The following is a 58,002-nucleotide window of genomic DNA, read 5'->3' as shown; positions in this document are numbered from 1 at the left end:
TTTTGTTTAAAAGCTATCGAAGTATCAATGAATTTCCAATATAGGAGAATTCAGAAAGCAGAGAGATAGGTACCTGATTTGACTGGAGAGATTATTGGGAACAAAGGGAAACCAACGCGTATACGGAGGTGATGACAATAAATCGATTGACTGATAATTTGAGAGAGAAAGAGAAGACCCACTTGCTAGCGATTTGGATGAATAGCTGGCTTAGACTAAGGTATTTGAGGCTGTCGATCAGTTTTACGAGAGAGACTATGAACGATATCTATGGTATAGAAGAAGAAGAAGACGGCGACGACTTGACTTTCTTGTTCACAAGATCATGAAATTAAGTTTTACCTAGTATTTTTTGGAGAGAATCGCTTGAATGTGGGGTGAGAGAATCATGAAGGCGAACCTTCGGAGAAGATGGAGGAGTGTAGGAGAATGGGGGAGAGACGAAGCATCGAATGGCTGAAAACCATAGTAATAGTTATAATTCTTAGGGCACGCTATTAGGGAAATAAAGATGACCTAAGGGCAGAAATTTGTGGAGAAAAGAATGTTGACCTCCGTATGGCTGCCATCTAGTAACAACGCTATTGATGCCATTCCTTCCATTTTCGACTGTTCATCCTCCACTTCCTCTACTGCTACTTCTTCACCATCTTCTATTTTTTCTGTATTTAGACTTGAGAGTATAATTAGGGCTTTTTCTAACAATTTCAACATCGAGTGGGAGATATGGTGGTTCCAGTAGGTAGAAGTGAGGGAAGAAGTAGGCAGCAGGAGGGGGAAGGAAGGAGCGTCCATAATTTGGGCAAGAGGGAAAGGAGAAAAAAAGGAAGGCGGGATTTTTAATTTTTTCAGAATTTCATTTCCCCCTACTGTTAAAGGATGGAACGCGCGTTCCATTAAAAATTATAAAGCGACATCCTTAGACGACGCGCAATTTATTATAGGTGCCCTCCGTGTTTTTTTTAGACACTAATTTAAGGGTGCGCAATAATGCGTGTCTTCTATCCTTAAATTTTTTGAAGAGATGACACCTTTTTAACGTCACTCTCCATTGCGTAACATAAATCAATGAGTGTCGTGGTTTGCGCGTCGTAAAAGGCTATTTTTCTTGTAGTGATACAAAGATTCTTGATCCAACTCTTTTTGTTATGCACACATTTAGAGACATTTTATTCACTTGTTAACTCCATTACACTAATCCTATTAGTCAACTTCTTTAATCTTTTTTACACCCATGCATTTCTTGCCCAACAAATTTTTGATCTCAAGATTATAAAGCATATATTCAATTAACGAAAAAACTTTCTTTTCTATTTTTTTAATTCCAAAAGAAATTGAAGTACCACTTATTGATGATCTTGGATAATGATAATTCCCATGACCATTAGCGCCGTAAGGCTTCGGAATCACGCCTATATTGCTGGTCGAAAAAGCGTGAGAAGCTTGAGGGTTGTGGAACCTAGTGGTTTCCACAGAGCTGTCTGAGATGATATACACTACAACCAAGTGAAACCCCACATTGTCTTTGCCAAGACTCAAAATGGGGTCAGTGATCAACAATTCTAGAACCAACTGAGTTACGACATTGATGTTTATATTGGCTAAAACATATATATCCAGTGAATTTGGGAATCATACAATGTGTTTGCGACTGCAACAAATATGCTTGAGTAGACTACACAATTCTAGATATTATATATTGTTTGCAAATAACCTTGGAGCTTCATAATGGTGAGTGTATATATATATATATATATATATATATATATATATATATATATATATATATATATATATATATATATATACACTAAGTGTCAGACCCGTGTATTACACGGGTTTATTAAAAATAAAAATTTAATATCAATATATAAATATGAAATATTTTATAATGTAATATTTTACATAACAAAATGTAATCTTCTAATAATTTGTAAAAAAAATTAAATCGTTTGAAGTATTTATGAGAACTTATTACCTAATTAATATGATGATTTTATTTCCTTATAAAATTCATTACAATTTTATTTTAAGAAAAAATGGAAATCCCTAAAAAATGACAAGTGGAAAATAAAATTTCTAAAATTCTCACAAAATGATAAGTGTCAAAATGAAGGAGAAGATAACATGTGGCAAAAAAAACCTTCATTTATTAGAGTGGATGATGAATTTTTCTTATATATAATAATAATTAGGTGTGAAACCCGTGCATTACATGAGTTTATTAATAGAAAGTTTTGGTAACCACAAAAACTATGTTAATAAAAAAAAATAAGGATTGAGTTTGTGACCTTTTGGTAAACCGTATGGACTATTTATGTTGTGCTGAAAATTCAGACTTGATATTTAAACAATCTGATAATTAGTATTATAAACTAATTACGAAATTATTTAGAATTGACAAAAAAACAAATGGACATATAATATTTACGATTAAATATCCAAAAACGTTTCACAAACAACTAACAATTAATACAGAAGATTAAACGCTGAGATGTCGCAAGATAATAAATCAAATTATATTATTATTGTTACCAAGTTTCATCTAGAAATCAAATTGATCATTCGTGATCATATCTAATTAAAAGAAAATAGTAGAAGCAGACTATCCTATTATTGGACGAATGTAAATGTGAAACAATAAAGTAAAACTGACATGTTGATGGATGATCTTGATTGAAAGTAAAACTGCACAGATCGAACTCCTGTCCTTAACGGTTTTTACTTTGCTTTTATTGGTTGTAAGCAACATAGTAAAACCGTAAGATTTAATGCAAACTTAGCAACATAGTAAAACCGTAAGATTTAATGCAAACTTATCGGTTTTCCAACGACAATGGAAAACAATAAACGCAAAGTGAATACTTAGAAACTAAAAGAAATCACCAAAATAGAAGGATATGTTAAAAGTGTCAAGTGCATCTAAACATTTTGCAACTCACAATGTCAGCTAGTATTAGGCTAGGCTAGGCGTGCATGTGTGGGCTTAACACATCATTTGATCCACTAAAACCTTTGAAGGCCTATCAAAAGAAAAAACATTATAAACTCACTAAAGGTTTCTTCCCCCACCAATATAGGATAATGGAAACTAATCAACTTGTTTATTCCATTAAAATTTCCAACATGTTGTGTCATGTCCTCTTGAAACACTTTACATGTAGGAAAGTAAGACACATAGATGCGAAGAGGAGAAAATGAAACACTGAAGTTGAGAGATGGAATGACAAAATTCATAGTAAATTTAAAGGAAAAAATGAAGAGAGTAAGAGTTGGGGATGCAAAGAGTCTAGGTTGCGAGGATGATTAAATTAAGTCACTTTGAAAGTTTGAAACACTTTGGTACTTATTGTTTCCCCTAATCTGATTGAGCTTGACTCATTCCAAAATTTCATTTTAACTTTAATTCATTAGTTTGGCCGACTAAAAGTCTACAATATATAATATATTAATAAAAGTATATATAATCTATAAAAAATTATATATAATTAAATGGGTCATATTCAAGTTGAAATTATTTATCATAACCTAACTCATTTAATTTTCATGTTATGTGATGTTAACCCATATATTTAGACGTGTTGAAATCACTTATTTAAACCTGTTTATTTCAGGTCGTATCATGTTTTGCCAAGTCTAATTAAAAGTGACGATAAGATTGTATTTTACTAAAACAAAATTGAGAGTATATTTGAAACTTTGAGTGCCTCCTTACAATTAAATGAACATCTCTATTGAATTGACAAAGTGATACTCTCTCACCTACCATAACGCTATAAATATGTCTAAGAGATGGTCAAATCAAATGGACAAATGGAATGGTATGTAATTTATATAGGCACAGATATGAACATGATTCAATTCTCAAGAGTTAGTCGTACGTTTAGGACTCTATACCGCTAGTTCGTGGGTAAATAAATAACAACCCAAATCCTTGCGTTCGAAATGTTGTGAAGTTTTGATATCAGAATAAGTGAATAACTCATAACCTCTTAAGGGTCTCTTTTTTTTTTTTTTGTGTGTGTGTGTGTGTGTGTGTGTGAGGAATATTTGTTATCTGCACAAAGATCTAAAATACGTCAACATAGAAGAAGACTTCGATTAAAAATAAGTACACTCATGAACGAATTACACTGTCTACATATAAGCTTTAAATTTATCTGGTATAACTAGTTTATAACAGAAGATCGACTTGGTATCCTTACATTTCTATCTAGAAATAAGTCAATAACACCTTACGGATTCTTGATGCCACGAGAGGCACGGTATCTTACTGTGAAACGATTGAACATCGCAAGAGAATTGCTAGCGAGTTGCTTCACATTCAAGAACCTTGCTCTGATCATAGCCTGTTCCCTACGACTGATAATGCCATCCCCCAACATTTCTTCAATGCATGTGGTGGCATCTGTTAATGCAGCGCTGATCCACGATAGCACATTACTCTCGTGCCACATAAACTTTTCATCTCCATCTTTTCCCATTTGTTCTAACTCCTTATAGGATTGTGTAATTTGGTTCACTCCATCGTTGATCTGATGAACACAGTCGTCTATAGCTAGGTAGTTTGCAGAATTCTTTGTTTCGTTCAGTTTCTTTGCTACCATGTTCAGATAGATCTTGGTATACCGAGCTTTCGATAGACATGAAGCTAATGAAATTTGAGCTAATAGTTGAGGGCTTAGTAGTCCGGTTTTAGCTACGTAAGGCAAAAGAGTTTGAGCACACAGTTGAGGATATATCGCAGATCGACACTGTAACTCAACATACATTCTTGCACGAGAACGAGACTCAACAATGGTTGAAAGCTGAAAGATTGTGAGAGAGATAACCAAGAAAGAGAGAAAAGTTTGCGGCATGTTTGTGTGTGTTTGAGATATGAAAACAGGAAGAAGGGAGACGGATTATATATATACAGGAGTTGTGACCTGCGGTTTTGAACAAGCTCTGAACCAAGTATACCCAAATTGCTTTACGTGTAAAATCTGTTTCATTTTACACATGCAACTTGCTTGTGAAAGTGATTGCATTACTTACTTTATTCTCATAACACTTTCCAAAATATAACGCGCGATTGAGTACTGGAAAATTAAGTAACCTAGCGCTAATAATTTCATTGAGGTGTCACCGAGAGATTTGTAAGAATATAAAATATCAATGTCCGAAGTGTACAATTTCTTGCTTTTTTAATCATTTTTAGACCATGCATTGATGCACATCTAACAGAAAATTGATAAGGTAACGTAATTTGCTAGGTTGATTTCAGTTATTGTTGTAACATCTTAATTTCACAAATCAGATTCAACCGTGTAAGCTCGTCATGAAAAGAGATATACTACGAATATGATATGAATAGGAATATTAGAATAAAAATGAAAGCAAGAGTAACGAATATCATGGAAACTTGTCTCAAGAAAAAGAAACATTTAGAGATTACTTAAAAGCAAAATCCTATCATTAAGGTAATTCTAACCTAATAAGTAATATTAACCTTTGCTAGACTTGATTTTTCACCAACATTGGTAATATAGCTGGAGTCCTGGAGTAATGGAGTGATTATTGCGGATGGAAGTTAACTTAGTTCAACTCAAATTGTTTAATGATAGTATTGGCAAAAAGGATGTACACGTGTTTAAATTTATATAGCAGAAAACAATCAATAAACATATTTCACTCTTCTCTCTGTCTTGTTGTAGTTGTGTTTTGTTTTTGGCTTGTAACAATCATCATGGCTTGTTTTTTCTTTTTATATACTTTGTATAGCCTTCTGCTGGCTTTTATTTCAATACAATCACAGGGTATTTACAATGATATTAAAGTTGAAAAATAAATAAAATAATGACAAATTTGTATAAATGGTCCCTGATGTTGGTATAAGAATACCACAAATGGTCCTTATGATAATTTATTGACACAATGGTCCCTTTGGTTTTAAAAACTTAGGCATAGCCAGTCCTTTTGGCTAACCCCGTTTTTTTAGCCTATTAGTTTTTTTAGCCTATTAATATAGATAAAAACATTTTTACCCTTCTTCTCATTCTTCTTATTTTCTATTTACTCTTTTTATATTATGTTATCCCATTTTTGGGTCCCCCTCTTGTTTTGGCTCCCTATGTTGCGATGTTTGTAGGGGAGGGATCACCTATATAAATATTTAACGACTTTGATGTGTTGAAGGAGACAATGACACACGACATGTAGGGGTGGGTGTCAGAGCCGGTCCCGAGGAATTAAATATCATCAAAGGCAGGGTCGGTTCTGAGGACGAGGTGGATAAAAAAGGCCCTTAGGCTTTAACATGTAACAAATTAAATTACATAAACTAATTTTTTATTAAAATACACGCACTTGAAGCCAATTATGGAAGCCTGAAACCGAGTGCTACCCGCGACTTTTGATTTGTCCAACAAAAACATGTTCAAAAGCTGAAGAACAACTAGAGGTGCCACCACGACCATATAAATCAAACCAAAGACTTGTCAAAAACCCTTTAAATTCCGCATAATCATGGGATACAATACCCCTTTGCATAAAGATACTTAAAAAGGGATATAATTGGTGCAGTTCTACATATATCTTCAATGAAACCAACTTGTTCTTGTTTCTCTTGAGAAGCGACTTGTTCTTTATACCCTTCATGTGAATTATAGTTATCTAAAAGAGAACAAAATCAAGAAATTGTAGGTTTTTTAGAACATCTTCACTTAGCCAAGTGAAGAGGTTGCATTCTGCCATATCTTGCTTTTGGTATGTCTTCTTTCCTTCACCACAATCGATTTCATAGTCATTTCCAGGTGTTAAACGGTTGTAATCGAGCTCCCATAGCTTGTTGTAAGCTTGGCTGATGTCATTGAGTTCATCTTGAGAGGGTTCCATTTGAGAAGTATGTGAAACTTCATTAGAATAGTCTTGCTCATTTGCAGGACGTTTGAAGTTATCCCAATTGCCTTTTTGAACATGTGACTTTTTTAGGTAAAAGATGTTGTTTGAAATTAAAGAAGAATGGAATAAGTTAATAGCTTAATTACCTGTTGGTGTTTTCTTGCAGGCTTCTTCCCAACAGTCTCCCAGCCATCATTGTTTTCCTCTTCAGTCTGTATTCATGAACTTAAACTGTTAGATATTAAGTTATTAACAATGGTGATAGATTTGTAAGAACAACTAAACTACCTTTTGATCAGATGCCTTTCATTATAATCATTCACAGTCTGCAATTCAGACATTTTTCACCAATTACTGTCTCGAGCCGATTTGTTGTGGCTGTCTACTGTCTCGTAGTCTCGCACACTTAGGCTTGATGTCCGATGCCCGCTGATTTGCTGATTGTTGTCGCTGCAGTCAATTTTTTTAACGAAAACGAACACAATGATGATTGATTGAATGATTGCTGCTAGGCACTGGCTTCGGTTTGACATTGGTCGATGGTTCTTCCGATGATATTGAATTGATTGGGGTAGAACGATAATACAATTAAAAATAATTGGGCCCTGTTGCATTGCCCATCTTGCACTTACTCTAAACCGGGCCTGATCAAAGGCCTAAGACGAGCTCCGACAATTTCGTAACTGAGAAATCGTAACTAAGAGAAAGATAAGGTGAGAGAGACATGTGACGGGAAGAAGGGGGTGGGTTTTTTTTTTTTTTTTTTGGTAAAAATTAAAATCAGCTTAAATATATAACAATAAAGTGGAAAGCAAACATTTTATATGGGCCAATGACCAATGATGAAAATTAAATCCACATGCACCATCTTCATCAAAAAGACATTAAAGGTCGAACCTATGAATTTTATAAAATACAAGGACCATTTACATAATTTTGTTAGTTTAATTTAGATTTATAATGAAGCTACTAACATAATTCTCGTAAGGACTATATGTGATACTTTTTGCTCTCCGCAGAGACCATGTAATTTTGTCTAAACAATTTATATATCATGAAAACAATACAAAAAAAAAAAAAAAAAAAAAAAAAAAAATTCACACCCATAAGTACAATTAAACTGCCATCCATTTACATCAACAAGCCACTATAGTTTATAACAGAATCCTTTGTATCAATCATTACGATGGAAAAAAAAATGAATGTAATACGCTTTGTGACTCAATTTAGGGGAATTTTGATGCCATGTGAGGCACGATATCTGGATGTGAAGCGAGTAAACAATGCAAGAGAATTGCTAGCGAGTTGCTTCACCTTCAAGATCCTCGCTCGAATCATAGTCTTTTCTCTATCACTGATTCCATCCCCCAAGATTCCATCAACACATGTCGTCGCATCCGTCAAGGCAGCACTGACCCAAGTTTGCACATTACTCTCATGCCACAAAAACTTTTGATACCCATCTTTTCCCATTTGTTGTAATTCCTTAAACGACTGGGTAATTTGCGTCACTCCATCATTCATTTGATGCATGCATTCTTCCATTGCTTGATAGTCTCCTGAATTACTCGTTTCATTCAATTTATCTGCTACCATGTTCATATAAGCCTTTGTGAAGCGAGCTGTGGATAGACATGTTGCTAACGAAAGTTGAGCTTGTAGTTGTGAGCTTGGTAATCCTCTTTTGCTTACGTAGGGTAAAAGGGTTTGAACACATAGATCAGGATATCTTGTTGATTTACACTGTGATTCAGCATACGTTCTTGCAAGAGAACGAGATTCGACAGTGATTGCAAAACTGCAGATTGTGAATGAGATAACCAAGAAAGAGAGAAAAAGCTGTGCCATTTTTGAATTCCGTTTTGTGTTTGATGTAAAAAATGGAAGACGCGAGAGGGATTATAAAGGGGGTTGTCACATGTACTTTAGAATAAATTGTCGATTAATATAAGTCGGTGCTAATTTCTTTAAATACAAAATATCACACATGCAACTTGCTTATGACGAAAATAATTGCATTAAATTAATCTTTGAAACTTAGAATACATATCACCATACATATCACCGTCCATTTCTTAAAACATGCATGAAACAAGCTAAATAATTCGCAACATTTACGTCTTCAATATGTAATTTTGAACTAATTAATTAAGAAGTTATGTAATAGATACGAATGACATTTACGTTTTCAATATGTAATTTTGAACAAACTGAACAAATTATGTTGATTTGCCCAATGTCGTCGGACCCAAAAGATCGGGCACACAAGCACTTTAATTGGGTTGGTTTCCCCTGAATGAAGTAGCTAGCTAGTAATCTATTACCGATTGAATGGGTTCAAATATAATTGAAATTTAAAATACTAATATAAATATAAGGTACAAATAAAATTGAAATTTATATAGACAACGACTGAGCCTATAATTTAAATATAAATACCAATTGCATTCCCGAAAAACCAATTGCATTCCCGAAAAACCAAGTCTATATTTTTATATAGACAACGACTGAGCCAATAATTTAAATATAAGGTACAAATATAATTGAAATTTAAAATACTAAATTCAGACAAATTTGCTTAATATTTAAACATATATATTCAAATTAAAACCATGATATAAACAAAAATTACAATTAAATCGAACAGTCATCAACAGACAGATGAAGAAGATGAAGTGTTTTAGAATTTCATTTTCTTAACACAAATTGTCAAAATATATGATTGTTTTACATTAGATTTTTATGTTTAATGAAACTCTAAGTTCATAGTTATACAATAAGAAAATGAAATATATAAAAGGCAAGTGGTTTGAATTCGCCTATTCGGTCGGATGTCCACGTCAAATTGAATTCACAATAAAAGAAAAACAGAAATGGACCATAGGCGGGCCTAAGGATGCATATTGGTAGTTCCGGACTGGTCTTGGGTCAGTCTTGAAACGGTCCGATAATTTATGGAACTGGTCTCAGACCAACTTTTATATTCGGTCTGGTCTTTGGTCCGATCTTGTTAGTCTTTGCACGCATCTTGTTCGATTCGATTTCAACGTTTTTTTTCTTTTCAAATTTGGTATTTTTTTGGTTTTTTTGGTTTCGATTTTGAGTTTTTCCGTTAATAAATTTGTGATTAAAACCTAAATGAAACATTACCATTTACTAAAAATAATACAGTAAAATTTAAAAAACAAAAGGAGGAAGAAATATAATGTGTGATTAACAAATAGATAATTAACACAAAAATGATATGTATATACCCTTTGGCATCCAGTCTTTTTTGAGACCGAGTCGGTCCTATATTTTTTGGGATCGGTCTTTGAACGATTTGGTCTTTTCCGGACACTCTAGAACTGATATTTTTCAGTTCGATCTCATTCCTTTTTCGGGCACGATCTTTTTGTTCGTGTTTAGACGGGCCTTCCGCCCATGTCACCATGTAGGCTTCTCTCGCCTTAGTGTAACATCCCAAAATTCAAGACCAAAATTTCATTTTTAATTAGGTTATTATAAAACCAACAATATAAAACATCCATAAAAACATTTCATGTCAAAACCAAAGTGTCAATAATCAAAGCATGTTATCATAAAACAATATCAGAGTGTAACCCCAAAGATCTCATGTGCGGAAAACATAGTGTGATGCATTGCGATCGAGTTGACTCATTTCCTTTGAAAACGTAGTACCTGAAACCAAAACTGAAAACCTAAGCACGAAGCTTAGTGAGTTCACCCATCATACCACATATCATATAACACACATACTGCTAAGCATATCCGGGTGCTGGCCTACCCCTTCGGTATCTTTCAACCAGTATCCGGAGACTGTTTCACCCCTATCACTACCACATAATAACATTGCATAACATACCTAAATATACTGTCATACATATCTAGGTGCCCGACCTACCCCTTTAGTATCTTTCAACCGGTATCCGGGAGTTGGCCTCCCCTTCGGTATCTTTCAACCGGTAACCGGGAGCTAACTTCCCGTTCGGTATCTTTCAACCGGTAACCAGGAGCTATCCTCCCATTCAGTATCTTTCAATCGGTAACCGGGGACTATTTCACCCCTCAATTACTACATAATAACGTAACATAACGTACTTCTAGGCATGCATGGGTTCTGACGACCCCTTCGATATCTTTCAACTGGTATCCGGGGACTATTTCACCACTACTACTACTAACATGTATCACAGAGCATCCTAGCACACAAACACAACATATAATGGCATACCAGATAATTATCACAAAGACAATCATCTAACAAACAACTCCTACTAGTGGGCTGACATTGTGGCCTTAGACCCATTTCTACTGGAAGGTAACTCACCACACACTGTTGAAGTCCCGCAGACGAAACCCTGGCTGCTGGATAACAGATCCCCGCATTGTCAACATGAAAATAACACCCAATTAATAATTGGGTTCCAACACATATCCATAAGTCCATACTTGGGGGAAAAGGTTACTTTACCCATATCTTAGCTTGATTCAAGCCTAAGGCCCAATCCAAAGGCCCAAAAGACAACTATGACCCAATTTTCCAAATTGGGCCCAAACCTATGCATGGTCTTCCCTTAAGGCCCAACCATTTAGTCTAGTCCAAACATCAGACATTTCTAATGGCCCACTATCTCATAATCATAAAGGCCCAATTATGGCCCATCTATGGCCCAATTTCCCACATTACGCCCAAACTTCACATGGGCCTTACCCTAAAGCCCATCCCTAAATTCTTAGTCTGTATGATTGTTCTTGGATGGACCATTATTAGCCCACACCACAGCCTAATAGAATGGCCTAACTTAAGCCCCAAGTAAGATTAGGGTTTCACATAAAATAACAATTAGGGTTAAGTGTTTCTCACTTAACCCAGTAAGGACTTAATCCATTAAGTCCATTACTCTACTAGATAAATCATATGGTGTGATTGGGTGTAATTCACAATTACATTTCAATGGCCCAAATATGGGTCCCAATAAGTCCAAGGCCCATATATCCAAAATTAGGGTTTTCTAAACCTTAATTAGGGTTTTCCCACCCATCACAACCCAATTAGTCCCAAAAGCTAAGTCCTTCGGCCCATTAGGGTTTCATTAGGCCCACTAGGGTTTCATAAGTCAGGCACCACCCACTACCACCTCGGGTAGTGGTGGTTAATGGCGGCGGCCACCACCTCACGGTGGTGGTTAGGGTTCTAGTCCAATCGACTCCAAGCATCCCAAAAAGTCATCCAAACACATGCAAAGCACACCGCCACCCAACACGGCGGCCGATGGAGGCAGCCACCACATCATGATGGTGGTTATGAGTTTCTTTTTATTATTCTAGCACCGATTACAACATTACAATGCAAAATCCCAGAATAACACACACTCACACTAATACAAACACACACACAATCACCCTTGTGGTGGTCGACAGTGGCACATGGTGGCAACCACCACCTCATTGTGGTGGTGGTGGCTTCCTTAGTTTTCCAGCCACACAAAGCATACATACACACACTCCAGATTGCAGTACACACTCCAGCCACCCACCTGGTGGCTCATGGCGGCGACGACAACAATTTTGTGATGGCAGCCACCACCTCACGGTGGTGGCGGTGATTTCTTTTGGTTCCCAGTCAAACAGCCGAACACAAGCAGCCTTTGCTCGGAAAGCGAACCCAACACCCACCTGTGGTGGGCGGCGACGGCGGCAGCAACCGTGGCGGTTGACGGCAGTGCTTCAATGGCGATTCGGCATCACGTGGCGGCTAGCGGAAAAATAGAATAAAAAGAATGGTGGCAACGGACTTTGACCAATGGCAGTGGCTCCTCCCTAGCTCGCTTCTCCGGCAAGATGGTCGCGGCGCCCGACGATGGACGCATCTCTGAGTGGCAGCAACTGCAGCGACAAGCGGCTGTGGTGCATTCCTCCATACTCACGAATGAAATGGCACAACCCCTCTTCGGTCTCCGTCTTCAGCCTCCACGAAAATATAGCAACGACAACCCTTGACATGGCAGTGGCTACGGTAGTCGGAGGAGCAAGATGGTAGGATGGCGGCCAGTGGTGGGAGGCATAAGGATGGGGGTGACGACTGGAGATGGTTTGATTAGGGTTAGGGTTTACATTGTATATATACCCGGTCACCACCCAAAATTATTGTCATAATGGCAGAAATGGTCCCTCCCCATAACATTTCTTTGAATCTTAGTCCGTAATTTACCATTTAAACCCACCTTCTAAAATCCCTTACAAATAAAGTCCGAAATTTACCAAGCATCTCCTCCCTCTATAAATTGTTTTCAATTGAAGTCCTTATGTTACCAAATGGTCCCTCCTCTATAAAACCTTTTCAACTTAGGTCCAAATGACACCAAATACCCCTTATCTTCTAAAAATCTTTACATAATAAGTCTCAAATTTTACACTTTAACCCCCGAATAATCCAAATTATAAACTAGTTTTTTAAATCTAATAAGACTAACACATCGTATTCCACCCCTCATCTAGAGTAGTTTAGTTAGTGGTTAATAGCTTATGATTTGGAGTTGTTGACCTGTCATTTCCAATCAAGTAAAGGGCATCACCTTTTTCATCGTAGTTGCTTAATATGTTGCATCGATAGAGTGACATTTGCCTTACCTTATTTAATTTTTTTTTCTAAATATACATTTTTTAATTATTAAAAAACTCAATCTTCTACATTTTTTTATGTTATTTTATATATTTCACTTAGCTTATTAGCTAATCTACAAAATGTCATTTTATTATAAGCTAAATTAGTCTTTAGGTATCAACTAGCTTTTTACTATTAACTAGTCCACCATACATACTTTTTAGACAAAACTACAAAAATGGCCTATGTGGTATGTATTTTTTCGGGGTTTTAGTCCAAACCACGATTTTTTGGATTGATGGTCATTTTCAACTAGTTTCATTATAAAATTGGTCCATGTTAAATTTGAAAAGACTAATATGTCATTTTAATTTGTTTTTTCCATTTTTCTTGAACATTTTTTTTTCTTTTATTTAAATATCAATGTTAAAACAAATGAAAAGGGAGATCCCTTTCTCTCTCTCTCTCTCTCTCTCTCTCTCTCTCTCCACGAACTAAATCATCATCTAAGGTTCTTTAACTTCTTTTCTTTAACATACACATATAAATTAGGAAAATTGATGTATCAAAACTTAGAAACTAGAAACAATATTCCTTATTATGTCTTTAATTCACACAAAGGGATTAAATTGCTACATCTAAAGTATACTACATAACAACTGTTATTCCTAATCAGCCTCATCGTGATTGCGAATCTTACGCTCACCACCGATCAAGAAAACCTAACACCGACTGATAAGGTATAACTCCAACGAATAAGAAACTGGACCTGATGCAAAACTATGGAGGTGACTTTAGACCTAGATGTAGATTTTCGGCGGTGTCAGTTTAAACCTACATGCATGTTTTCGATGATGTGGAGCTTTATATACAGTCATGACTTCTTCAGGTGAATCAAATTTCCCAAGTCAAACTAGTTTCCTCCGATTTAGAGCATGAATCTCTTCCACCCATTGTCCCCACGACCTCCAACGAACACCTCTAAACTTCTTCTCTGTAGATCCACCAAACCGCCACCCTAAAACTATCCTACCACCACGCTTTCCTGTGATGTTCCATATTTTCTCAGCCTTCCATCGTCTACCCTTATGGTCAGGTTTCAGATTTGTATTGATAGAGCATTGATATTTTTGTATATGATTTGGTTTTGATTTTTGGTTAATTAGAAATTAATTGTAAGGTTTTGATATATGTATTTGATTTGAGCATCGGTATGGATGATTGTGCACAATTTGATTTTATGATCGTGGTGTTGGTGGCTGGAAGGAGGGACGGTGGTGAGGAACTGATGGGTCATTTGAGTTTTGAAGAAGATGATGACGATTTTATCTTCTAGGTACTAAAATGAGAGAGAGAGAGAGAGGTATAATAAGAAATATTTGAAAATAAAAAGAACAAAAATACATTAAGGGTATAAAGTCATTTTAATTTTAGGAGATACCAAAACCACAAATAAACTTACTGAAAATGACCACCAATTAAAAAAAACCATGATTTGAACCAAAACCTGGAAAAAAATATACACCACAAAGACCATTTTTGTAGTTTTGTCTTGTTTTTATATGATCACTTTGTGCCTAAACTTTTTTTTAATGCAATAGTGTAATGGCCATTTTTAAAGAAAATGACAAAAATAACTATATTTTTTGATTTTTTTTAATATAATAGTTTTTATTATATAAATAACCAGTAATTTCTTAGATGTATAAAGTGTCTACTTGATCGCTACTAGCTAACGACATACTATAAAATTACTATTTGTTGCGAATTTTGTATGTTCCACAAAAAAGATATTAATATCCAAAAAAAAACTTGTTTTATATATACTACAAAATAGTTCCTCGTGTGTGTATGTGTGTGTATATATATATATATATATATATATATATATATATATATATATATATATATATATATATATATATATAGAATTAGGTTCTTTGGAAAATAGAAAATTAGGGCATCAAGTGAGGACCAATTAGCAATTGACACATGTAATTAATTAATTGAAATATAAATAATTGATTAAAAGGGTATCAAAGTAAATTGATGGTTAGAGGCGGTAAACCCTAGAATATTATACTGGATGATTTACGTTATGAAGCGGGAACGGTTGTGATTTTTGGGGGGATCGGTTGTGTGCTACATATGTAATCGTCGATTGAGGTCAATTGCGGCAAACACCAGAAGATATACCCGCCGAATTTATGAGTTGATAGAGAATTGAGCGGGATCGGTTATGATTTTTGGGGGGAGTGGTTATTTCTCAATCGATCTGCAAAAATCACATAATCACGATCGGGCTTCCATGATGTTTCTGATCACTACTTTTGGAATTGCTGCTTCCAATCGGTTTTTGTCGCTGCTTACAATCGGGGGGATTGGTTATTTATGCTTCCCTGATACACACTCACACACGCATCAGGTAAAGTTTTTTCTTCAATTTTGTTTTTTTCAATTTAGTTTCTGATATTGATGTTTGATTTGTTCACGTTATCGTATTTCTCCCCACCCCCACCCCCACAAATCCCTAATTGATTGTTCTTCTAGGTTGAACATAAGGAATACTATTTGTCGGCCAGTTTCCCCTACCCTTGCTGTTGAGAATCATGATTTTAACCTCTTCTGCTGATTAGATTGGTATATGTAGTTTTCATGTTTTAATCGTGTTTACCAAAGGGATATTAAAATTTTATTAGATTTACATATGTATCTATCAAATGACATATGTTAAATATCATAACATGTTTTGAAATGTTTGTAGTAGAATTCAAAATAGTCATGCCTACTTTGTAAAAAAAGATTAAGCATATATGTTGGTGGTCGACATGTTGTGTCAAAGCTGAAGGAGACAACTATGAGGCTTGAACAAGTATTGGCAGAAGAGCAGACTGCTCGGTTGAAGGCTGTAGAGAATACTACAACTGATCAAAAGAACTTAGAAAAAATGTTACAGAAGGTGAGCAACTATTGACTGAAGAACGGATGTTATGATATGTTTGTGGTTAATTAGTTCAAGTAGTCCATACCTACTCTTAAAAATGAAAATGATTATCTGAGATGTTATTGGTTGACAGGTTGACTCAGAAATCAAGGAGAAAACTTGGAAGCTTGAACAACTATTGACTAAAGAACGGATTGCTCGGCTTAAGTCGGAAGAGAATGCTAAAATTGCTCAAAAGAAATCACATGAGGAGATACAGAAGGTCAAACTTATTATATTGTTCATTAGTCGTTATTTCAGATTTACACTTGACATATCATTACAAGACCTTGTAATATTAACAATGTTACACAATTTAAGTATGAGATACTTATTATTAAATAAGATTAGGCATGTGATGTTATAGGTTGAATCAATGTTCAAGGAGACAACTTTGAAGCTTGAACAACTATATTAAAAAATGTTGACAGAAGTTCTTGATTTGACTGAAGAAGACTTGAATGAGAAGTTTGCTAATGGTGTCTCCATGGTCACATCTCTAGCTTTAGCCATCCATCATCCAACCATTGCAGCTGCTCCTCACATGCTCATCAATGGTTACATGAATACTTCATTGCTTTGTCTATTGCTGTTGCAACTGTTTACTCTTCTGGTGGTGGTGCTCCGGTGGAAGAGAAGAAAGAAGTACCAAAAGTGGAGTCCGATGATGACATGGGCTTTGTCTGTTCGGTTAGATGATTGATGTTTGGGAGTTCAGACTTTATGGTTTTTTAGACAAGTTTTTGTGTTTGTTTTGGTTTAGAAAGATTGTGTGGTGTTTATGCTTTTTCAGGAATCGTACTTGAATGTTGGGTTATTTTTATCCTTTTATCTTGATAACATTTTTCATTAAAAAATAATAAATAAATAAAAACACACACTACACTTATTATTTCTCTTGAAGCTTGGTATACATCTATTGAATGAAGCCTCTATTTAGGGGTGTTCGCGGTTCGGTTTGAAACCGTGAAACCGGTCATCGATTTGGTTTTACGGTTTGTATTTTTCTTTACGGTTTGGCTTGCGGTTTCGAACTTTTCAAACCGTATTGAACGGTTTGGCTTACAGTTTTTAAGATTTCAAACTGTATAAAAACCGGACCGGACTGTAGGATTTGTATATATATTAATTAATTTTTTTATATGTAATTGTATTTTATTGTATTATATATTAGTTTTTATATACAAATAATAAACTTTAAAACCCACAATATTTAATTATTACAGCCCAATTATAGTTTCTTTTGTGATTTGGTAATTAGTAAATGAAGCCCAAATTGATAGTCCTGAATCCTGATAGTCTAGTAGTCCACCTCCAGCTCCAAGCAATTGTTAATTCGTGATTCACTGACGCAAAGGCTCGGTTTCTTTCATTTTCTCTATCATTTCCGGTTGCCACACCACTCGTTTTCTCTATAGTTTCCTTTAATAGTGCAGTTTTTTACCGTTTTAATACCTCTATTTATAGCAGAGGCTTGGTCTTAATGACATCATTGCTTCATATATGTGAATAGTCCTTTCCATTTAGACTACATGCGTTCAACATCAAGGGTAAGCTAAATATCATGAGCAGTTTGTAAACCAGGGGTTTCAAACATAGCTTCTTCACTAAATAAGAATACAAACTCGTTGATAATATCTTATGTCCTTAAAAACACAATTATAATGATTAAATTAAGTTGATTTTACTCTACCTAAACCAAGGACATGTAAAAAGAATGCAACTATTGGTTGAGGATCATGTTACTTCAAGTGATCTTATTTGGAAGAGCAATAAACAAACATGTCAGACAGTTACTCACCTCAAGGCTCAACATCTCATTTCGACCCATTTACTAATTCATGTTGACACTTATGAAGTATTTGTTGAAGTCATTTAGTAAAAATACAACTTTAGTTAAATATAACAATTAATTACTAAACTATGTGTATGTTTAATCCAAAATTTTATCTTTTAAGTCAACTAACAAACTCATCCAAAATTTCTATATTTCAAGTCCATCCATTAACAGTAATCTTGATCTCGTCAGCTACAAAACAAACATTTCCATTTTCCAAAGATCACTAGGCCCTGAAAATTACCACAAACAGATCCAATTTTAACTTGGTAAAAGAAGCTTCTAATCATACTTTTACTATAAAATAAGGTCATAAACTAGAAAGCAATAGGGTAAGAGTTAGTTGATCATAAACAAACCTACCTTAACCTTACCGGAGTTTCTAATTCATAAGCGCTCAGTGAAGCTGCCAAAAGATGATCACGCCTCTTCTCAAACAAATTCTGCCATAACTCTTCAAATCTCCCTTCTGTAATTGCTTCTCTAATAACCCCAAAGAAGGACAAATAGTGATGTGTATTATGACTACAAAAACAACAACAAAAAAAGTTCAAAAAATATATTGGGAATAACAAAAGTAATAAATTGAAAAGGATATGTTTTTTACATTTCAAGAAGAATATGAGCCAACATCTCATGGACATTAAGCAAATGATTGATGTATGCTTTGGTATGGTTCTGGCAGGTGTAGCAGATGCACCCATCAACAATTCGTGATGCATCTTTCCTGCACCAAAATAATAAGTTATTATTAATGTTTTTGTATCATATAATAATAACTAATTACTTATAAATGATACATGTAAAGTAACAATATACCTATAAATGGTTGCTTTTAGATTTATCTTTGTGCCATCACTAGCCATAGCACTTAGCCCGAGGTCAGACAAATGTTTACACTTTCCATCAAGTGGGAAGACAAGCGCAAAGCCTCCAAGGGTAAGATGGTAAATATACATGTTCAAACACTTGTATCTGCTTACAGTCAACAAAATGTCAAAGTAGTTATTGAAACCTACTTACGTGGAGTCAAATAGGTCAATGTCTGCAGCGATACCTTGCAATACCTCCTCTGCATTCATGGAAGAAAGATTATTTGGTTAATAAAAGAACAAAATGTCAGCTATATTACTTTCATGCTTCATGAATAATAAAAAAAATTATAAGATAGGTAGACAATTAAAATGAAACAGAAACTAAAAGCTTCAAATGTAGTAAAAATAATACGTGGAAGTCCAAGGCCACAAACATGGCGAGGCTTTTCTTTTGGTAACAAGTCATGAAAACAACCATTACAACTCTCTTGACATCAATATTTACATAAAACTAGTATTAAAAATGCAGAGTGTTAATTAATACATTTTCATATAATTACATGGAATTCTTTAAATGTAAATGTTTATGATAACAGATAGACTATAGTAATAGTACCGTAACAGCATGCAAAAGTGTAGCCCGTTCATCAACACTATCTCCAAGCCCAAAACCGTAAATATAGAAACCTGGAATGCCACATAAAAGTGATTACTTTAATCAGAATTTTCTCTTACAAAATGGAATCTATAGTTTTTATTCCATAGCTTGAGGATTTAGTGTGCTTTCTCTATAAATCACTTAAGAACACAGCATACCAGATACATTTTTCTTAGCTACCTCTTGAGCACAACGTCGACGTTCTTCAGTACTGCATCCTCTAACAGTGGATCCAAAAAGAGCTCCATCTGTCTACATTTCACAAATTATTACAACAAATTTTGTAAGGAATAATGGTGTTCATATGAAAAGTAAGATGGATTATTGATTTTAGAGAAATGCAATCATCAAGCAATTTGATAGTTCGGTTAACATAAGCTTTATTCCTCTTTGTTGTAACTGAAGAATGTACTTCATCAGCTAAACTGACCCACAATTCTGGTTTCAATGAAGAGATCATCTTCATGTACTCCACAGGTTTCACCTGAAAAGATACAAAGCATTATAAGTATAATGGTAATGGAATAGAAGACCGAGTATAGATGATATGAAATCAAGGGAGGTGTTAGGGAATTGCTAGGAAACGCCCACATGGTGTCTCAAATGATGCTCCATTCTTATTACTACTATTACATTATGGAAGAGATAGAATGGAATCCCTTGGAACAACAACAAATCCATATTCATGCGAACCAAGAAGCTGATGCACTCCTCTAATTCTTTGTCAAGATTATTAAAAACACATATTATATGACGACATATTACACCTTCTTTTTCAAAATACATGCAACTGCATTTATGGAAATCCCAATTTCTAGATGGTAAGATAAATAGTTATGTTTGCATGGAAATTATTAGAGATTCAACAAAAGTAGACAATTTGTTCAAAACATATACCAATCTAATCATGGTTAAAAATGTAGAGCTAGATACATGGTTATAAATCAAAACATATACCAACCTAATCAGCAGAAGAGGTTGAAATCATGATTCTCAACAGCAAGGGTAGGGGAAACTGCCGACAAATAGTATTCCTTCTGTTCAACCTAGAAGAACAATCAATTAGGGATTTGTGTGGGTGGGGGTGGGGAGAAATACGATAACGTGAACAAATCAAGCATCAATATATGAAACGAAATTGAAGAAAAAAATTTACCTAATGCCTGTGTGAGTGTGTATCAGCGAAGCAGATATAACCAATCCCCCCAATTGGAAGCAATGACAAACACCGATTGGAAGTAGAGTTGAAGTAGTGATCAAAAATATCAGGGAAGCCCGATCGTGATTATGTGATTTTTGCAGATCGATTGAAATATATCTCAAAAAATGTGTGATTGTTACCAGAAATTTGTAAAATTTGAAATAATTCAAAGATGTCAATCGGAATATCTATTCAAATTTTGAATTTGAAAATCGGTGAAGTTAAAATGATTCTGAATTTGAAATTCAAAACTCAAAATTGAAATTTCTTCAGTTTGAATCGATTCCGACTTCGAATTTCAAAAGTGTTAAAAACAACTGATTTGCAACAAAAGGTTTACTAATATACCCTTTTCAAGACGTGTTGGATAATATTTCCACATTATAAATGGTATATGCGTTGTCAATTGTTGATTGGTTTTTCTTTTTTTTTAGGGTTTTTCTTATTTTCCAAATAACTCTACCCTATATATATATATATATATATATATATATATATATATATATATATATATATATATATATATATCAAAATTTTCTTTTTGAAGGTTTTTTTAGGAAAGAAAAACCAAATCGACAGGCAAAACCGACCATTGTTGTGCATGTGCTTCCACATTCCAGTTTCCCCGGCTTACATTTGAACTTCCAAAATCATCGCCTCTACATTCTATCTTGCAAAATCATCTTTCATTCTTTCTTTCTTCTTCTCCGGTCGAAAATCCTTAATGTATCAGTGGATACTAAGGAGTCCTTTCATCCATTTTCCTATCCCTTGACCCTTGCATCTTCACATATTGCTTGAATAGTTGAATGGTGTTATGCTTGTATTATACCATATTTGAAGATCATGGACCATAAATTCTTTGTCTATATATTATAATGTATAAAACATGTGTTCATTAAGCAACAACCTAATCAGAAAGTTCGTGTTTGGTGGTTGTCGAGGCCAACAAAATAAATACCCTAAATATTACACACTAAAATAGTGTATAGTGGTAAAGGGATCGTATCCACGGAGATTGGTTCAATTTAAATCTCTATGTAAATCTCTTTGTAAAATACTTGCAAAACAAAATTAAAAGTAAAATGGGGGGGGGGGGGGTGTTAATTCTTTTTGATTGTTTGACAAAATTAAAACTAGCTAGAATGAAAATATGACAAGTAAACAAGTAAAAGATTGGATTAAATTCAATGAAGTAGAATTGGTTGATTTTGGGGTACACCTCATGGATGATATGATTGAATTATCATTAGACTTAATGGAATAACACTTGTGACTTGGTTTAACTTGGCTATAGCAATTCCTAAGCACAAATTGCCTCAACTCTTCTTAGAAATTAAAATGGTTAGAGGAGCTCTTAACATATTTCCTTAATTGAAATCACATAATCAATGAAGCATAAAATCTTGTGAAAATCAATTAGCGTTAAGTTATAAGAGTTACCAAGTCCAAAAGATAATCAAATGTTTACATTATCATTATGGAGGAAACATTCCCATGGTCTAAATGAAATGAAAACAAACATATAAACCATTTGTTGCTTACTAATTTGAAGATCCATTACTTAACCAAGAAATTAGTCAACAAAAACAAGCATTCATTCATCAAAGCTCATGATCAAATATAAATAAACACAACAAGATGTTCAACTACAAAACATTTCCATAAACTTCAAACACAATGTAATAATAAGTCTTCAAAGAAAATAATCATCCATGGGTTAAACCCTAATCAACCAAATGAAAGTTTAGCCAATCATGTCCAAAGTAAAAGAAAAGCAATATAGTTTAGTGGTACCAAACATTGTCTTAGATGCCAGAAGGAAAGAAATTACACTATTCTTCCAAAAATTCTTCAAGTCTTCCAAAGCTTTCTTGAGAGAGAATGGTTTTTGTTCTTCAATTCATCTCCTCCAATAATGGCTCCAATCTCCAGCAAAAGGGAGCTGATTTCCGGATTAAAAAGGTGCCAAAAGCCACCCACCAAACTTCCACAAATAGAGTTAACAAGTCAAACCCGGAATCAACTCAGCACAGTTCACGCGGACCGCGTATGAGTCCACGCGGACCACGTGGGTCACGCTGAATGTGAGACTTGGGCCATTTAACATGCATTCTAGCTCAATCTCCAATTCTTCAACTTCAGCCCACATGCATAACTCTTTAGAGCCCATTTGTGCCATTCCAAAGCCTTCTAATGATTGACCCAATACTCCTTCAATTTTCTTGTAGCTCGATTCCGCATCGCCTCATCATCATCCTTGCTCACAAATTAAGTCCAAATTGATTTCTTCTTTATGCAAGCACCAAGCTCAATCGCACCACTTCAAGTCCACAAGCAAATCACATGCCTCCATAAGTCCCGCATCCTTCTAAGCCATCAATAACAAAAAGTCTTCGATAAATCCTGCAAATAAGCTCAAAAGACTGAAAAGCACCCGGTAAAGGAGAAAAAATAACAAAAAGAGAAAATATGCATGAAGATTAACTAAAATGAGATGATTTTAACTAAAAACAAACTACAGAAAGAAGTAATAAAATGAAGCTATCAGTGTTCTTCATAAAAACCAATAACCATGATTGTTGATTACGGGCATTTAGGATATATAAAAATGGTCAAGAAGAAGATAATATAGCTGATCATGACAAGTTTCTTCAAGACTACATGGAACCCTCTTCTTAAAGCTTGTTTCTTTTGTTATCTTTCGGCATATTTGTAACGTACACGTTCAGTTATCGTGTTTTGTAATGAATAGTATTATGAAACATTACATTAATTTGAGTATTGAGTTCTAACATATAGTTTTTACGAGAATTTAAGTAAAACTATGTTTAGAATCATTCAAAATGTATTGGAAATCTTATAAGATTCCAATCAAATGTTAGTTATTGAAATTAATGAAAATATAAAGTTGAAAATAAGTAAAAATTAGCCGAAGGAGTCTAAACGAAAGTTGTAGAGCATAATTCCACCTACGCGTGGATATAAAGAACATTAAAAACGAAGTTTGTATGCAGAAGATACAAATTTTTGAAGTTTATGGCACAAACTTCGAGGCTGGTTCGAAGGTGTACGCCCCGCGTACTCGGAAAAAAGGTCAGGAGTCGGCCACGTTCCCCCTCCTTCGCATGCAGACACGCATCAGAGGCCCGGGTTCTGAACCATTGACACGTCGTTGGTACGCCCAGCATACCGAGCCGCAATGCGTATGCCCCACGTACTACGAGACTACGCCCAACGTAGTAAGGTGCTTCGGACCCCTATAAAAGGGATGCGAGGCTGCCCGTATTTTGTTTACAAAATCCATTTCCCTCTCACTTTCTACTCTCTTTCAAGCCACTTTTAAACACCCCCCCCCCCCCCCCCCCCCCCGTGAAGCCCCGATATCATCACCGACACTCGAAGCAAGTCCCGACGCTCCGAAGTTCCTGAGAAAATCATATTTTCAAGTCGAAACTCTGCCTGAGTAAGGCCCGGTTTTCAACTAAAATCCTCGGTTTCATCACAGAAAGTCATTTTTAGAGCCGAAGTGCTGCCCAAATTACTATTTTAACATTCGGTTATTTCACGGTGAGTTCAATATATAGGAACAATTGTATGTTATGTGTTATATGTGCTATGTGCTTTTCCGTGTTATTATTCTGTGCTATTATGGTAGCAAAGTTGTACCTGTGACCATGTGATCAGTGAAAGGACTTAGATTCACGGTGATATTCGTATGTAGCCCTTGGCCGTGTAGAGCATGTCTCGTAAGAGAATGAATTATACCCTATGGCATTGGCAGAAGGTTAGATAACGATGAAAGCCTGAAATATACCAACATTTTCATACTTGAGATGCATTCTATTAATCAACATTTTCTTGAATTCTCATCGTTTTAGAGAGAAAGATTTTTGTCCTGCAAAAAAAGGTCAATGAAATTTACACTTCAAGGATAGTAGCAGAGGGTTTCAAGGTAATTAGTTACACAAACACATGACCATGTTTTTAATCATGAATATTAGAAAATTAATTTAATTAATATTAAATTTGAAACGACCCAAAAATACGACCCAAAAATTTCGTTTTTCAACGTAACCAAAAACCATAATCTGAGTGTCATATCATAAACCATACATGATGTATCTCAAAATAATAATAAAAACACTGTGCGGAAAGCTGTATCATATCCATGTCATATAAAAATCAAGAACCAAATCAACTCCCAGGATAAAAGCTGAAGTTGTGGTGTGTGCGATGCCATCATCCCGAGCTCTTCCCTTTACAAGCGGAAGTACCTGAAACCAAAACTGAAACTGTAAGCACGAAGCTTAGTGAGCTCCCCCAAACTACCACATACCATACAATACATATAAAGCACATACTGGGCCTTGCCCACTGCATCAGACCGAAGTCTGGAACTAGCTGCATCGGACCGAAGTCCGGAACTGACTGGGACCTTGTCCCCTGCATCGGACCAGAGTCCGGAACTAACTGCATCGGACCGGAGTCCGGAACTAATTGCATCAGACCGAAGTCCGGAACTGACTAATCATGACATAGCATACCACATAACAACTATTATATTCACACATACTGCATACTGCATCAGACCGAAGTCCGGAACACATAACACAAATATGCTTGAATCACAAAGACGTCAAGCCAGCTAGCTACTACATCAAACTAAAGACCGGAACTACTGATAATTACACGGGCCGGCATTGTGGCCGTAGACCCGTTCCTACCGAAGGGAAACTCACCTCGTGAACTGGCTGCTGAGTGAAAAGCTCTGAGGGCTAACTGCTGCTGCTCCGGTATCTCCCCGGCTACAAGTCCATAAACACACTCAATCAAATACTAAACACTGCACTGGGTAAAATGACTCTTTTACCCTTGGTCAAAGTCAACCCTCGGACAAAGTCAACCTACAGTTGACCTGACTCGCCGAGTTGGGCCGCCAACTCGCCGAGTCCCTGTTCTCATTCCTCGACCCTACTCGCTGCTACTTGTCGAGTATGGCATCGACTCGACGAGTACTCATTCGATCCAAGAACTCAGACAATCTTCATCCGACTCGCCGAGTCATATGAACAACTCGACGAGTTGTTCTTGAGTCTAAGAAGATTGCCTTGGACTCGCCGAGTTGTATGAACAACTCGCCGAGTCCCTCCATTACTGAGTCTACCCTCGAACTCGCTGAGTCCACTCCACAACTCACTGGGCCCACTCGACATCGCTCAAAAGGAAGAAATCGGGGACTCGCGACTCGACTCGCCGAGTCGGTCTTCCGACTCGCCGAGTCACCGCCATGCAACTGATTTTTACTCGATTTTGTTTGAATCCAACACATACAATTGATAGATCTGAGTCCAATAAGCTGATTTACCACGTAAAGTTTCCAACTTTACGTGTACAACCTCATGAATAAGGGAAATAAGGCTAAAAGATGCACAAAGTGGGAAGATCTATGGTTAATACACAAAGTAACTCCAAAAAGGCAGCAGATCTGGGCTCTACAACACCCAATCATTCAGATCTAAAGATATCTCGACTTATTAAGGCATTCATGCAAACATAAGGCTTGGAACAAGCATCAACTAGATCCTAGGAGAGCTCTAATGGAGGTTTAAAGCATATAACAAGAGGGAAAATCCGAAAATACCTCAAATAACTCAGATTTGCCCTTGGATCTTTGTACTACACCTCTTCTCCTTGCTCCTTGCTTCTTCTCCTTCTTCAAACCTTCACAAAATGGCACAAAACACTTAGCTCACACAAGGGTGGATTAGGGTTCTTTCTCACAGTGTTCTCAGGGTGAGGGAGGCGCGAATGGGGCTATAAGGTGACTTAAATAGTGGGCAGCCCGGGGATTTAGGGTTTCCCCCAGACGGGCAGACTCGCCGAGTCCAGAATATGGACTCGCCGAGTCACCAGCTAATCACGTGCTCGAAATCCCGACCCTACTCGGCCAGTCAGGCTATGAACTCGCCGAGTCCCTCTTGCAAAACTTCAAAATAAATACCAAGGAATTACCATACCGGACACGGGTCGTTACAATTCTCCCCCACTTATCTCAGACTTCGTCCTCGAAGTCTGCTACGGCTGAATCTGCAAATAACTCTGGGTAGTGCTCCCTCATCTCCTCCTCAGCCTCCCACGTCCACTCAGACCCCTTCCGGTGCTGCCACTGCACCTTTACTAACTGAATTTCCTTATTCCTCAAGGTCTTGGTCTTCCGGTCCAGAATTGCGACCGGTCTCTCAATATAATTCAGGCTGCTATCAACCTGAATATCCTCTAGGGGAACGACTGCTGACTCATCCACCAGACACTTTCTCAACTGAGACACATGGAAAGTGTTGTGGATCTAACTAAGCTCCTCAGGAAGATCTAACCGATAAGCAACCCGACCCACCCGGGCCAAAACCCTAAAAGGACCAATAAATCTAGGGCCCAACTTGCCCCTCTTCCGGAACCTGATGACACCCTTCCAAGGTGAGACCTTCAGAAGGACCATATCCCCCACCCGAAACTCCAAGTCCGAACGCCTCCTATCGGCGTAACTTTTCTGCCGACTCTGAGCAGTCTGCAGTCTACTACGGACCTGCTGGATCAACTCGGTCGTCTTGAGCACCACCTCTGTGCTCCCAATGACTCGCTGACCGACCTCGCCCCAACAAATCGGGGTCCTACACTTCCTCCCATACAGCATCTCAAAGGGAGGTCGATCAATGCTCGCATGATAACTGTTGTTATACGAGAATTCCGCTAACGGAAGATACGTATCCCAACTGCCACCGAAATCTAGGACACACGCCCTTAGCATGTCCTCGAGAGTCTGAATCGTCCTCTCGCTCTGCCCGTCTGTCTGAGGGTGGAAAGCGGTGCTAAAATGAAGACGAGTACCCATCTCGTCGTGGAACCGCTTCCAAAATCTGGATGTGAAACGGACATCTCGGTCTGACACCACCGATACCGGCACTCCATGACGTGCCACAATCTCACGCACATAGATATCGGCTAAGTTCTTCGCCGATATACTCTCCTGGATCGGGATAAAATGGGCACTCTTCGTCAACCGATCCACTACTACCCATATCGAATCCACTCCACGTGCGGTCCGGGGAAGCTTGGTGACAAAATCCATGGTAATGTCCTCCCATTTCCACACGGGAATGTCTAACGACTGCATCCTGCCGTGAGGCCTCTGGTGCTCCGCCTTGACCTTCCGGCAGGTCAGGCATCTCTCGACGTACCAGGCGACGTCCCGCTTCATGCAGGGCCACCAATAATCAGGTCGAAGATCTCGGTACATCTTCGTCGCCCCTGGGTGGATAGAAAACCGAGACTTATGAGCCTCATCCATCAACACTTGTCGTACTCCACCCCAGTACGGTACCCACACTCTCCCGTGAAGCGTCATCAAACCAAGACTATCATAATCAAACGAGGCTACTCGGCCCACGATCCTCTCACACTTCTGTCTCTCCTCCTTGAGACCCTCTACCTGAGCCTCCTTGATCCGCTCCAACAACGGAGTGATCACTGTCATCCTCAAGCATAGATCCCTGATAGGGGCCGCCGACACCTTGCGGCTCAGGGCATCAGCCACCACATTGGCCTTCCCTGGATGGTATAGGATCTCACAGTCGTAATCCTTTAGCACATCCAACCACCTCCTCTGCCTCATATTCAGACTCGGCTGATCCATAAGATACCTCAAACTCTTGTGATCCGTGTAAATAGTACAACGAACCCCATAAAGGTAATGCCTCCAAATCTTGAGGGCAAACACAACTGCCCCCAGCTCCAAATCATGGGTAGGATAATTAGCCTCGTGAGGCTTCAACTGTCTCGAGGCATAAGCTATCACATGGCCTCGCTGCATCAGAACTGCTCCTAAACCTGTGATCGAGGCATCACAATAGACTACAAAGTCCTCTACTCCCTCTGGCAAGGTAAGGATCAGATTCTCGCACAATCTCTGCCTGAGGGTCTCGAATGCTGTCTGCTGCTTCGGACCCCAACGAAATACCACTGACTTCTTGGTCAGTCGGGTGAGCAGCACTGCTATCTTGGAGAAATCCTAAATAAATCTCCGATAATACCCTGCCAACCCTAGGAAGCTCTGAATCTCGGATGGAGACTTCGGGACCTCCCACTGCATCACGGCCTCTATCTTGGCCGGATCTACCAGAATACCCTTCTGGTTGACGAGGTGACCAAGGAACTGCACCTCGCGCAACCAGAACTCACATTTGGAGAACTTTGCGAAAAGTCTCTCCCTCCTCAAAACCTCCAGCACCTCCCGCAGGTGCTCCTCGTGCTGCTCCTGCGTCTTGGAATATACCAAGATGTCATCTATGAACACTATCACTGACCGATCCAGCATCGGCCTACACACGCGGTTCATGAGATCCATGAACGCGGCTGGAGCATTGGTGAGCCCAAATGGTATCACCATAAACTCGTAATGACCATACCTGGTCCTGAAAGCAGTCTTCTGTACATCCTCATCTCTAACCCGCATCTGATGATATCCGGAGCGTAGATCGATCTTGGAGAACCAAGACGCTCCATGAAGCTGATCAAACAAATCATCTATCCTCGGGAGTGGGTAACGGTTCTTCACCGTTACCTTATTCAACTCCCGGTAATCTATACACATACGATGCGACCCATCCTTCTTCCTCACAAACAGGATCGGCGCTCCCCAAGGCGAACTGCTCGGCCGAATGAAACCCTTGTCTAACAGCTCCTGCAGCTGTGTAGACAACTCCTGCATCTCAGGGGGAGCTAGTCGATACGGTGCCTTGGCTATCGGAGCCGCACCAGGAATGAGGTCGATCCTGAACTCAACCTGTCTCTCAGGAGGTATCCCCGGCAAATCCTCGGGAAACACGTCCGGGTAGTCTCGAACAATAGGAACATCATCAACTGTCGACTTGCCCTTCTCCCGGGCATCCAAAACGTAAGCTACAAAACCGGCGCAACCCTGCTGAACATAGCGCCTCGCCCTTGCGGCGGAACAAAAGGTCGGTCCTCGCTGTGGCCTCTCGCCCTGAATCACCAACTCTCCCCGACTGGGAGTGCGAACCCTCACTAGCTGAAGCTCACAATCAATCACCGCCCCATTAGGGCTAAGCCAATCCATACCCATAATAACCTTATTCCCTCGCAGGGGAATAGGTACCAGATCCACTGAAAACTGCTCATCAAATAACTGAAGAGAACACCCTCTATGCACTCTGCCGACCCTCACGGTCCTATCATCCGCTATCTCAACCTCTAATGGACAATTCAGCTCCCCTGGAGCTCTACTGAATCTCTTGCTAAGCGCAAGTGATACGAATGATCGGGTAGCCCCCGAATCGAATAATACCATAGCAGAAATGCCGTTCACAGAGAACGACTCTGAATAAAACATACAATCATAAGTAATATTCAATCAATAATAATAAAGAGATAAAGGGAAGATACATACCCGTCACCACATCAGGAGTCGCTCGCGCCTCCTCTGCTGTCATCTGAAACACCCTACTCTTCGCCACTGGCGCATCAGCTCGGCCCTGCCGGCCATCTGTAATCCTCAAGGTAGCAGGGGCAGGTGCAGCCACCTTCCCTGCTGCAGCTAAACTCGGACACTGGGACTTTTTATGTCCCCTCTGATTGCACTGAAAGCAAATCAGATCTGATGCTGCGACGGCAGTAGCAGGGGCCGTACAATCCCTACTCAAATGCCCAATCCGCCCGCACTTGTAGCAGCCGGAACTCCCTGCCTTGCACGCTCCCTCGTGCAATCTCCCACACTTGCCACATCGACCGTGGCTCTGCTGACTCCTAGATCTGTGATCCGAAACCTTGGGCTTTTTGCCCGAACCGCCTGAACCCGAAACCGCCTCCGGTTTCCTCTTCTTCTCCATCTCGAGATCAATCTCCCTCTCCCGAGCTCTAGCAATCATATCTTCCAGCGTTTTACAGCTGGACCGGCTCACAAACTGGCGGATATCGCTCCGCAACATCTCATGATAGCGGGCCTTCTTCATTTCCTCATCAGCTACATACTGAGGAACGAGAAGAGCCCTCTCCCTGAACTTGGCGGTGATCTCCGCCACTGTCTCTGTAGTCTGGGTGAGGTCCTGAAACTCCCTAGCTAGCTGTTGCACCTCAATGACCGGTGCAAACTCCGCCCTGAACCTGGTAGAGAAATCAGCCCAGGTCATGGCGTCCAATGCTGCATCATCCCCAATGGCATGCCCGACCTCCTCCCACCAATCTCGTGCCCTGTCCTTCAGAAGACAGGACGCCAATCTGACCTTGTCCCCCTCGGGACATCTGCTAGTACGGAAAGCGTTGGCCACATCCGCCAACCATCTGGTGCTCGCTATGGGGTCTCGCGCCCCATGATAGTCCGGAGCTCCACATGCCCTGAACTCCCTGAAAGTAAGGGTGCGCGACCCCATCATGGCCGCCACCTCGGCACGGAAGGTGCCCAATCTCTCATCCATCAGCTCTAGAATCCCCTCCTTGATCGAACCGAAGATCACAGGAGTCTGCTCTATAATGATGCGCGTAATCTCCGAAGAAAGAAACTCTCGGGTCTGCTCATCCATGCGCTCATCCCCCGAACCTGAACCTGATCCCTCCCCGGCACCTCCGCTGCCGGCTGCTGGTCTCGAACGCAAAACCACCATTCTGAAACACATCACAACTACATCAGAAAACAGAAATATCTCGAGGGATCATTGATACTACAACTAGCTTCCTGGTCTTGTCTCAGCCTTTCTTGATTCGAGTACGTATCCTCTGCTTCCAGTAGTACGGGCCCATACTACCTTCCACATCTATCCGTACTTTCTTCAAGAACTGCCCTGACTCCACCAAGTCACTTCTACTACTACTGATCTCTACTACTCTCATCCTAGGCTTGCCCCAGGGAAACCTCAAACTCAACTCAACTAGTCCTCAGCTGCTGCAGGTCTCCTTATAATGCTAATTAACCACCACCTGAGCACCATCACATGTGACGAAGATCAGATAATCCTTCAAGTAAAAGACCCGTCCCTATAACGGTTGGACTCAAACAAGAGCTGCGCAATAGGGCCAGTTCCAGCACTCTGGGATTATTCAACCCTGATCACATGTGGTGTAACGTGTTCACCTAATGGCTAACTTCCATCACTCAGAACTCCCACAAAGCACGAAGCAAGCAGCATTCGGATAAAGGAAACATACTCAGGCAAAACTATTCTCAAAACGAGAAACTGATCTAGCATACAGTGCTAAGCTCATACTATCAGGCATAACCTAAACAGGCTATCCTACTGCTGTCTACTCAATACTAGCATGCAATACTCATAAAGCTGTAACACATAAAACAGGCACATAAGGTATCCTCCTAGATCCTTAGTCTCATACTAGCATGCTGTTCTACTGAAACTGAAACTGAACAAATAACTTGTATGGGTAATTTGGGAGTACTTACTTGAGCTCGACTGATCGCATGCACCACACCCTTATCTTGTTTAAAAAAATCTCTTTCTTTCTAAGTGCTTTCAAAATTCTTTTAGAAAACATTTTCCTTTTTAAAAATCTTTTTATTTCCCCTTAGTTTGAGTTCAGATACACCCGGAAGTGTATCCAAATCCCTCAAACCAGGGCTCTGATACCAACTTGAAACGACCCAAAAATACGACCCAAAAATTTCGTTTTTCAACGTAACCAAAAACCATAATCTGAGTGTCATATCATAAACCATACATGATGTATCTCAAAATAATAATAAAAACACTGTGCGGAAAGCTGTATCATATCCATGTCATATAAAAATCAAGAACCAAATCAACTCCCAGGATAAAAGCTGAAGCTGTGGTGTGTGCGATGCCATCATCCCGAGCTCTTCCCTTTACAAGCGGAAGTACCTGAAACCAAAACTGAAACTGTAAGCACGAAGCTTAGTGAGCTCCCCCAAACTACCACATACCATACAATACATACTCAATCAAATACTAAACACTGCACTGGGTAAAATGACTCTTTTACCCTTGGTCAAAGTCAACCCTCGGACAAAGTCAACCTACAGTTGACCTGACTCGCCGAGTTGGGCCGCCAACTCGCCGAGTCCCTGTTCTCATTCCTCGACCCTACTCGCTGCTACTTGTCGAGTATGGCATCGACTCGACGAGTACTCATTCGATCCAAGAACTCAGACAATCTTCATCCGACTCGCCGAGTCATATGAACAACTCGACGAGTTGTTCTTGAGTCTAAGAAGATTGCCTTGGACTCGCCGAGTTGTATGAACAACTCGCCGAGTCCCTCCATTACTGAGTCTACCCTCGAACTCGCTGAGTCCACTCCACAACTCACTGGGCCCACTCGACATCGCTCAAAAGGAAGAAATCGGGGACTCGCGACTCGACTCGCCGAGTCGGTCTTCCGACTCGCCGAGTCACCGCCATGCAACTGATTTTTACTCGATTTTGTTTGAATCCAACACATACAATTGATAGATCTGAGTCCAATAAGCTGATTTACCACGTAAAGTTTCCAACTTTACGTGTACAACCTCATGAATAAGGGAAATAAGGCTAAAAGATGCACAAAGTGGGAAGATCTATGGTTAATACACAAAGTAACTCCAAAAAGGCAGCAGATCTGGGCTCTACAACACCCAATCATTCAGATCTAAAGATATCTCGACTTATTAAGGCATTCATGCAAACATAAGGCTTGGAACAAGCATCAACTAGATCCTAGGAGAGCTCTAATGGAGGTTTAAAGCATATAACAAGAGGGAAAATCCGAAAATACCTCAAATAACTCAGATTTGCCCTTGGATCTTTGTACTACACCTCTTCTCCTTGCTCCTTGCTTCTTCTCCTTCTTCAAACCTTCACAAAATGGCACAAAACACTTAGCTCACACAAGGGTGGATTAGGGTTCTTTCTCACAGTGTTCTCAGGGTGAGGGAGGCGAGAATGGGGCTATAAGGTGACTTAAATAGTGGGCAGCCCGGGGATTTAGGGTTTCCCCCAGACGGGCAGACTCGCCGAGTCCAGAATATGGACTCGCCGAGTCGCCAGCTAATCACGTGCTCGAAATCCCGACCCTACTCGGCGAGTCAGGCTATGAACTCGCCGAGTCCCTCTTGCAAAACTTCAAAATAAATACCAAGGAATTACCATACCGGACACGGGTCGTTACAAAATTTTTCTTTACAGAGGGAAGTAAACATTCTTCATGGAAGAATAGCTAAACTGGAAAACCAACTCAAGCCCAAGAACTTTGAGAATCTACAAAGTGACATTATGAACCTCGAAATGGATTTACAGGCTATAGAAGAAAATAACTGACTTCGAGGAAGAGTTGGAAAATTTACAGGTGAAGATGATAGAAAAGGATGAACAAGTTCAAGATGAGAAAAACATATCAAAAGCTTTAAGTTTGAGGAATGATAAAAACGAAGTTGAGTTGCAAGATGCTCGTCAAGTGCTTATTGATGTAAGTATCGTTTCACATTAATCTTTATGATGAAGATGATCCTACTTTTTAGAGTAATTTACAAAATGGTTCCTCGGTTTAGCTGATGTTTGCAATTTTGATTCTTATTTGAGGTATTTGTAATGTTTTTGGTCCCTATTCCAAATAAAATGACTATGTTTGGTACTTCAGTATAGATGATTTTTGAATATTTGGTCCCAAAATTTTAGTTTTTTTTTTTTTCAGAACAGGGACCAAAAATGTTACGAAAACCTCAAATAAGTATCAAATTGCAAAAGAAAAATGTTTTAGACCAAAATTGAAAAAACAGATATGCTCTGGGACTAAAATTCAATTTCATTTTATTTTAATTAATATAGATACAAGATTGCTAAAGAAAACTATTTAGGACCAAAATTGAACAAATCAGCTATATTTAGGGATAAAAAATGTAACATACTTTTAATTTCAATAACAATGTAAACATTAACATTTTTAGAGAAATTCGATAAAGGGAAATATGGTCATTTACTTGGACGCCAAAATCGTTGAAATATATTAAACTTAGGACCAAAACTGCAAGAGAAAAGTTTTTGGGGCCAAAATTGAGGTAAATCAGCTAAGCTTAGGGACGAGTTTTGTAAATTACTCTACTTTTTATTTATTTATTTATCATGGTATTGACAAGGCTTGGTGATGGATCCTTTTTGCAACCAACTTGAAGTTGGTATGCAGATATCTTAATGATCAAAACTGGCATCCCTTCAAAGTTGGAATGGATAAGAAGGTATATGTAAAATTTATTAATCCAACTATTCGATCATTATTTAATACATGACATGACATGTCTGTAATTAATTTATTAATAGGATATTATTGATGAAAAAGATGAGAAGATGGTTAGTTTGAAGGCCAAGTGTAGTGAGGAACAATATGTTGCTGTTGTGAGAGCAATGAATGAGATGAATGAGTATGACACAAGTGGAAAGGATCATGTGCAAGAGCTATGGAACATTAAGGAGGAAAGGAAAGTGAGTTTGAAAGAAGGCATACGTTATATCTTGAAAGAAATCAACAATTGAACCATGTGTAAGGTGTTGTTTGTTTTTTGGAAAAAAACCCTCTTCAAACCTCTTATTGTTGCGCGGCGCAGCACACACGCAACATTTTTCATCTCGCAGTTGTTTGTTTTTTAGAAGTCTTCTGAGTCAAAAACCTCTGCGCGTACTCTGTTTGGCGCAACACTTGTACTGCATCTTCTAACCTCTTCCAACCTCTTCGTTTTCTTTTTTATTGCTGAAATTTTGATTATATGTTGTTAAAATTTTATTTCACATTTTTTTTCGTTTTTTTTTCGTTTATTCTTGTTGAATTTATTTTTCGTTTTTTATATTCAATAATGATAATTTCTTGATGAAATATCATTATTTTTTACTAAAATATCTTTATTTTTTTATTAAAATATCATTATTTTTTTTTACTGAAATATCATTAATGAAATGTTATACATTAATAAATTTTACGTATTAAAAAGCTATTTTCGGTTTATAAAATTAGTTTATTTTAATTTTTTAATATATGCAGCAGTATGCAGATGTTAAAAAAAACAAACACGCTTCTTATTACAGTCTGCAGCCGTTTGGTCCACCTCTTCTACTACAGAGGGTTATAGAGGTGGTCCGCAGACTTCATGAATTTTTGCTTCAGAAAATCAAAATGTACATAAGAAAATAATAGAAAACATATGTAAAGGTTTGATATTGCATATATTACGTGTATATGGAGCGCACAATGCTATTTCATTTGTAATAATGACGTTTAGGTTGACGTATATGTTGTTTTACATGATATTCATCACTCGACCAATCCATATATTGGTTTTGTTATCCTTATAGTTATTTTGGTTATCACCTTAAATAAAATTGCAAAGAAAGCTTTTTCATATGAACTTGAACCTTGGATATTTAAGGTGATTTTTTTTTGGCAAAAAGTCTTTTAAACCTCTTATGGTCATGGGTGAAAAGATATTTGTGGAAAACACTGTTTGTTTTTCAGAAGACAAAAGACATAAAAATTTATTTTTAACATTTTCTTCCAAAAGATAAAAAAAAAAACGTTTTCACTTTAGTAAACGTTTTCTAAATTCTAACCAATGTCGCCACCTCCGCTACCGCCTCTGCACCAACCAATCATTTTTGGTCTAATTTACCCACCAATCCTTAATTTTTAAGATAATCAAATTTAAATTTTATAATTTAAAATAAAAAAGAAATATATATTATTGTTTTCGATATATATATCGAAGCCATTTGAATGCTTTGTAGCCACGACAATGTTAGTGGTATGTACCTTCCAACGAATCATATTAACAGATCAAGCATATTTAGGTTGAAAATAACCCTCTTCAGGAGATTTTTCTAGCAACTTTCATTTTCTTTGTGTCGTTGTTTCTATGTTGATATCTTCATGTTAGGGTGGAAAGTCACTCTTGTATGTCATGTATGCTTACTCATTTGTATGTGTGTAATGAGTTGTTTTTTCTTTATAAGGAAGTGAGTGATACTCATTTTATCTAAGGAAGAACTTTGAGAGAATTAGTTTAAAGAGAGAAATATTGGAAACTCATTTGTACTCTTTCTAAGAAACTAATGTGAGCTTAAGCCCGGATTTATTTACTCTTGCATTCTTCATGTTCATTATTCTTGTATGATTCACTAGATCATTTCATCTTCCACATTTATCATGATGATTAACATCACTATAATTGGTATCAGAGCAGGTGTTCTTCATTTGATCAAGAATTGATCCATGATGACATTCTTGATTTGGTGATTCTTCATTGTGTTTTGATCTTCGTGTTATAGAGAGTTTTTAGATTCCAGAAATCGAATTGTTAATTGATTTTATTCATAATTTGATTTTCTTCACTACAATTCAAGTGATTTTTGATTTCTGTCTCTAGAAAACACATTCAAAATCACTTTATCTCTCTAGAAAAACCCAAGATCTTCTCGATTGATCAAAGATGGTGGACTTGCAGTATGATTTTTGGATTGTGATCATTAAAAATGTCAAATACAAAGTCAATGAAAATCAATTCTATGGATTAATATTGAAAGGCAGGTTGATTGCATGGGATACTTTGGTTTCTTATGGAGGTTTGAAGGATGATCATGGAGGATTGATTTTTCAACTACTTTTGAAGATTGAATGCTTGGCTAAAATTACCAAGAACATGTTATTGTGTAGTGATAATCTTAAGGAATGAAAAGAAAGAGATTTGTTTGATAAAAAATATATTTCACTAATTGAAACCCCAAGTGATCTTCTTGCTCTTAAGTTTGTTGAAGTTCAAGACTATGGAGTTCAATGTGATGTTCTTGAAGTTCATGATAAGAAGATTCAAGTTGATTCTCATAAAGATGAAAAAGTTTTTTGCTCAATTGGAGTTAAAACCGATGATATTTTGTGTTCTTGTGATTCGTTTGAAGGAATGATTCCTTATCGAAAGCCATCAATCCAAGAAATTCACAAGTATCAAACTCCAAAAGATTTGATTCAAACTTGCAAAGTTGAAGTTGTCAAGAATGAAGTTGTTCTTGAAATCAAATCTTTAAGATGCAAAAAGATAAGAAAGAAAAAGAAGAAGAAGATCAAACGTAAGAACAAGCGGGTTTATTCACATAAATCGTCAAGCCAACATCCATGAAGCAAATTTGGGTTCCAAAGCAACAATCACCAAATGTTGCAATGAATTTGAATTCAAAACCCAAAAATGTTGATGGTTATTATGAATATGAAGATCGTGTTAGATCATTGAAGAACACGAAGAATGAGTTGTACAACACGCATCATGGGTGGTACAATGTTCAAATTGGAGATTTTCTTGTTCCAACAAAAGAACCAATATCTTCAAATTTTGATTCATTTGTTGCAAATGGAACTCGAATCATCAAAAAGGTATCTCAAATTCTCAAATGGATTCCAAAACGTCCATGATTTCGATTCGTGTTTTGCGTTTTTCATTTTTGATCTTTTTGTCTCATTGAATCAAATCCGTGTCTACTCCATTGTTGATCTAATTAATTTTTTAGATCAATCCAAAAATCAAAATCATATTCTTAAAATTTCTTTTTTATTTTCCAAATCAATATTTTTACCCAATTATTTGAAATATTCACTGTTCATCCAGGATTTTTTTTGTCTTTTTCGAAGCCCAATCAAATCCAACTTGAGCCCAAACTCTAAATTTGTTACTGTTCATCCTTGATTCAACAAGCCCAATGTAACAACGAATCTGGTTATTCATTCTTAAAGTCAAATTCAAATTTATTTCGACTGATTGTGTCTTGCAATCAAAGCTAATTTCAATGGATAAGTTTGGAAATTGATTTGGAGTCGATTGTCTTGAGACTAGAATCGATGTCACATATGAAATCAATAACTTGTTTGACTGTTGATCCTTTGAGTTGACGTACATTATATTGAGGTCAAAATTGCATTGACTGAAGTCGATTTCGAGTCGCTTTCGTTGTGTATGACTGGAGTCGAAATCGAATTTCTGATTGTGTTCAAATTGACATGATGTTACTTGTTCACATACTATAAACGTGTTTTGGAGTCGAACTTAAAACTGAGTCAATATTGAGAAATCGAGTTCAATTGGTGTGATTGAATTGAGTAGCTTGGAATTGAAATTTTGACTTGTGTTCATTTGAGTCAAACTAATTTTGATGGATTGGAGTTCCATTGATGTTGAGTTCGAATCGTTACTTGGGTTTAGCATCGAACGAAGTATACTTTGGTTGAAATTGGTTTTGTTGTATGCCTAACATGTTCGACATAAGAAGTACTTGAGAGTTCGTTTTTGTTTTAGGGATTGATGGCTGAACAAGTCATCACAATGAGTTGATTGGCTCGAGTATGCATATGATCAGGTATATTTTGATTTCGTAATAGGAGTAATGAAATGTTGATAATTTGATGTTGAAGAATCGTAGCATCATGTTCAAAGGTTGATACCGAGTATTGAAATCGAAGGGTTGAGTAACAAAAAGCAAAGTCTATGATTTGTGATATCGACTGGAACAAATAGATTTTGATGACGATGGTCGATGGGTTTGTTTTCGAAGGGCTGGAGTCGAGCATCGATATGTAAAACAAAGGTTCTGGATTCGTTATCGAGAATCCTTAACAGGTGAGTGCTTCGTTGTCGATGACCAAACGTGCTTCGTTATCGAGGGATCTAGATGAAAAGCGAATAGTCAACTGATATAACGAAGTGAAGAAGAAAAGAAACATTTTCGAATTTCACCCCTGAACTTTTAACGAAATAGCAGAAAAGGTCTAACTTCGACACGATGTAAAAAGTTTCTGAAGTATAAAGATGTTTCGCATTTAGTCCCTGCTGTTTCGAAATGTTGGCAGAAACTACCCAACTTCGAAATAAGACGTAAAATTCTGAAAAATGGAGGAATTTACATTTCAGGCCCCTGCAGTTTTTGTGAATTGTCACTTTATGCCCAGTTTTACAATTGGGGTAATGTTTCGCATTTGAGATTGTTTTTGGCGCAACGGGTCCCTGTAGAATTCTGATATTGGTAGTTTTTACCTGGATTTTCAAAATTCTTGCAACTCTTACCCAAAAGTTGAAAATTTTCACAAAATTTGGAAAATTTTCATAACTTTTTCATGATTGTTTTTCCATACAAGTTTTTTGTGGTTTCATTTTTGACACGCATCAAGGGGGAGTTTTGTAAAGATTATTCATCGGGCACTTCTCAACCTTAGTGGGTTTTATAATCACTTTTTGATTATAAAAAGGGGGAGAATGAAGAGTGAGTACTCGAAGCTTCTTGGGTATTCATTTAAGGATTTGAAGACCAATATTATTTCGAGGGGGAGTTGGTCTTGATGTCGGGACATCCAATCCTTAGTTTGAGGGGGATAATGTTAGGGTGTAAAGGCACTCTTAGATGTCATGTGTGCTTACTCTATTGTATGTGTGTAATGAGTTGTCTTTCCTTTATAAGGAAGTGAGTGACACTCATTTTATCTAAGGAAGAACTTTGAGAGAATTAGTTTAGAGAGAGAAATATTGCAAACCCACTTGTACTCTTTCTAAGAAACTAATGTGAGCTTAGACCCGAATTTATTTACTCTGGTGTTCTTCATGTTTATGATTCTTGTATGATTCACTAGATCATTTCATATTCCGCATTTCTCATCATGATTAACATCACTACACTTCACCGCTTACTTACTTCATTATTTCTAGATTTGTCATTCATATCCCGATAAAATTGTTGATGATGTTAGAGTGCATGTATGTTTATGTATTATTATTAGGGGTGAGAATTATTTCGTGTGGAACTGAAAAACCCAAAAACCAAATTGAAACGAAATCGATTTCAGACCGAACCATATTCAAATTCGGTTTTTGGTTTGGTTCGACACCAAACCGAATTGTGAATTTGGTTTTTGGTTTGACTTTTGATCTCATGAAGTTTAAACCAAACGAACCGAAAAGGCCGAATTTCATAAATTAGTTAATTAAATATATATTATATATTTTATATTAAATAAAAGTATTAGTTATAAAGTAAAAATCATTTCAATTCATTTAATCAGTGGATTATTTTGTATGAAACTTTAGATATTTCTATTTGCAACTTTAGGTTTCTATGTTAAAAACGTTTTAATTTATGTTTGATATTTTTTAAAGTTTATATTTGGTGTGACATCCCCATATTTCTTGGCCAGAAAAGACCGATTTAATTTATGCTTTTTAAAATAAAATCAGAGAAATCTTTTTAAAAGATGTTGCGGAATTGGTCCCCAAACAAAATATGATAAAAGTTTATCAAAACCCTTCATTAAGAAGGTATATGTTTTCCATATATATCAAAACCTCGGGATGTCATGTTCCGATACAGATCAAAAGCATAAACAAGACATTATAAGCCTTTCAACAGTTATTTACAACTACTGGCCTATAATCCAAAAAAATCTCTCGTCGTTCTCCGACTATGCTCGGGGTCCACTACCTGTAATCATAAAACTGAGTGGGTCAGGCTTGGGAGCCTGGTGAGCATATAGGGTTTTCAACCCACAATAATAATATACTTATTAAGTTCACCAATCAACAATAACGCTGATTACCCATTCCCGTTGTCCTCACTTTTTGTCCCTAAATACCTATCACAAGGGACCTAGCCTAAGGATTATCATCGGGATGGACACTACTGCTAAGGGGTTTCCTCAGCCATACATGTCCTTAAGGCAACCATGAGGGGGATGGAGTACACCAATGAACATTTAATTCATCAACACCTACAAGTTGCGAACCTGCTAGTGTTCCACTGGACTATCTAAAAAGTCTGTGGTCGTCATCTATACTCCGCTAGATGACAACAACAACAACAACATCGAGGCCTCTCACCATTTTAACACACATCAACTATTTCATCTACCCATGTTCTACCCAACATATTTTGTAGATAAAAACATATACAGTTTAAAACTTGTATAAAACATCAATTCAAGAGTCACCTCGAATAAACAATTAACATATATACACATAACACGTATTTCAAGGTAAATACTTCATATCTATGTGTAAATTGAAAGTAACTACACACTCACTTATTTTGGTGAAAATCGGGCAGCAATTCGTTTCCTAAAACGATCGTTTCTAATAAAACCGGGAGTTTTATTGAGAAACCGGGCTCTGCAAAAGTCGGGCTTCGAAACCGAAAAGATAAATTTTCCGGGCTTCTCGGGCACTTCGTGGGGTATTCCGGGCTTTACAATCGATACCGGGGCTTTGCGGGATGTTAAGATGAAGAAAATATGAAGAAAGGGGCTAAATGTGGCAATTTCTTAAAAATATCCGAGAAGGCTCGCAGCCTTCTATTTATAGGGTGAAACTTCTGATCCAAGGGCTGAGAAGCTTCTGATCCAACGACTGATAGGGTTCGCAGGCGAAGGCTCGCACGAGGCTGCGCATGGCTCGCACATGGCTCGCACCTGCCAGGGCTCGCTGGCAGCTTCTAAGTGGAACGGAGTCTACTGGTGCACCTGCGAGGTTCGGAGCTAGGCTATGCGAGGCTCAGAACACGCGGCAGCAGGGCGAAGCTTCGGCTGGGGAGCTGGCTGCTTCGGATTGGGCCTCCTCCTCGGTCGAATCAGAAGAGGACACGTGGCTTCGCATGACTCAGCAGTTTTGGTGACTCAGCAGCCTGGTGACTCAGCAGGACACGTGTCACATCCTAAGCGAGGGTGACGTGGCAAAGTGTGACTATGCGAATTTTCTCGATTTTCGCGCTAAAACTTCTAAAATCCAAAACTTTCGCATACGAGCTCCATTTTTGACGTTCTTTATATGCACGCGTAGCTAAAATTACGATCTACAACTTCCGTTTAGACTTCGTTGGCTAATTTTGATATTAAATTCTATATTATTATTTTTAACAGACCGGGACAGGAAATCCGTTAAAAATTCATAACTTCTTCATCCGACGTCCGTTTTCGTCAGATTTTTTACCGTTGTGCTCCTAATGACGAGACCTTCAATTCTCGTTTAGGTTGTGTCGGCTAAAAATTTCTCGATCTAAAATTTGAGTTTTTAGCTGTCTATTGCTACGCTGAAACTTCGAAAAATCATAACTTCCTCATACGAAGTCAGATTTAGGCGTTCTTTTTATCGAACTTCTCGGTTTAACGAATACTACGACTTTCGTTTAGATTACTAAGGCTAAAAAGTAGTTTATCGAAAACTCACTTTTTACGACATTCAGCACCGTGTCGGTTTTGTCGCGAAACTTCGACATGTCATAACTTCTTCGTTATAACTCGGATTTTGGTATTCTGTATATCTCCGAAATCCTTGTTTCGACCACTATAACTTTATGTAAAGATATCGGGCTTATCTCACACTTTAATTTTGGCGCTTATTTTTATTCTTAATTAATTAAGCCTTAATAATTAAGCATAAAACACATAATTCACATAATATTCACATAATTCCTTTTCATTTATTCAAAATGAGTTACAAAGGTTAACCTAGACTATCAACTCAATATAAATGCCTAGGCTAGAAACACGAGTGTTACATTTGGCTTCCTCGGTTTTCAAACCGGACCAAACCGAATTAGAATTTGGTTTTCGATTTGGTCTAGAAAATTTGAATTCGATTTGGTTTGGTTTTTGAAGTGGACCAAAAAAAATTTCAAGCCGAGGAAACCGAAAAACCGAACCGATTCCCACTATTATTGTAGAATCTCAAACACATGGCATGTTAGGTTATACCTCTTTTGTATCTAGTACTCCTGTCAAGGAGTTCCTAGGTTTAATCCTAGACATATACTAAGCCGTCTTTTTAAATACAATTGAGTACCTTTGATAGGAAAATACTAGTGTAGTTTAAAATAAGGCTTTGTAACTCATTAGTATTAGACGCGTCTCGATAACCCTTATGACATATCTATTTAATTTACCCCCTATAATTTGAAATAGTGTATATAATTTCAAAATATGTCACCTCATATATATATATATATATATATATATATATATATATATATATATATATATATATATATATATATATATATATATATATATATATATATATATATATATATATATACTCTCGAAAGTACGCACACGATCCAAAGTCCAGGGAGTTGACTTTCATGTAGTTAATATCAGATTGAGCGTGGTTTCAATATACATGGTCAATGATCAGATACCAGAGGGCTTGAATATTCTGCAAAACTCGTGGGTCGTAAAGTTCACATCTGAAATTCAAAATTCATATTCACGTAATGATATTAACTCAATCATCAAAAAAACATGTAGCCATGTCAACAAGAAAAATACAACAAAAGGAGACAACTATTATTCATCATAACATAAAAAAGGCTTTTAAATTAACGTATATATAAATCTTAACTAAGGAGTCTTGATCACACGAGATCCACGGTGTCTTGTTGTAAACTTATTAAACAGCGCAAGAGCATTGCTAGCAAGATGCTTAACATTCAACACCCTCGCTTTAATCATCCCCTTTTCCTTACCTCCAATGGCTTTATCTGATATCCGATCAAGACATGCAGTCACATCCGTCAACGCAGTGCTAACCCATGATTGCACGTTACTTTCATGCCATGAAAAATTCTTCTCCCCATCATGCACCATTCTCTGTTGCTCTTTAACCGATTGTGTAATCTGATTCACACCATCATTGATCTGATGTAAGCAATCTGTCACTGCTTCATGGTATCTTGCATTCTTTGTTTTGTTGAAATACTCGTTTGCTACCATGTTCACGTAGGCCTTTGTGATCCGAGCTTTGACTAGGCATGTTGTTAGAGAAATCCTGGCTAGTTGTTCGGGTGCAGGTGCATTTGTTTTGCTAGCAAAGGGTAGAAGGGTTCGGATGCATAGTTCAGTGTACATGGTAGAACGACATTGTTGCTCGATATATGCCCTAGCTCGAGAATGGCACTCGACTGTGGGGTTTAAACTGAATATGGCAAGAAAGAGAGTTAGCAAAGAGAGAATTGTGTGTGCCATTTTGAAATGTGCTTCAGATCGATGTAGATGTTATGAATTTGTGCAAGGTGTTATATAAAGGGTTGTCACGATTGTTGCAATATGATTATATATTCCAACGAAATATGTGATTTCATGTATTTAATTTACTAATACAACGTTTCAAATCTAATCTAATATATAATACTTTTACATAATAAGAATAAGAATTCTATAATATCTACGGGATCCATGGTTGATTATACTTAAGAATTATATATATTTATAAAATATTGATTAATATAAACTTTCAAATAATCATTTTATAAGTTTATAACTTAATTATAGGTCCGATGAACCACAACTTGTATTTTAGTTTTAGACAGATAAAGAAGTATATTGTTTCATCATAACAACTTATAGTTAACAACTTGATAGTAATATATATCTTAGACTTGGAAATATAATTAATTATAGAAAACTTTTAATCAAAGCCAACAAGAAAGTATAACAGAAACATAATCCCTAACTAACCAAAACTTAAAGATTAAACCTACAAAACACCTCTAAAAGAAATATTACAGTTACATGCTTAACATAATGATTTCGATAAAAACTCCGATTTTCTCAACGCTAACAAAAAAAGTTTGTTCACACAGAGGTTTTGATTTTCGATTCCAATTTTGTTTGCTAGTTTTTTATTTCAGTATTCCTTAATACATCGATTATGATAATTTGATTTCATGCATCATTCAAAAAATCAATCTTGTATTCATGTTAATCAAATTTCAAGTTACCTCACTGGTTTTGATTTCTAATTTATAATTCGTATAAATTGCAAGGTTTCATTATTATTCTTCACTTCTTTCGTTTAGTTTTATAACAAAAACTTAATTTATGTGATTTTTCTGATATACTTGTTGATAATTTGAAACGTCAATATCAAAAGTTTTTAAATTCTAGAAAACGATTAAGAATTTGCTATCCTTGTTAAAAGATTCAACATCAAATCAAAAGTTCATAGCTAAGTGTTTTTGTTTCGTTTCCTTTACTAACATTTTTCTTATTGTTTTATAAACTTAAAATAATAATATGTATCTAAAAAACATTTATCTAATAATGAAAAAAAAACGAACAACTAATACCATTACAAAACCATCTAAAGATAAATTTATAACAACACATTTATAAAAACAATAAATAAATAAAACAAAAACAAAAGGCCATATCTTTTACTAATTTCTTTTTATTGTAAGGTTCTTATATTATCATATTGTCCGAGGTCTTAAATCGGCTTGGACCAACCATGGTAATAGTAACGACGACTTGATCAATGAATTCGTTAAATTAAATATTACAATTTTATAACAAATAACTGTATTTCATAATACAGTATCGGTGCCCTTTGTCACAATTAAAAATATGTTTAAAGAATCCTGGATTTTGTTTGAAAACTTCAATTTAGGATTTTATGTATAATATATTAATTCAATATTGTATAATAAATTATTATAGTCGAAGTATCATGCATCGGAGTGTAGCATATGAAAATATTTGCTTCTTTAATTTGGGCGTAAATGGGTTGACCAAACAAAGAGATCGAGATCGACCAGCATATAATCTTTTATTTAAATTGATAATATTTTCATACCTTTATAATTAAAGAAAATTACTCGAATCTTTCTAGGTTTAAGTATCAATTTGTGTGTTCAGTCTTTATTTTCAAAAGTTAAATTGGATCGTCCCTAATATATGTACATGATGTACATTTAGTCTCTATCAACGTTAGCCGTTTGTTTTATCTGTTTGAGTGCCCCACGTGCCTAACACACATGTATGTTCGCCATTTTAGGTTTTGTACTTATAAACGAGTACTTATGGCACCATATCATGTATGACCAAACGTTGCTTACCAAGTCCTCAATCAAATCGGTTATTGATTCTCAAAAACACAAGCTTTTCATCAAATGGAGATGATGATTAACTGGCGCATACAAATAAAAATGACGGAAATCAATTTAGAAATCTCTTACAATAAGAAAACTTGTCTTTCTTTCGATTTAGAAACCTCTTAATCGATTTAGAAACTTTTTATGATAAAAAACTTGTTTTTTATGCTTTGTTTTTCATTAATGCAACATTGTTGAAATTCTTTTTTTATTTTTTTGAAGCTAGAAACCCAACCATTTTCAATATACGATTGTACTATGTAGGAGAGTTTACTAAGGTGTTGTTTGTTTTTACTAAGGTAAATTGTCTGCAGTCTACGGACTACATCTATAGACCTCTACAGCAAAAGAGGTGGACCAAACGTCTGTAGTCTGAAAAAAAAAGGGACTGTTTGTTTTTTTAACATCTGTAGGCTACTAAAATAAACTAAAATCTAAATAAACTGGTTTTTTAAACTACAAAGTGATTTTTTAATATATTTATGACTTTGTTATAAATAATTAACAAATCTAAATCACCTTTTATGTATTAATGTATAAAAAGTGAAAATAAAAATGGTATAAATTAACGTATATAATATTTTATAAAATTTGGCACAAAAAATATAAAAATATATTATTTTTTCCATATTTATATAAACAATTTCAACGACCATTATTGTAATATACTTTTATTTATAAATTTGTCAAAGATATCATGTTTGTGTCGTTGAACTTTTTTTTTAAGTATTGTAACTTTTTTTGTTCAAATTGTTTATCACTAATAAAGTTGGAATAAATATAAATTCAAAAAACTAAAAAAAAAAAATAAAGTATATGTGTTTTTTAGGCTAAAAGATGTCTGAAGATGTTAGAAGACTCTGGTCCACATCTGCGCCAAGAAGAGGACGCGCAGACATTTTTAGGTCTACAGTCTTCAAAAAAATAAACAGTCTGCAAAGGCTAATGTCTGCGCGTGGTCTGCGTCGTGTAGACAAAAGATGTCAGGAACATCTGCGGACAAAAACAAACACTGCCTAACTTTTTTGAGAGAAAACACATAAAGAGTAAGCATTGAGTAAATGTGTATGTTTAGTTAACATTTTACTTCACTACTTTATTTTCAAGAGATTAAATGATTAATGGTTCAAGTTCCGGATATATGTGAATTTAACTAGAGTTTAAAATGTTGACAGTTCTTCAAAGAAATGATTTTGTTTATTTGAACTTTTTAATGGAAGGCTTAACTTCATAATATAAAAGTTATCCAGCTCAATTTGTTATTTAGGTTAGATCGAATTATTTATGATATAGTTGAGACCTACACCAAATGATACTGAATATCAATTTGTATAGAAAAAATATTTTTAACGCAAGCATCCACTACTAAATATGCTTGAAATTAATGTAAAGCTCGTGGAATTAAGACCGACCAGATTAAATAATTAAATGTTTGTCTACTAAATCATGTGATAAAACTATAAACTTTCGCTCCAAAATTCAGGTCCTTCAAACATGGATCATGAAGCCACAATTGGTTAACCATAGGAACTTTCCTTGGCGACTTAAGGTCAAATTTTTGCAACATAAAAGCTAGGGTTGACTTTCATATTGTTTTAATATTAAATTTTTATTTATTGGTCTTTATCATCATATAATATTTGTTAAATGGCCACGAACCTATTTTATATATATATATATATATATATATATATATATATATATATATATATATATATATATATATATATATATATATATATATAAAAGAATGGTTTTACCACTTGTCATTCTCCCATTCAATTGGCCACATGTCATTTTGTCATAATTTTTAGATATATTTATTTTCCACTTGTCATTTACTTCATTTTTCATTTTCAAAATATCATTAATTTAGTTTCCATAAATTAAAACTATCTTAATGACTATTAATTTCAAATTTCAAATTCTAAATTTTAATTTCAAATTCAAATAAATTTACAGTTTAAACCTTTGTGTTTAACATTTTGTTATAATTTACCCGTTTAGTACACAAATCTGATAACTAAACACATAATTTTAATTTATTTATATTTTGCATGTTTTTTTCTCATAATTTTCAGTTATTTTAAATTTCAAATTCAAATAAAATTTACATTTAATCGTTTATATTAACATTTTGTTTTAATTACCTCGTATAATATACGGGTCTCACAACTAGTATATATATATATATATATATATATATATATATATATATATATATATATATATATATATATATATATATATATATATATCCCTATTCTAATAAAAGAATAGTTTTAATCTCCTTTTGACATGTGTCATCATATTAAGCCTTATAATTAATGTAGATTTTATTCTTCTTATGCCATGTGTTATCCTATTATACCTCATAATTAATGTATGCCACTTGTCAACTTACTAATTCTTAATTTCAAGTTTTAAAATTTAAATTTCCCACTCTAATTACATTAAATTAATAACACTAGAATAAAAATTAAAATAAAATTAATAAAAATTATAAGGTGATAGAATTTCATATATTTATTTAAATTAACGATTAAATTTTATATAACTAAAAAAAGATCAGTTAATTAATAATTTATTTAAAATAACTGATTAATTATTTTGAGTTCTCACTATTAAAGTTTAATTAATTTTATAACCGTGGTTTCCACGGGTTTTAAACTAGTATATATATATATATATATATATATATATATATATATATATATAGATAGATAGATAGATAGAGAGAGAGAGAGAGAGAAAGAGAAGTAAGTTCAAATAAAAAGAGTAAATAGTGTTAGAACGTAAAAACACTATGTTTATGTTATTATTCTGTAATGAATTTTGTATATATGTATTGTTGAAGTAATTCTAGGATAAATATTAACTTTCGATTAGTCATATATTCATTACAATGTTATTATTCTATTATAAACTTATGTATGTGCATTTTTGTAGTAAATTCTAATTTTAATTTTAACCTTTGACTATTCATTTATTCTTTGCTGAATAATGACATAAAGTTGTCGATACAAAATTCATTGCTGAATAATAACATAAAAAAGTGTTTTTACGTTCTTACACTATTTACTGTTTTTATTTGAACTGTCCCCGACCCTATATATTGTTCAAATAAATTCAGTAAATAGTGTGAGAACGTAAAAACACTATTTTTATGTTATTATTTTGCAATGAATTTTGTATCCACAACTTTATGTCATTATTCAACAATGAATAAATGAATAGTTACAAGTTAAAACTAAAATTAGAATTTACTACAAAAATGTACATACATAAATTTATAATAAAATAATTACATTCGAATTAATATATGAATAATCAAACGTTAATATTTATATTAGAATTACTTTAACAATATACATATATAACATTCATTATAGAATAATAACATAAACATAGTGTTTTTACGTTCTCACACTGTTTACTGTTTTTATTTGAACTTACTTCTCTTTCTTTCTTTCTTTCTCTCTCTTTCTCTCTCTCTCTCTCTCTCTCTCTCTCTCTCTATATATATATATATATATATATATATATATATATATATATATATATATATATATATATATATACATACTAGGTAAGTCAAAGAGTCGTGCTTAGCACGATCCAAGGATATTCCTGATTAAATATAATAGAAGTAATTAATATCTTTCGTAAAAATTTCAAAATACAATATTTCAACATGTAAAAATGAAAGTAGGTTGCCATTATTGAAAAACAATAGAAGTAAACTTTTTGTCGTTTATTGGTGTAGAACCCACATAATGCTACTCACAATGTAGTATATTGGTCCACGAATACTCGAACAACTTTTGTCCAATGGGAAATGGAAGTGTAAAAAGGTAAAAGAAGTTAGTGTTGGATGATTTCGGGTTGTCATCAAGCCATTTCCTCCCCGTCCAAAATCTGGAAGTACTAAGAAGAAAGGCAAGACTGGTAGTTAAGTCGCTGTCACAGTTTGGCAAATTTCAAACAACTAAAGATGGGGATATAAATCTTTAATATCATCTTTATTTCTATAAATTTGAAAAAAGAGAAAGATTTGTCGTAACAAAGAAAATTGTAAATAACTTATATATTCCACCATGTTTATGAATTCTTGCGATCCTACTTGAAATTGTAAGTGAAGTTGCTTTTCAAAAGTTTTGAACTATGAAAAATGTTAGGATAACATGATATCTGAGGCTTTGTGTAACGCTTGGTTTCGGTATGAGCTTACTCTTCAGATTGTTTATATTTCCTTTGGGACTTGGCGAGTTGGAAGCTTTAACTTGGCGTGTCAAGATGTCTTTGGGAGCGAAAATTAATGAACCAACACAACGAGTCGAGGTGTCTCAACTCGGCGTGTTGGCGGCTGGGAAGGAAACCCTAATTTTTAGGGTGTTACACCCTATTTAAAGGCCTTAAGTCCCTTGGCTAGCCTCCTTATCAGCCTCCTCTGTTCAAAAACCCTAATAGTATATAGCATCTTCCTTTGTAAGTGTGTGAGCTTGTGGAGGGCCTTGAGTGTTGATCTTTATGTACTCTTTTGAAGAAGATTTGAAGTTGGAGGTGTATAGCTTGGAGGGAAGACTTAGATCCAGAATCTCCCCACTTGTTGTAGTCTCTTGGAGGTATCAAGTTTATACCTTGCTTTTGTTATCGTTTTAATCTATTTGCTTTGGGGTTTTATCTTGATTTTGGGCTCATAGTTGGCTTGTCCAAGAAATTGAGTGTTCCAGGGGTTGTTATGTTTGATCTGACCATTTTATGGCCTCATTTGTCTTAAAGTTGCAAGCTTTACTAAGTTCTAGGTCCCATCCATGCAATAAGTCCTTTATTAAGCACATCTTGAGCCCTAGAGTTTCTTTTTAGCATGCATGGACGTAAATTCGGAAACTTTACGTGATTTTCCAGCCTTTGGATGCTAGATCTATATTTTGGAACTATGTCTTAGAAGTTTAAGGGCTTAATGGGTCAAACCTCACTCTAATGAGTCTAAGGTTCGGGTTGACTCATTTTGATGGTTCCTAAGGGTAAAGTTGGAAACTTTACCCTTCTAGACTTCATTTTGGAGGAGATCTGAGATTTCGAGTTCCTAGATTCGATGGAAACAACTTAATGCATTAAGCTATTGGATTTTTGGCTAACTCGTCGAGTTCGTTAGTGAACTCGGCGAGTTGATAAGATTTTTTCCGATCTTTGCAGTTAATGGAGAAACACGAGTTGAAGGTCAACTCGGCGTGTTGGGTCAACACGGGCCGTTGACTTTGACCTTTGACTTTAATCTTTGACCAAGTTTGACTTATAAGGGGTTTTCGGGCATTTGAGTTGTATTTAAGGAATTGTTTCTGTTTAGGGGTTGAGTAGAGCTGATATTCGGAGTCGGGACCTAGTTAGCTATCGTTCAGTATTCAAGGTGAGTCTTCTCACTACACTCATGGGTCGAAGGCACCAAGGTCGACCCATTAATTGATATGACATGATTTGTAATGGAATATGTAATGGTTTGTTATTTGATATATGTGAGAGCTTTTGTGAAGACCATGGGAGGAGCCCAGGACACTTGGCAAGACCATGGGAGGAGCTCAAGAATCGGGGATAGAAGACCATGGGGGTAGCCCATGGCATTCCAAATGAAGACCATGGAGGGAGTCCATGGAAAACTTATATGTATGTGTGTATGGAATTATGTGGTTATATGTTTTGCATGTTTTGGGAAACTCACTAAGCATGTGCTTACAATTTTGTTGGGTGGTTCAGGTACTTCTGGTTCTAAGGGCAAGGGCCCAACTTGATGGTGCGACATGCATTCTCTAATATTTCTGCATCGAGATTTTGATACTCTGATCTTTTGAAACACTGTGGTTATGTAATGGGATTTTTGGAAACAATTGTGGTTGGTTTTTATAATTATAAAAGTTAAAATTTTGTGTAAAATTTGGGTTGTTACAAGTTGGTATCAGAGCATTGGTTTGAGAGATTCGGGCACACTCTTGGGTGTGTCATAACTCAAGCTGAGGAAATGGTAAAAATTGTTTTTTCAAAAAGAAACCAAAAGTTAAAAAAGAAATTCCTAAAAATGATTTTTGTAAGAAAAATGGGAGAGTACAATGCGCGTAATCGACCGAGCTCAAGTAAGTGTTCCCAATGTTTTAGCCATGATATATATATATATATATATATATATATATATATATATATATATATATATATATATATATATATATATATATATATAGATATGGAAATTGATGTTGAATGGATTATTTGCTAAGTGTATGCTTTCAAAGTTGTACATGCTTAGGATTGTATAGCCCTAGAATGAGGGAATCTACCTTATTCATGTTCCTTGTCTGGTTGTGGTTTAGGGTATAACCTTTATTTGACAGTCTATGTGATTCTCTTTGTGTATAACTTGCATGCATAGGGAAACCTGTTATGATTGATTTGAGTTTCCGGTTTGATGAGTATCGAGAATCTTAGAATAGTTTAGTGTCTGAGGTAATGTTGTGTTATGGGTCATGATTTGTGATTGGATTAGGCCCGTACTACTGAAAGCATAGGACATGTACCTGAATCAATGGCACATGTGATAGCTCTTAGGAGTCCGGTGAGGAGGAATCCCTTTTCGAATTCCTTATCATTATCATTTATGATATTTCAGTTGAGGATGGTGATGATCACGCGAGGTTCAGGTTCAGGATCAAGATCAGGTTCAAGCTCTAGTGCAGAGCCCATTGACGAGAGGCTGCGCGATCTTATCGTAGCCGAGGTTACTCGTGGCATCCTTGACGCTACCCCGATGATCTTTGGTACCGTCTAGGATGGAATCATGGAGATATGGAGGAGCAGCTCATGTATTTCCGAGCCGAGATTGTTGCAGGTCAGATTGGGGTCCGAGCTCCCTTGTTTAGGGAGTTTAAGGCATGTGGAGCACCTGATTTCTTCAGGGTCAAGGATCCCATCACTAGTCGATGTTGGGAGGCAGACATGAATAATGCCCAACGCACGAGCTTTAGCCCAGAGACAACAAAGGTGGGGTTCGCATCTTGTATGTTAAGTGATCAAGCACGAAATTGGTGGGAGGAGGCTACCCACAAGGTAAGATCATCGGGTGTGGCTGAGATGTCTTGGGAGGAGTTTGTGAGGAGGTTTAATAACGAGTTTGCGCCGTCCAATGAGGTGCAGCATTTGGTGAGAGAGTTCCAGGATTTACAGTAGACTACCGAGACGATGGTGGAGATCACCGCCAAGTTTGGGAGAGGGCATTATTGGAGTATTCTGCGGGTGAGGAGATGAAGAAGACGAGGTATCACTCCATGTTGAGGGATAATATTCGGGAGTTTGTGAGCTTTTTGGGGTGCAAGAACCTGAATGACATGGTGGAGAAGGCCCAAGAACAGGAAATTAAGTTAGAGCTCCGCACAAAGCGGAAGTCGTAGCGAGTTCAGGCAGTTGTGGGTCAGGCTAAGACCTCCGATCCTCCCAGCAGGGGCCAGCAGGGGCGTGGCCGATGTGCCAAGTGTGGTAAGTCGCACAGTGGATCTTTTCGAGTTGCAGGCTTGGCATGTTATGCATGTGGTCATTCGGGTCACATGAGTCAGGATTGCCCCAAGAAGGGCTTGATTTTTTTTTCACTGCAACCATACCGGTCATAAAAAGGCTGATTGTCCGAGGTTGGTTAGAGGAAGTGGAGCAGTGGCGGCGCCTGCCCCCACCACGATGAGGATTACTGATAGCCTTTCAATTAAGGCGGAAGCTCTTACATTGAAGAGTTGCACATTTCAGTTGACTACCGAGGAGGCCCGAGCGACATGCGTCGTGACTGGTATGTGACCTATTTATGTCTTGTTATTTTATTGTTATGATCATGTTGATATGATTTTATATAGGGACTTTTCTGGTCAATGCTTTATCGGCTCAGATTCTTTTTAATTTGGGGGCTACCCAATCATTTGTATCTCTTGCGCTCAACAAGAAGTTTCAAGATGCTCCAGAGACCTTGGATTCCCCACTCTTGGTAGAGATTGCGGATGACCACACCGTTAGTGCTATGAGGGTATTTCAGAGGAGTGTTCTAAATATGTTCATGTAGTTGTTATTAATCAAGTATATAAAATGAATCAGAGTATATATTGAAATATGAACACAAAATGTAAATATGATCTGGTTGGCTCGATTACGCTTTTGAAAGATACAAAGAAAAATAGAGTACAAGTTAAAGACTCCAAAATATTACTCTAACTCTAATACCTATCCCATATTTATAAGGATGACAAAAGCGTACAAAAATAGTCAAGGGTCTAAACAATACAGCTTTGACACTAGTTATGCCCTTATGCAAAAACAACAAAACAGTCTTCGACACAAAGACATGACCAGGAATGCTTTAACACCTCACAATCATTTTCGACCCCTACATCCCCCCCCCCTGTATGAGCAGTGTCGAACCTAAGTCATCAACATTTGGACCGCTTGATGTATAACCCTCCTTATCTCAGCATACCAATTGATAGAGTTTCGAATTTCTGCTTTATCACCATCGTTGTTTTTCTTGTTGTTATTCATTCGAACAATTAAATTCATATATTGAGAACTTGTATACTTATCCACATCACAAACTTGGAAAAGATACTTGGTGTTTCTTCCTTTCTTGTTTTTCCCAATAAAAACTATTCCCAGAGGCTTCAAACAGATTTCACCATCTTCATAGTTTTTCTAACTTCCTGATCCTTTTAACATTGATATAGGCACAAAAACATGTTTTCCCATCGCTAGATCCAATTTGACATTAGTCATTGCAAGACAATCAAAATAATTGTCAATGAATAGCTTTATGTGTGCATGCCCAATTAAAAAGTCTTCTTTGTTTGTCATTTGGAGCTTCGAAACATCAACTCCCTTCAATATCCTTGCCACACTGATAAGATCATTAAGATTCATTAACGGGAAGTCTGTAACCGATAATTCGTTTGCAACAATGCATGCTCAGACTGCATGATAACGAAAATTTTGCAACACTCCTTCGAATAAGACATCCTTGGAAATGTTGAGGACTCTTACTATTTTCACCAAAGACCAAACTTCCTCTTATCTCTTTGCAAGAACACCATGGAATCGAAGCTTCAAGCTCATGAACTCTTCTTTATCTTGAAATTTTTCAACAATCTGATATTGACTAGATTTTAACATCATTTCGTTAACAGGGAAGTCTAACTGATTGAAGTTAATTAGAGTTTTCAGTAGCATAACTCTTCTTGGAAATCTTCTGAAAATCATGCATTTCCCCATATAACAATGTAGCTTCTATAGTTTCATAGCAGTAATGTTTCGTAGGATCACCCTTTTCCATACCAGGTGTAACATCCCAAAATTCAAGGCCAAAAATTTCATTTTAATTAAGTTATTATATAAAACCATCAGTATAAAAACATTCATATTAATATCTCATGTCAAAATCCAAGTGTCAATAATCAAAACATATTATCATAAAACCATATCAGAGTGAAATCCCAAAGATCTCATGTGCGGAAAACATAGTGTGATGCGTTGCGATCAGGCTGGCTCCTTTCCTTTGAAAACGAGTACCTGAAACCAAAACTGTAAACCGTAAGCACAAAGCATAGTGAGTTCCCCCATCATACCACGTACCACACAATCATATAACATACATATACTTTTAGGCATATCTGGGTGCCCGACCTACCCCTTCGGTCCTATCGACTGGATACTTCCTAGCATATCTGGGTGCTGGCCTCCCATTCGGTCTTGTCGACCGAATACTGCCTAGCATATTTGAGTGCTGGCCTCCCCTTCGGTATCTTTCAACCGGTAACCGGGGACTATTTCACCCCTAACACTACCACATAAAAGCATATCATAAACACATAAGTTATATACTGCCTAGCATATCTGGGTGCTGGCCTACCCCTTCTGTCCTGTCGACCGGTAGGTGGGGACTATTTCACCCCCTACTACTACCACATAATATCAAATCACATATATCATAATCTGTCTAGCATAGTTGGGTACTAATCTACCCCTGCGGCCCTATCTACCGGTAATCGGGGACTATTTCACCCCTTCTACTACCACTATCACATAACATCATATCATGATGGCACATAAACATAACATGTAGTAGCAAACATAGACAATTGTCACAAAGACAATCATCTAACAACAACTCCTACTGGTGGGCCGGCATTGTGGCCGTAGACCCACCGCTACTGGAAGGTAACTCACCTCGCACTACTGAAGTCCCGTAGACTTAACCCCACACTGCTAAAGTCCCGCAGACTCGACCCCAGCTGCTGGATGACAGATTTCCGATCTATCAATATCAAAACATCACCCAATTAATAATTGGGTCCCAACACATAACCAATAGTACATTCTTTGGATAATTACTACATTACCCCAAGCTTGGCTTATTCAAGCCCAAGGCCCAATCCATAGGCCCAAAAGTCAACTATGAGTCAAAGCCCATCATATGGGCCCAAGCCTATACATGGTCTTATTCTAAGGCCCAACATTATATAATCATTAAGGCCCAACTATGGCCCATATATGGCCCAATTTTCCAAATTGGGCCTAAACCCCTTACATGGGCCTTACCCTAGGCACATTAAATTATCCAAGCCTAATTGTTTGTTTTTGGATGGCCCATTATTATCTCAATCATCAAAGCCCGATAAAAGGCCCAACTATAAACCCAAGTGGGATTAGGTTTTCACATAACATGATGATTAGGGTTAAGTGTCCTACTTAACCCATTAAGGACTTAATCCACTAAGGACTTAATCCATTAATTCCTATATCGCTTAGATTAGTCTTTGCCAATGATTATTATTTAATATTTCAAACTATTAAATAATTCTCGTGTGTGTGTCCCGATTAGTTCTCAGAATTAGGGTTTTATGCCCTTAAGGTTTTCCAAACCCAACACTAGCCCATTAGCCCATTGGTTGGGCTTTTAGGTCACTATGGGCCTTATTGGGCCCATTAGGGTCTCTTTGGGTTAACTAGGGTCCATTAGACCCATTAGGGTTTCCTTAAGCCTATTAATCAAATGTT

At 36.6% G+C, this 58,002-nt stretch overlaps 4 protein-coding genes and 1 pseudogene across 5 annotated transcripts; all 5 read right to left on the bottom strand.

Moving 5' to 3' along the window:
• Nucleotides 1–4,096: 4,096 nt before the first annotated feature.
• On the bottom strand, nt 4,097–4,859 carry LOC111876945 (pectinesterase inhibitor 9). Its single transcript, XM_023873501.2, has one exon. It carries the CDS (start codon nt 4,857–4,859, stop codon nt 4,236–4,238), a length of 624 nt encoding a protein of 207 aa, XP_023729269.1. The 3' UTR covers nt 4,097–4,235.
• Nucleotides 4,860–5,627: 768 nt separating this feature from the next.
• LOC111876923 (uncharacterized) lies at nt 5,628–7,415 on the bottom strand (annotated as a pseudogene).
• A 550-nt stretch (nt 7,416–7,965) lies between these two features.
• On the bottom strand, nt 7,966–8,774 carry LOC111876942 (pectinesterase inhibitor 9). The gene has a single exon (XM_042896603.2). The coding sequence runs from the start codon at nt 8,728–8,730 to the stop codon at nt 8,104–8,106; it is 627 nt and encodes a 208-aa protein (XP_042752537.1). The 5' UTR covers nt 8,731–8,774; the 3' UTR covers nt 7,966–8,103.
• A 9,495-nt stretch (nt 8,775–18,269) lies between these two features.
• On the bottom strand, nt 18,270–21,265 carry LOC111876940 (uncharacterized). 2 transcript variants are annotated; one of them, XM_023873497.2, is made up of 10 exons: nt 20,939–21,265; nt 20,744–20,828; nt 20,213–20,266; nt 19,963–20,034; nt 19,741–19,811; nt 19,367–19,381; nt 19,129–19,284; nt 18,917–19,036; nt 18,673–18,834; nt 18,270–18,542 (listed from the first exon to the last, which is right to left on the bottom strand). In XM_023873497.2, exons 3-10 carry the CDS (start codon nt 20,246–20,248, stop codon nt 18,536–18,538), a joined length of 639 nt encoding a protein of 212 aa, XP_023729265.1. In that variant the 5' UTR covers nt 20,249–20,266; nt 20,744–20,828; nt 20,939–21,265; the 3' UTR covers nt 18,270–18,535. The 2 variants fall into 2 exon arrangements, with proteins under 2 accessions (XP_023729265.1, XP_023729264.1); XM_023873496.2 differs by having other exon boundaries at nt 18,684–18,834.
• Nucleotides 21,266–44,326: 23,061 nt separating this feature from the next.
• LOC111876943 (pectinesterase inhibitor 9) lies at nt 44,327–45,037 on the bottom strand. The gene has a single exon (XM_023873499.3). It carries the CDS (start codon nt 45,023–45,025, stop codon nt 44,402–44,404), a length of 624 nt encoding a protein of 207 aa, XP_023729267.1. The 5' UTR covers nt 45,026–45,037; the 3' UTR covers nt 44,327–44,401.
• Nucleotides 45,038–58,002: the final 12,965 nt, after the last annotated feature.

Source organism: Lactuca sativa, chromosome 7 (genome assembly GCF_002870075.4).
Source record: "Lactuca sativa cultivar Salinas chromosome 7, Lsat_Salinas_v11, whole genome shotgun sequence".
Lineage (NCBI taxonomy): Eukaryota > Viridiplantae > Streptophyta > Magnoliopsida > Asterales > Asteraceae > Lactuca > Lactuca sativa.
Note: the sequence above shows the minus strand (reverse complement) of the source record. Positions and strands in the feature narration are given on the sequence as shown.

What these genes read in the sequence shown, in the direction of transcription:
- LOC111876945 (XM_023873501.2), bottom strand. Translation starts at nt 4,859, where the DNA reads ATGCCGCAAACTTTTCTCTCTTTCTTGGTTATCTCTCTCACAATCTTT.
- LOC111876942 (XM_042896603.2), bottom strand. Translation starts at nt 8,730, where the DNA reads ATGGCACAGCTTTTTCTCTCTTTCTTGGTTATCTCATTCACAATCTGC.
- LOC111876940 (XM_023873496.2), bottom strand. Translation starts at nt 20,248, where the DNA reads ATGAAGATGATCTCTTCATTGAAACCAGAATTGTGG. An exon ending in CATTGAAACCAGAATTGTGG is followed by an intron (nt 20,035 to 20,212) that starts GTCAGTTTAGCT and finishes TGTGAAATGTAG; the next exon opens with ACAGATGGAGCTCTTTTTGG. An exon ending in CTAAAAGCAACCATTTATAG is followed by an intron (nt 19,037 to 19,128) that starts GTATATTGTTAC and finishes ATTTTGGTGCAG; the next exon opens with GAAAGATGCATCACGAATTG.
- LOC111876943 (XM_023873499.3), bottom strand. Translation starts at nt 45,025, where the DNA reads ATGGCACACACAATTCTCTCTTTGCTAACTCTCTTTCTTGCCATATTC.